The 72,089-nt window shown below is 35.0% G+C and overlaps 5 protein-coding genes, 1 long non-coding RNA gene and 1 other non-coding gene across 13 annotated transcripts in view; 3 read left to right on the forward strand and 4 right to left on the reverse strand.

Annotated features, from left to right (window-relative positions):
• trpa1a (transient receptor potential cation channel, subfamily A, member 1a) overlaps positions 1-1,596 on the reverse strand; it is an 18,941-nt gene extending 17,345 nt beyond the window's left edge. The window contains exons 1-3 of one of the 3 annotated variants that reach the window (XM_087239291.1): positions 1,563-1,596; positions 1,282-1,425; positions 575-725 (exon numbers count right to left, since the gene is read on the reverse strand). In XM_087239291.1, coding sequence (XP_087095417.1) covers positions 575-725; positions 1,282-1,392 — 262 coding nt within the window. In that variant the 5' untranslated portion in view covers positions 1,393-1,425; positions 1,563-1,596. 3 annotated transcript variants of the gene reach the window in all.
• The window catches only part of LOC141378363 (uncharacterized), a 14,121-nt gene extending 7,423 nt beyond the window's left edge, over positions 1-6,698 (forward strand). The window contains exons 4-5 of one of the 2 annotated variants that reach the window (XR_015478600.1): positions 5,120-5,246; positions 6,283-6,698. This is a non-coding gene — a long non-coding RNA (uncharacterized LOC141378363). Of the gene's footprint in view, positions 1-5,119; positions 5,583-6,282 lie in introns of those variants that run through there. The other variant, XR_015478599.1, reaches the window with a different exon arrangement.
• Positions 6,699-10,953: 4,255 nt separating this feature from the next.
• On the forward strand, positions 10,954-45,303 carry kcnb2a (potassium voltage-gated channel subfamily B member 2a). 2 transcript variants are annotated; one of them, XM_087240949.1, is made up of 3 exons: positions 10,954-11,550; positions 13,660-14,326; positions 40,708-45,303. In XM_087240949.1, exons 2-3 carry the CDS (start codon positions 13,751-13,753, stop codon positions 42,604-42,606), a joined length of 2,475 nt encoding a protein of 824 aa, XP_087097075.1. In that variant the 5' UTR covers positions 10,954-11,550; positions 13,660-13,750; the 3' UTR covers positions 42,607-45,303. The 2 variants fall into 2 exon arrangements, with proteins under 2 accessions (XP_087097075.1, XP_087097074.1); XM_087240948.1 differs by having other exon boundaries at positions 10,968-11,555.
• rpl7 (ribosomal protein L7) lies at positions 44,472-49,298 on the reverse strand. The gene is given in 7 exon segments (NM_213644.2): positions 44,472-44,528; positions 45,090-45,307; positions 45,389-45,498; positions 47,885-48,022; positions 48,229-48,395; positions 48,497-48,599; positions 49,266-49,298. Coding segments are annotated over 6 exon segments (741 nt in total). The 5' UTR covers positions 49,280-49,298; the 3' UTR covers positions 44,472-44,528; positions 45,090-45,098.
• LOC137488416 (small nucleolar SNORD12/SNORD106) lies at positions 48,094-48,183 on the reverse strand. Its single transcript, XR_015479322.1, has one exon. It is a non-coding gene; the product is annotated as a small nucleolar SNORD12/SNORD106 (small nucleolar RNA).
• Positions 49,299-49,633: 335 nt separating the features above from the next.
• On the forward strand, positions 49,634-53,278 carry rdh10b (retinol dehydrogenase 10b). The gene is given in 6 exon segments (NM_201331.1): positions 49,634-50,031; positions 50,624-50,859; positions 51,258-51,356; positions 51,931-52,076; positions 52,185-52,316; positions 52,743-53,278. Coding segments are annotated over 6 exon segments (1,011 nt in total). The 5' UTR covers positions 49,634-49,757; the 3' UTR covers positions 52,867-53,278.
• A 7,515-nt stretch (positions 53,279-60,793) lies between these two features.
• ube2wa (ubiquitin conjugating enzyme E2 Wa) lies at positions 60,794-67,002 on the reverse strand. 3 transcript variants are annotated; one of them, NM_001122972.1, is given in 6 exon segments: positions 60,794-62,117; positions 64,213-64,288; positions 64,382-64,537; positions 65,349-65,451; positions 66,338-66,429; positions 66,964-67,002. In NM_001122972.1, coding segments are annotated over 6 exon segments (456 nt in total). In that variant the 5' UTR covers positions 66,979-67,002; the 3' UTR covers positions 60,794-62,103.
• Between the last annotated feature and the right edge of the window lie 5,087 nt (positions 67,003-72,089).

Here is a 72,089-nt window from a genome sequence, read left to right on the forward strand (position 1 = left end):
GTGACATTTAAAGGCTTAAATTAGGTTAACTAGGCAGGTTAGGGTAATTAGGCAAGTTATTGTATAACGATGGTTTATTCTGTAGACTATCGAATAAAAACATTGCTAAAAGGGGCTAATCATTTTGACCTTAAAATGGCTTTTAAAAATGTAAAACCTACTTTTATTCTAGCTGAAATTAAACAAATAAGACTTTCTCCAGAAGAAAAAAACATTATCAGACATACTTTGAAAATGTCCTTGCTCTTTTGAACATCATTTGGCAAATATTTAAAAAAATAAAGAGGGGCTAATAATTCTGACTTCAACTGCATGTGTTTTAAATTTTAAGTTTATAAATGTTCTTTGCATGCGTTATATTCTACATAACTTCTGTATGTATACAGACATGACATAATGGCACACAGTCAAACAGCAAAATGCACCAGTAACACTCAGATTAGAACACATTGTTATAAGATTACCATTGTGAATCTGCAGTTGGAGGTAAGGTTATGGTTCTTTTAAATCACTTTTAATTTAAAAAAGTTATGGACTGCAGCTTTAATTGAAGCTAAAGGCATGGTTCAGTTACCTTGGTGTCCAACGATCTGCACGATATGTCTAATGATGCGGAAGTGCCCGTTGGCTGAAGCGTAGTGCAGTGGACTGGCACCAATGTTGTCGCGTGTGTCCAGATACCTGGAGTTTTTCTCCAGAGCCGCTGCGTTTCCTTGCTTAGTCCACTAAAAGCAGCAGAGTTTAAAACTCACTCATGAGGAACATCAGACCACATGCACAAGCTGTCAACCCACTCCACATGAAATGCATTTTCTCTCTCAGAAAAGTTGTAAAGTATTTTTTATGTACATTTCCAAAGCCTAATTTTTATTTATTACTATATTTATTCAGCAAGAACAGAATAAACTGAAAAAGAATCTTTAAAAAATGTATCACATTTTAACATTTATTTTAAGCTTTATGTAATTGTTACAAATATATATTAATGAAACATAAAAAAGACACAAGATATTTAAAATGATTATATTTCATCATAATAATGTTCCTACTGTGCTGTATTACAGAGCAAATAAATGCATAAGAAACATCTTCCTAAAGGAACTAATAAAACTTGCTAAAACACATGGCAAAATTACTAAAAACGTTCAAATTACAATGAAAACAACATTAAAAAGTAATGCAAAACTTTAATAAAATCTTTTTTCTTTTAATCTTTAATTAATATTTAAATAAAAACTGACCTTAAAATAATAAATGGATAAATTTAGATAAGCAAAATACCTCAAACACATTAGCAGATATCTGGTTGCTCTCGTCTCCATCCATCACGCTGTCGTATGACTGCTGTCTAGATTTTTCGCTTTTGGAGATGTGTGTCATTTTTTTTGTCATCCTACAAGTGGGCCATGAAGAAATTCTGAAACACTTTCCAAAACAAATTAAAATATACTAAATTAAAATGCTTATTCATACACAAGCTTCATTTGATAAAAGAGAATTGCTTATTAACAACACACTAAAAAAGAGAATTAGAGGAAGCTTTTTATAAGGCTCATTCTTACCCATTTGGGAGCACTTCTTTATCGGCTTGTGTGTGGCTTTGCTGTCAGTGAGGGGTTTTATAGCGCGGTCAGATGTGTTTTTCTGATGCAACCAGATGCTTCCTAATGAGACTTACGCGTTATGGTTATGGGGGCTGAGAATCAAGTTCCACTACATGTATTACATTATGAAGTTTTATGTATGAAATGATAGAATTGGGATTGTATATAATTCATGATAATTATATTTTATTTACATCATCCTTCTTATTTTCAGTTAACTCAATAAATAAAGCATTACTTGTGTGGTTTGTAAATATCAATCAAGGATTTAAAAGTCAAAATGCTACATGTTACCATTAGAGTGGCCCATTTCAGGTCTAAGATCATTTCCTTTGGGTCCTGACGAGACATAAACACCCTGTGTTTTGTTCATGGGCCATTATTGCTCATGAAGGGAATGATATGCCAGATGTAACATAAGACTGATGTTCTTTTTTAAGACTGTGCTGATTATGGTTATATCCTTTTAGCACTTTCAATTCTCACAAGTCATTTTATTGGGTGCAGAACCAACAAATAAAAATTATTTTGATGATGATGAAGTTAATAGCTCATGTCTAATCTAATTATGAGTCTGTTTAGTAAGTTGCTCTACCTTGAGATACTTAGCCTGTAAAAATGGCTGTTAAATAATAAAAAGTGATTTTAATGTTAAAAATGCTACAATAAAAAGAGAGTTATAAGGCGAGTAACCATAATTGACTTTCCCAGAATTTCCCACTTTACTTTTAGAATTTTTTTTGTTATCATAATGTCAAATGTTGAAATATAATGTTTATTGCATCACTTAAAGATTGTATTTAGTAGATTTGTCAATGACAGAGAGCACCTTCTATATATTACGATGGATTTCTGCTTGTCAATAAGCTGTTTGCAATAACTGATCATGGTCTCATCACCACCTACTCATGGTGGTGTTTTTGTGTGTGTAACAAAGGTACAATGTTTAGATGTTAGTGCTTTAAAATATTGTTTTATTTATACTGTAAATTAATCAAATATGTTATTTTATTGTAAAATTTCGACTATATTTTTAAAGGTTATCATTTTATAAATTGTGACCAATTCAGTTGTAACCGTAACAAAATATCAAGTATTCTGTGAAGGTGCTTTATTTTTATAAAAATTTGGCTACACATCTATTTGACAGTGATATTAATGATGATGCTAATGTCCTAATACAGTTTGTTGGTTTTGGGGTTGGCTTTTATGTTAGAGGTCCTCTGGACCACCTCCATCCCTTTAGAGGTTCTTCCAAACACTATGGGCCCTATCATACACCCGGCGCAATGTGGCGCAAGGCGCGGCGCAATAGTCTTTTGCTACTTTCAGCTTGGCGCAAGAGTCGTTTTGAGGCGTTGGGCTACGCTGTTTATATCATATGTGCGCCCATAGGCGTTCTGGTCTAAAAAGGAAGGCGTTCTGAGACGTATTGCTGGCGCGTTGCTATTTTGAGAAACTGTAATAGATTTTTCAATAGACCAGAGCAAACCCAGTCTAAAGTCGAGCGCAGAGTTGCGCCTCGCTTACCCACTGCTTAATACACACAAGATGTAGAGCAAAATGCAAATATCTTTACATATGAAAAAAATATGAAAATATTAAGGATATATATATATATATATATATATATATATATATATATATATATATATATATATATAGGATATAAATATATAATACATTTTTTTCTAGCCTATATAAATATGAAAAATAACTGCTTTTATGCCTTCTTTATCTCGGGAGGCTTTTTCAGTGCATTTATAACAATTTGCTTTTGTATAATGTTATTATTATTAGCAGTATTATTTATTATATCCATATTTTTATTTGTTTTATTAAAACAAGCTTAGATTTGCCCGCCTGCAGGTTTTAGACCATATGGGGCACAGCATGTGTTTTAGGATATAACTCAGGTTTTTGAACACACTTCGTTATTATTGTTCATTTATTCGTTTGCTGGAAATTAGAACTGAATTTAGAAATAGTTTTGAAACAAATATTTGCGCTTAACCAAGGAAATTAATTATTTATAGGCTAATTGATTTCTGTGCGTAAAGGTTTCCCTATTCACGAGAGCGAAAGTGAAAGTAGATAATTTATCTCTCATTCTCGCGTGGTAGATGCTCTGTTTAACTGTTTTCTGTTAAAAAAACTGTTGACTGTTAACTGTTTGCTTGTGAAATGCTCAGTTTTTCCACTTACCCTTTACATCATGTAAATAGCAAACGCACTTATGGCGCAAGGCTCTTAAAGGGAATGGGAGATGAGACTCTGATTGGTTTATTCTCAAAACACACCTATAACTTATTAAGAAAATAAACTCAACCCTTTTAGACCATGCGCCACGGTGGAAAGCGGATTTTCCCATCCTTAAATTAGCAAAAATGCATTCTGACACGCCCTGAAAGCATTTGTGCCCTGCGTTTTGCGCTTTGCGCATGGACCGTCAAAATAGAGCCCAATGTGTTTGTTGTCTAGCCTGGGGTTGGGACGACGGTGATGAAGAACTGCGAGTCTTTGGTTCCTGGTCCTGTGTTAGACATGCTAATGGTGTAGGGTCTGTCATTGTCACAGCAAGAATGTCACTGCTTTGAGTCTCAACTGGGCCAGTTGGCATTTCTGTGTGAAGTTTGCATGTTCTCCCCGGGTTCACGTGAGTTTCCTCCGAGTGCTGCAGTTTCCCCACAGACCAAACACATGGGCTACAGGTTAATTGAATCAACTTAATTGTCTGTAGGGTATGAGTGTGTGTGAATGAGAGTGTATGGGTGTTTCCTAGTTTTCAGCTGGAGGGCATTCCGTTGTGTAAAACGTGTGCAGAGTAGTTGACGGTTCATTCCGCTGTGGTGACCTCTGAAATAGACTAAGCTAAAGGAAAATTAAAAAATGAGTATTCTGTAAATTACATTACATTTACCATGAACATTTAACTGCTCCATATTGCAAGATAATATCTTCACATAATAACAGCACTCTCCACATATTAAGTTATTCTAAATTCTCTTTTTCGCCAATGTTATAAGATTGCAGTTTTACACCATCATACTGATAACCTTTCTTTAGTTGTATGGCAATACTACAGTTCAATCTGAAGCACAAAAATTCTGCCATACACTTTACTTCCTTATAAAAGGCATTTTGATTCATACAAACAAAGAACAGGCAACAGAGTGAACCACAAAATAGAAATTTACTCACCTTTTACTTACCCTCTAGTGGTTTCAATTTCAAACCTTTGAGTTTTTGTTTGTTGTTTGTTTGTTGTTTCATGGAAAATAAGATATTTTGAAGAATGTGGAAGTTCACTAAACATTGACATCCGTAGTAGAAAAAAAAGGCAGTGGAAGTCAATGGCAACTGTTTTCCAACACATGCATGCAAACATTGCTGCACACTAACTAGTCACCTGTGGGCAGAGCTAGCTAATTTGAGATTGTGATTGCCAACATAACATCAAAAACGTGTTTATTCAAAAGAAAAAAATAAAACAATGGTTGTGTTATATTTTACAGACTCCATGTTTGTTAAAAGACATGGCCCAGACAATCCCACAATCCAGCAGATTTGGAAAACAGCTGTGGAAGTTCCCTGGAAGACAAACCTGTCTAGGGGATAAACCACCGCCAGATACTGTAGCTAGTATGGCTGACTTTGGGAAATTGGTTTAAAATAGCAAGAGTGATGGAGAGCGCAGAAGCTCTAATCATAGCAGGACAAGAACAAGCACTCAGCTCTAAATCAATAGGGATAGTCCTCCTGAGACAATACTGCACCAAATAGCAGGATGCATGAAGCAGACAGAGCAGCACAGCTTATTGCTGGATTTTACATAGAAGCATCCCAAAAAACAATTTACAGTGTTAAGTTATAAGTAAAATTCTCTTACTGTTTCAGTTATGTTCACACATGGGGTTGTAAATCATTAACTTTTGTTTATGCTAAACACATCAAGTAATGACATAAAAAAATGGGTTTAAAAAGAAAAGAAAATTTCAATACACTTTACAATAAGGTTACATTAGTTATTGTTAGTTGCCTTATTTACTAATTAACTATTGCACTATAAGTTAACAAAAATTTTATTGTCATTAACACATGTTAAAGATACATGAATAAATACTGCAATAAATGTATTCATTATTTGTTCATGTTAGTAAATGCATGAACTAATGAAATGTTTGTAATGCATTGGCAAAGTTATTATATATATACATTTAGGCTATACCAGCCATGCTTTATTTCAGAAATTGGATCAAAATTGGTATTAAGATATATTCACAGACCATTTATTGCAGCTTCAATATCAACATTCTTTAAAATATGTTTCATGTCTGGAAAATGAAAAGTTTATAAAGGTTTGCAAAAACACAAATGTGTAAAAATGCTTACAGACTGTTAATGTTTGGATAAATTCTCCCTTTAAATCTGCTTTGATTAATATGAAAACATAGAATTAGTTTGTTTAAAAAAATCTTTAAGTATCTAAAACTGCCTGGAGGTGGTGGGAAATAGGTAATGAGTAAGTCACTGAGTCTTTTATTCAGTTGATTAGTTCAAAGGACTGATTCATTCAGCAATTTAGTTATCAGGAAAAACAATTTATTTATTTTTAACATTTGTTTTTCATGGCAAACCATCATGCTCAACTAAATACAGACTCTTTCTCTTTTCACAGATTGGATTGTATTAACTTTCAATAATCTCCAGTTTTTTACCGTTTTCAGCACTGTGAGAGCTTTGGAACCACCGGTACTACTGCTGATACAAGTGCAATAGGTTTGTCACTGTTTTGTCAATGTCAACACTCAAAGCGTTACAGTGTGCTTGCATGTTTTTATTCCACTGGTGCATCACTGGTGTGCCATGTGAGAGTGGGAGTGACTGAGACCTCAGAGCAGACAGACGGTGACCATCTGCCTGAAGCTTTTGTTCCAGTGACATTAGTGGCACAATTTAGAAAGCTTAAAACTGTCTTTTTGGTCTTAACAGCTTTGTTGTTTGAAATAAAAAAATACCAACAAAGCAATTTTCATTATAAGATATAAGAGTGACCTTAAATTCTTGAAATAAACTTCAAGCTAAAAAATACCCGCAATAATATATGTTTGTTTTACATTACCCTGAAGGAGAGAGAAACAAAGAAACAAAAAATATATATATTTTAATATTACTGTTAACAATTTAATGGGCGACGCAGTGGCCGGTAGGTATTGTACAGCAAGAAGGCCGCTGGGTTGCTGATTCGAACCTCGGCTCGGCTCAGTTGGCGTTTCTGTGTGGAGTTAGCATGTTCTCCCTGCGATCACGTGAGTTTCCTCCAGGTGCTCCAGTTTCCCCCTCAGTCCAAAGACATGTGGTACAGGTGAATTGGGTTGGCTAAATTGTATGTAGTGTATGAGTGTGTTTATGAATGAGTGTGTGTGTGGATGTTTCCCAGAGATGGGTTGTGGCTGGAAGGGCATCCGCTGCGTAAAAATGTGCAGGATAAGTTGGCGGTTCATTCCGGTGTGGCGACCCCGGATTAATAAAGGGACTAAGACGCAAGAAAATAAATGAATGAATGTTAACAATTTCCTATAGAATCTACAGTAACTTACTGGGAGCAGTTCGCCAGTAACTTACTGTAAATCAATCACAGCAAAAATACTGTATTTACAGTTATGGATAACAAAAATTTATGTATATATTTAGTGTAAAATATACAGTAATATTCACAATGGAACTTTAATATACAGTAACATACTGCATAACCGTCCTACAGTAGAATGCAGTACATATTACAGTTAAATACCATGTAATTACAAAAAGCATTACAGTGTGGAAAAACATATATTCAGGGACTTTGGTGAAACTTTACATTTAGCACCACTAACAATGTGCTATACATTTCTTTCAGTACGCTATTTGTTAATGCAAATGTTTTAGTTTAATTAAAGATCAAGGTAGAGTTAATAAAAATTTAACTTTTTATTTTTAGTTCATGATAGATCATGTTCAATAAACTGTTTAAATCATTTATTATTAAATGTTAAATTAGCTGAAATTAGAATGTTCAACTAATGTATATATGATGCTACTACAAAGACAATAATGAAAGAAAAAAATGATTTGTATAATTTTTATTAACATTTAGAATTATTTTAGACGCTGCATGGGCACACAGTGGGTAGCACTTTCGCCTCACAGCAAGAAGGTCGCTGGTTCAAGCCTCAGCTGGGTCACTTGGTGTTTCTGCATGGAGTTTGCATGTTCTCCCCATGTTCGCGTGGGTTTCCTCCGGGTGCTTCGGTTTCCCCCACAGTCCAAAGACAATATACGTGAATTGGGTAGGCTAAATTGTCCGTAGTGTATGTGTGTGAATGAGTGTGTATGGATGTTTCCCAGTGATGGGTTGCAGCTGGAAGGGCATCCGCAACCCATAGCATAAAATATATGCTGGATTAGTTGGCGGTTCATTCTGCTGTGGAGACCCCAGATTAATAAAGGGACTAAGCCGACAAGAACATGAATGGATGAATGAATGAGGAAAACTGCAGTTGACATTTGTTTAGTTGTCAGTGTTTGGTTTTCTGATTTGTATTTCTAACAAATTGACCACCACTAGGTGTTTTAATATGTTCAGGATTAGAGGGTTGCAAAGGAGCGGGTGAGAAAGAGCAGGTTTCTCTTTTGCCATGGACACAGGCGAGGATCCCACAGGAACAATTGTCCCACTCAGTTAAAGCCGTTAAAAAGAGTGTTGACAGGAAGAGTTCAGTATAATGTAGTGAAGGAGAGTGGCAGAGATGAGAGCATGATAAAGTATCTTGTCCCCATCCAGTGGCCGTTTGAAATACAGCACTTTGCACGTGCTGTCTTATTATTAGAGAGGTGCAGTATAATGTTTAGCATCACGCAATATCTAAAGGAAAGTTTTAATGTTCCTTATGTCAGTAGTTAGACATAGGTAGGTCACATGGATGGATGGATGGATGGATGGATTGATAGAAAGACAGATAGACAGACAGACCTATATATCAGGCCTGTATCCAGGGGAGGTTTGGGTGGTTCGAAAGACCCAACCCCTTCTGACAAAGTCCAGAATTTGTCTCCAATTTAAGCTCATTTGTTCAATTTTTGACAGTATGACATCATAAATTGTGAAAATAGCCAATAGAAGAAGACTTTTATTATTTTAATTCTGACAATTTTTTTTATTATTTAAATTCTGACAAATTCTGACTGAGGAAATTGAGCTGGCCAGTTTTTTATTTGCCTATAGGCTACAGTGTTTAATTTAAAACAGATTCCCAATTTTTTTGTTGTTGTTTTTGTATGATGGATAATAATAAATTAGCATTTAAAAATAAGTATTTTTCATATTTCTAAAATTCTAATCTCGTTACATTATATAAAACTATAATAACTTACAGTTTAGATGCACATTTGTGAATAAAAAATACATTTTTGTAAATAAAAAGTTTGGCGACCCCAGATTGATAAAGGGACAAATTAATGCTTGAAATATCACTAAAATGCAGTATTTGAACATTAAATAGCTACTAAAAGGTCCTCTTTAAAAAAAAAAAAAAGAACCACCCCTTTTAATAGGCTTGCTACAGGCCTGTATGTTGAATATTTTGCTGCATATTTAATTTTTAAAATCTGCCAATTTTTATCCTTAAATTATACAATATTTATTTCTATGTGAATTAAAACAATTATTACAAATTACGCATTTTATATTATAAAATTCATTCATTAATTTTTTACATTTTCCTACGGCTTAGTTTTTATTTCAAAGGTCACCACAGCGGAATGAACCGCCAACTATTCCAGCATATGTTTTATGCACCAGATGCCCTTCCAGCTGCAACCCATTATTGAGAAACACCCATACACACACATTCACACACACTCATACACTACGGACAATTTAGTTTATTCATTTCATCTATTGCACATTTCTTTGGATTGTAGGGGAAACCAGAGCACCTGGAAAAATCACACACGAACACGAGAACATTCAAAATCCACACAGAAATGCAAACTGGCCCAGCTGGGACTTGAACCAGTGACCGTTCTGCTGTGAGGTGAACGTGCTAACCAGTGAGCCACTGTGCTGCCCAATTTCTGAAAAATTAATGCTACATATAAAATAAAAACTTTTAGAAAGAAAAAAAATGGAGGAAGTCTAATTAAAGATAAATTAAATGTACTAATTTCACTACTAAATCTCCTTTTCCTGAATATTTCAACTGGGTATGTATTTTATAACTTTTGTCAGAGTTTGTTTTGTTTCAAATGTGTTTGAGTCATCTGGCTCAACTAATAATCTCAAGCAGCCATTGTTGACAGGGTGCAAAATACAGCGAGATTTGGGGGGATTGACCCCATGTAATGCTTTTTGCCCTCTGAAGGACATCAAAACAAGATGTATGTGAGAAATAGCTTTCTCTGATCTATACCTTAAATATTAATAATTAAAAATGTACAATATAAATATACATTTAAACCCCCTTATAACAGTTCATACCATTGTGAATATATAATTGCACCAATCAATGCAGAATTTATTGGCTAAAAAAAGAAAAAATAGACACTTAGTTTGTAAAGTTTGACCCACAATAACCTCTAAAATAGTCACTAATATCCATCAAAACACTAAAAATGTAAACATTTTATTATTAAATTAGATGTCATTTAAATACGTTCATAAATTTTATTCACTGAAGCATGTATTACCAAACTACTACCGAAAAAATGGACCCCCCAGATCGTCAATGTATAATTCACACATTGATTGTTGATTAAACTGTGTTTAAATCATATTTTCACAGAAATGTTATTCAAGTTAGAAGCTAAAATTGTTGAATGTTAGCCTAAAATGTGTTCATATATATATATATATATATATATATATATATATATATATATATATATATATATATATATATATATATATATATATACTGGATTAAACTTAAGAACAGCACAGAAATTAAGAGTTTAGAACAGCACAGAAATCAATACAAACCAATAAAAATTCTTTCTAAAATTATGGCAACAGCCCTGATATAAAGTCTGACATACAGTATCTATCTATCTATCTATCTATCTATCTATCTATCTATCTATCTATCTATCTATCTATCTATCTATCTATCTATCTATCTATCTATCTATCTATCTATCTATCCATCCATCCATCCATCCATCCATCCATCCATCCATCCATCCATCTGTTTGTCTGTCTGTCCCTTGATTGAAGTCAACACTAGCCATGATCTTTATTTATCAATGCAGTACAAAGAATGCAGTCTATGTCATATCCAAGACAATGACAACACAATGTCCCTGACAATCTAAATCTTTTAATCTTTTCAAGTAAGTGATCCCTGCTCATGATTATCTTAAATATCACGCAAATACGGCAAGTTCCTATGTGTCCACTAATTTAAGGCTTTCCCCAAATGTAGATCATCATGTTCCATTGTGTCATGTCCCCACCTCATTTGAACTTGCTATGACATAGAGCTAGAGATCAGTGACAGCGGCTCCTGTACGGGACGCTGCTGCTATCCTTAGTGATGTACCGCTCAATCCAATTAGGCTTCACCTCCTGGCGGTGATGCAGCGCGCGCGGTCAGCTCTCCTGCCTCACTCTGTGCGCTGCGAGTGACAGGCTCCACACGCGACGCTTTCCGCTTTTATAAACACTTTATCATGGCTTCGTGGCGAGAATAAGCAGCAGTTTCGGTTTCATCCCAACTTCATCTTTCTGCCAATTCGGCACGAGTTGTTTGTGAGGTTTGGTCTCCACAGAATGAAGAGAACCGGCTGCCCTTCTAGCAGGGGTTCCACTGACGCCTCTCTTCCCTGAGCTGATGGACGGGAAAACTACGGGCTGACCGGCTTCGTTTTGCTTGCAGAGGTAAAGGAAGACGAGGTGAACGGCGGGAAGGTAAGGTATGGATGTTTTTATTCGGTTTAAAGTAGCCTTTTGGGTAGTTTTATCCGGCAATATCTGTGAACTCCATGCCAGGACATTTCTGCTGCTCTCTTTACTTCCAACATGTAAGGGTTTCTTGGTGGAATTGCAAAAGAAATGCTAACATATTGATGCAGTTGCTTTTGTGAGAAACTTTTCATATCAAAGTCTCAAGCCTAGAGTGTTTTACAGCTAAACCCATCGCAGAAGTAGCCTATAGCTTTTGAGCTGTCCTGAAGCAGGTGCACTGGAAAGTACAGCCTCTACTTTCCTGATTAAGGATTAGTCTTGTGATGATACTATAGTCCGAACAGCTTGCTTCTATCTAAACACATATTTTAAGTACTAAGTGGTGTCAATGGTGTCTAATTTATTACTTTACATCTTTTCTTGGCCACTGACTGTATAAACATCTCGCGTCAGTATTGTTGTTTCTGTTTTGACAGTTGGATTGATTTCCCCCTCAGTAATAAGAGTTTACAGAGCGAGTTGGAAATATCAGGGCACAGCATCTTAACCTTGTGGGGGGGATAAGGCATTAAGCTGCGGATATATTATGTGGCAGGGTGTTAACGCGATGCAAACTAACATTATAGTTTTGATGCATCGCAGTGTTGCAGCATTATGAAATGTTGGCCTATATAATTTCCCCTCTGGTTGGGAGTTTTAAATAGCCGGTTGTTACGAAGTCTTTTAAGAGCAGGAAGTAGAAGCCCGCTAAATAGTCCTACCGGGATTTATCATCAAGACATTCTTAAATACTCAATCGCATTACCGTCTGTCCTCAGAGCCAAAAGTATAGCCTGATTGACATCCAAATGCTACAGAAGAACATTGCAATTGTCATCAAGTTGAATTTAACGACCTGTTTGGAATAATAGAAATGAAAAACAAGTGTTTGAGTAGTTGTCAGTTTTTGTTGCATATATTTAACACGTTTATGCATTAAAAGCATCTTTAGTGACTCTGGAAATAATGATAATGTTTTGTGGCATATTAATGATTATATAGCTTAATGTTTTAGATTTTATTGGTGTGAAATTGTAAGCCTAATGGTATAAAGATTTAAATGTATTTTAAAAATCTTAAAATTTTATAAATATAAACAAAACATGCATATAAACGTACCTATACATATACATGTGGAAATGTACATTTCATATATAAATAGCAATAATTAATGACCTTGACAGGCACGTTTCCTTGTCACATGACAACAAAATGGCCTCCTGTATGTTGGATCTACTTCAGGAACCTTGACTCAGTGGATAAAACATTTTCAAAAATGTATTGTTTATTTGTTTGTTTATTTTAGTCTCCAAACATTCTTACCGCATAGCCTACCACCATAATTTTTCCCACTTGGTCCCACAAATAATGTCAACCTTTTATTCAGAAGTTGTAAACTTGTTTAGCAGTTCTGTGTTTAAGTCACTTTCTTTATAAATTTTTATTTTAACGTTTTAAAAATATGGCAAAATCATGTGGAAGTGCAGAAAGAGCAGGGCCTGTATTTGCTGACATTTATCTTTTCAACTCTGTACTTTGGAGACTGGTTTTAACTTTGCAAGTTTGTTGGTTCATGATTTTTTTAGATCTTGAAATAGAGTCATTATAGTATTGGAGTTCTGAGTGCATTGAATCAAAATGATATTTTTTAAGCATTAGTGACTTTATTTTTCCACTTTTTTATTCCATTCTCAGACACTCTAAATGGAGTTGTTTCAAAGCACTCAAATAAAAGTTCATATAGTAATAAAATGGTTCCATGAAAAGACTCGTTAGTTCAATCAGATATTTTTTAAATGGTATTTAAAGAACTTTTGACTAAACTTTTGTTCTTTAGGGAACCAAAAATGGTTCCTCTAATTGCAACACTGCATTTTTAAGACTCTGGGAAAAAATTCGGACAAACTCAACCACTAGGTAATATTTTTTTTAATAAAAATTTAAACCCAATGGTTGAGTTTGTATATATTTTACCTAAGTTTAAGTTTAAACAACCTAGCATTTTACCAATGTATAGATTAAAATGTTATCAGAATATATTAGGAGACTTTCTAAAATGATTTATATTTTTAGGTGCAACCATGGAGGGCCTCGTTTAATCTGGATTCCTCGCCATACTCCTAATTGACATTTTAATTAGCATAACACTTGAGCTGCATCAATCATGGCTGAGAGGGCAAACTTTGGAGCTCAGAGGGTCTCCAGGCCACAGGGGTCTCTCCCGCCAGAACCCATCGACATCATCCGGACCAAAGCCAGATCCAGAAGAGTCCGGATCAACGTGGGCGGCTTGGTCCATGAGGTGCTATGGAGAACCCTGGACAGACTGCCGCGAACCCGTCTGGGCAAACTCAGAGACTGCAACACCCATGAAACCTTAATGGAGATCTGTGACGACTACAGTCTGAACGACAATGAATATTTCTTTGACAGGCACCCGGGTGCCTTTTCCTCCATTTTAAATTTTTACCGGACTGGAAAGCTGCACATGATGGAAGAGATGTGTGCTCTGTCCTTTGGCCAGGAGCTTGACTATTGGGGCATCGATGAGATCTATCTGGAGTCCTGTTGCCAGGCCCGCTACCATCAGAAGAAAGAGCAGATGAATGAAGAGCTGAGAAGAGAAGCCGAAACGCTCAGGGAAAAGGAAGGAGATCAGGTGGACACAGGCTGCTGTCCAGACAAAAGGCAGAAGCTCTGGGATTTGCTGGAGAAACCGAGCTCTTCAGTGGCTGCCAAGGTAAGATGAGTACATGGCCACGCAAAGCACCATACAAACCATCACAAGGTTTTTCATACTTGTAAACACTGACTCATTCAAAACCTTAGATAAATGGAACATGGGTTATCTGTAATCATGTTTCACACTGGCCATACTATGGATTAACTATGAATTCTGGGTATTTATTAAAGCAATAGTTCACCCCAAAATTGTCCTACCAAACTACTACCAAACCGCTGACTTCCATAGTAGGAAAAACTAATTTTGAAGTCAATAGTTATAGGTTTCTATCGTTCTTCTAAATGCTGTTCTTATATCGTTCTTCAACAAAACAAAGAAAGTCAAACAGATTTGGAATCAAGTAAAGGGGTAAATGGAGTAAATGATGACAAATTGTTCCATTTTGCGGCAACTGTCCCTTCACTGAAAAAAAAATGCTTTGATTACTTAAAATTTTTATCTTGTTTTTAGTCCAAATATCAAAAAATCTTTAATCAAAAATTTTTCTTGACAAGTAAAACATATTGTCTTGTTTCCGAAATGTCAAAATGATTATTATTTTTATTATTTTAATTTATTCTTTTATTTGTTTAAAATGTTTCCTTTTTTTTCATAAAATATTTTAATTGATCTTGTTTCAGGATTATTGTACTTACCCATTAGCAGATTATTTCACTTGTTTTAAAGAGAAATGCAGTTATATACAAATTATTATTTGTGAAAAAATATACAATAATTTTTCTTGTCTGTGCTTAAGAATTTTTATATACAGTACTCAACATATACGTACACCCTTCACAAATCTATCTTTTAAATTAATATTGTTAACAGGAAGCTCTACAATGTTATATTTGTGCATATACATTGAATTAGTCAGTACTGAAGCCAAATCGTCACCTTGGAATTATAATGTTCCATCTGCATTCTGAATGATTAATATTAATAAGGATGTCAATAACTTAATTTTGACAAAAATGTCAGATAGAACCTTATAATTCTAAGGTGACGAAATCTAGAGCTTATCTAACAAAATAACTTCAAAAACTAGATATAAGTCCAAAAACTGATATCTCACCCAAACTGATATGTTATAGAAAAATTTTAAATACAAATAAAAAAAGAGGGACAATTAAGAGAGGCAAAAAATTGAAAGAAATCATTTTTATCTGTTTAATAAATCTGTTTTGTTTAAATGCACCAAAGTACATAGCCTATATTGACTGAGAAATGGATGAATATATTCATTTTCAAAATGGGGTGTACTCAATTATGCTAAGCACTGCATTTGGACTGGAAACAAGACAAAAATTCTATGTAAGGAAAGGTTTTTTGCAGTGTTTAAATATGTTTCACATTTTATAATTATAAACCTTGGGCTAACATCCCCATTTGCATATTTGTGGTGACACTGATAGAAAGAACAGCAGGTATCGTATTAACACAGCTTTTTCAGTCTTGCCAGTTATTTAAAAAATTGACATTATGTAGTCTTTAGTCATTTTCATAAGGCACACAAATGCAAGAAAGCAAAGACAAAAGTGCAAAAGGATGAAAAGGAGCAAAGTATGTGAATGTTTCTCACAGACTGCTGTTTACACAACGCAGGTTTTCGGTTACGTGCGCCTGGTGATATGAGCCTTGCTGCTCAATTTCTGATTGGCCCTCTGTTGCCAAGTCTCCTGCAGCCACAAGCAAACGTACCATTTCACACTGAACAAACATAAGTCTGGAATTTGGGAAATCCAACCACAAATTGTGCTAACCCTGTACTGGAGCAGGGCTTCATCACAACCAATATGAAAGTGTACTAACATCACTTTCAAATTGCAGGTGTGAAACGTTTATTTACCTGGTCTTAAGCGGCGTGTGAAATGCCTTTAACTGATGGACTTTTGCACTTAGGATGCTTCTTCTGAACAACTAAGAGATCAATACTGAAGGAATGATTGTCCAAATATTCCATACAAACTGAATTATTAATTAGCCTTACGATGACTGGGGTAAATTCAAGGATGAAGTTTGAACGCAAGTTTCAGAGACTGATGCCAACAGTAATTTGATGAAAAAAAAGATGAATGTATAAATACACACATCCTGTATACATTTCCCCAGCTGTCGTGATTGACGTATTAGCCCAGGCTTTTATGCTTCAAAGAGAAGAGCCATATTGTTTGTGGTCTATAGCTTGCTAGAGAGAAGATTTATGGCCCCGTGTGTCAGTGTGAAACTATTTTGGCTGCATTTTCCATCTGAGTTGTTTAGTGTTGCTCTTTATTTTGCCAGAGTGGTAAGATGCGGCATGCAGGATGAATGATGATCATCTTACTTAATTAAGAATTATTACGATCAGCAAGATTGATAGTAACTCTCTAACCATTTTTGGTGAAGAAGGAAAAGATGGTGCTTAAAATATAAGGTTTGATTAATTATAATATCTTGAACATTAGTTGATTGTCTTGACAGAAAGTTGTTGAGCAAATTGAAATGCACAGCTGCTCAGGAGCTTTGTCTCTCCACTCACTGCCCGGTCCCAATACACACATCGCCTGCTTCCCAGAATACAGGCAGGCAAAGCAGTCAGAAGTGAAATTAGTGAAATACTTTAATGTTTTTTTTTCCCCTTGCCCTTTGGCTCTTGGCTGAAGAGAATTTCCAAGGGGTAAATAAAAAAAAACTTTAAAGATATGAAAGATGTGAATGCACTGAATAAAACTAGTAGTAATGCTATAAAAATGCATTCTGCATCATAATAATAGTATTCTTGATTCTGATTGGCTGGAGATTGTGCATTATATTATATTATATTATATTATATTATATTATATTATATTATATTATATTATATTATATTATATTATATTATATTATATTATATTGTATTATATTATATTGTTTTATATTATATTATATTATATTGTATTATATTATATTGTATTATATTATATTATATTATATTATATTATATTATATTGTATTATATTATATTATATTATATTATATTATATTATATTATATTATATTGTATTATATTATATTATATTATATTATATTATATTATATTGTATTATATTATATTGTATTATATTATATTGTATTATATTATATTATATTATATTATATTATATTATATTGTATTATATTATATTATATTATATTATATTGTATTATATTATATTATATTATATTGTATTATATTATATTATATTGTATTATATTATATTATATTATATTATATTATATTATATTATTTTATATTATATTGTATTATATTATATTATATTATATTATATTATATTATATTATATTATATTATATTATTGTATATTATATTATATTATATTATAATATATCATTTTATATTGTATTATATTATTTTCTATTATATTATATTATATTATTTTATATTATATTATGTTATATTATATTATATTATATTATATTATTAATTTTCTTGCCGGCTTAGTCCCTTTATTAGCCCCTTTATTTAACATTCACACACACTCATACACTATGGATAATTAAGCCTACCCAATTCACCTGTACCGCATGTCTTTGGGGGAAACCAGAGCACCCTGAGGAAACCTACGCGAACGTAGGGAGAACATGCCAACCCCACACAGAATTGCCAACTGAATTGTCGCGACCCAGCGACCTTCTTGCTGTGAGGCGACAGCACTACCTACTGCGCCACTGCTTCGCCCTATATTATATTATATTATATTATATTATAGCTCTAAAAACACTGTGTAAAGAAATAAAGGGAATTTAGGGGACAGAGAGGACTGAAATGACAGATGGCAATCCTCATAAACATTCCCACTTGCCGCCTCAGTAAATCCTAAGTGTGAAATTAAACTTCATCCACATGTTTGCCTGGGTATATTTGTGAACAACTGTTACCTGTGCAGAGAGGACAGTGAACATGATTCACAGCACCTGACAGATTTACTTCAGCGTTATGTTTTGGACTGAAGCGGCACATTCTGCTCTCTGAGAGGAAGATGAAGGTTGAGTCACTGCCACTATGATTTGTTGCCAGTCAATGGTTTGAGTGAGTCAGCACAAACACACAGCATTCAGCCTACACCTATCGCCTATAATGTGTCAGGCCCTGAGCAGCGCAGTATTGACCCGAATCACCTTCAGCTAACTTCACTTTATCATATCACCACCACTGTGTTCACTGGATGGAGCTGGGGCAAAAAAAACTGAAAGGATTTCAACAGACATTTTTATTCATTATTTTATAACACATTATTTATTGTGTCAAGTTATTTATTTATTTATATATTTAATTAATAATTTATTCATTTTGTTCTACTAAATCAAACTATTATTTCAGAAATACTGTTTTATGCCAGATTAAAATGCTAATTTTTTGTTTTATTGTTACAAAATATTATTTTCCAAAAATAAATAAATAAATAAATAAATAAATAAATAAAAACTGAACGGAAAAGTTGACAAACATAGATTCATTATACAAAGACTTTTAGACAGAGGGCAAAAATGTGCGCATATATATGTAGGTATAGATTTAATTACAAAGCATTTCCTCACTACTGTCTGGATAAAATTGCAACTCAGAATTTCTTACTTGAATTTTGATTTTTAGACTCTTTACATTGTATGAGCTCCAGTCATAATGAATTGTGTGTGATGTGCATTAATGGCAAATTGCTCCTAACCTTGACCTCCACCTGCACTTCTGTGGGTTCAGTGGTTTGGTTATTGGATACTGAACAGGAAATGACTGCGTTACTGAGAAGGTATTTTCCCAATGCATATCGGTTGCATATTGCAGCAGAATATTGATACATGATCAGTTTGAGTGCACTGGCATGAAACCAACTGATTATGAACACAAAAGTATATGTTTTATTATTGAATATGTAGCACTGTATATGTGGTACAGAAAATATAACAGTAGCTGATTTTCTTCTGTAGGTTTATTATAAATTCTCAAATTATATTTAAAAAATCCAAAACAAAACATTTATGTTTTTATTGAAATTTATTAAACAATAAATAGGAAAAAAATCATGTATGTTGAATTTAATATCATTTCGTTAAAATCACATAGACATTTAAAAATATAAACTTATATAAATAAAAAGTTAACAATTCTAATCAAAATTAAAAGAAATGTGTAGAAAGTTTAAAAACCGGTATAGTTTCTCATTTATTATAGTAAAATGACCCTGTCAACCCTGTCTGAAATATATTTGAAATAGTAGCAAATGCAAATGTGTTGGGATACATGCAAAATATATTTTTACCGATACTTCTTTTAGACATTTAATCTGTTAAATGTTCCTTAAACTCTACAAAGAATCACAAATTTTCCACTGGCCGGTTGCTGGTTGGTTGAGGGAGCAATGCTGAGTTTCTCAGTCAGTTCACTGCTCTCTGTGAGGCAATGGACACTTAATCTCCTTTGGTGATTTACCTAGTCTGCTCCTACAAATAGCCTGCCGAGGGCCCTGGCTTGTCTGGCTTATGGTACAGTGTGTGTAATGTGCTCACGTGTTTCACCAGAGCAGTTAATCAATTAGCAAAGGCATTTTCCATCCTGCGGAAGTTATTAGGAGCTCCAGTGGACATCGAATTTTCCACATTGCTTCATCCACTCTTTCAGAATTTGTAGGGCAATACTGTGAATGTAGAAGAAGTTGAAATGTTAAATCACCCTTTTCGTTTTGTACATAAAGACCAAAAATAGTGTGGGGTGTGCATGGTTTGATGTGCCGGGTGAATTGTTTTTGGGGTTTTCCTTGTAATTGATTCTCTGCCTTTTCTGAAGGTTTCAATGTGGTGTTTGTCCTCTCAGAAGGTCAGAGGACTTCAGCTTTTTCTATCACATGTTCAGGCAGAGCCACTTTAAACAGCTTGTGTGTCACATCACCTGCATTTGTGTTGCATGAAAAGAACATCTAGTCTTTTGTGAGCAACGCACAGACATGTAAAATACAGAATAACAGTGGATGTGTAGGGGTAATGTGTTCCTCTGGAGATCTTTTTTTTTTTTTTTGTAGTGTCTTCCTTTCAAGTCCATTTCAGTTGTCATGAAATCTGCATTCAGTAAAGGCTTTCCTTGTTCATGCTCAGGATCTTTAACAAGATATTTGCTATTAAAAGAATGAGGAGATTTTTTATTAATTTGCATGGGGTTGAGAGAGAGAGAGAGAGAGAGAGAGAGAGAGAGAGAGAGACTGACTGAATCATCATGTAAAGTACAGTTTCTCTCAAAGGGACGCTTTTACACACATAGAGTTAATAAAGGCTTAAAACAATTATTAAAACTTATATTTTAAGTTTATTCATTTATTATTTTGTTCTTTAAAATATGTTTTGAAATGTCAGATCATGCAGAATCTTATTTATAGGTTAATTGCAAATATATTTCAGTCATATGTCAAAATGCATATTTTACAAAAAAACACAACATCATAGATATATTTAAAGAAACTGCTAAATATACATACACTGTTGAAAGCAAAAATATTAGTACTTATTATTAAATTTCAATTTCCCAAGTGCTGCTTAACGGAGAAAATATTTTCTTCAACACATTTTTAATCAAACTGTTTAATTAACTAATTCTTTATTACTAATTTCTTTAGTCTTTGGCATGATGCATAAACATATAATTTTTTTTCAAATTTTACAAAATACTAATATTGAGCTTAAAGCACAGTTTAAAGGCTTAACTAGGTTAATTAGGTTAATTATGCAAGTCATTGAACATCAGTGGTTTGTTCAGCAGGGAACTTGGGGAAAATATTCTTAAGGGGTCTAATAATGTTTTACCTTTCATTCATTCATTCATTCATTTTCTTTTCGACTTAGTCCTTTTATTAATCTGGGGTCGCCACAGCGGAATGAACCCCAGCGAACACAGGGAGAACATGCAAACTCCACACAGAAATGCTAACTCACACAGGTGAGGCTCGAATCAGCAACCTTCTTGTTGTGAGGTGACAGTGCCTGTGCGACTGCGCAGCCCCTTTTACCTTCTTAAAATTTATTATTATTATTTTTTTGTAAGTAAGAGAGATAAAACCTTCTCAAGAGGAAATATCAACGCTATCTCACAGCAATTCATAACCTTTTATTTTAGTGGCTAATTTCATTATTCATAATTTCATTCATACAGATTAGTATGATTTGTCCATCCCCCAATGATGGTGGGGTTTAGGGGCGGGGTTGGGTGCCACGCCTCCTTTTTAAAACTGTACATTTTCATATGACTGAACTCGTATGAATTAGCCACTAAACTGACAAAACGTAAAATATTTACATTTCCTCCTAAGATCAGGCTGGAAATACTATGAAAATTTTCTTGCTCCATTAAACACACTTTCTCACTAATTTTGCCTTCACCTTATACAATCAAGCTTGAAATCTATTTTTTATTTTTCCTGATATAATCTTTTTTCCATTTGGTTTAAGTTAACTATGATAACGCTGCTCCTCACACCACACAATTCATATTGTTTCCCTCAGTCCATAATCATCATAAGAGGAGATCAATTTACCAGCCTTCATCTGAAAGTACATTGAGAATAACACTGCAGTGAACAGTTTTGAAACGATGAATGCACTCTCACTGTCGTTAATAGTATAAGAGACTCTAAAAAGAGCACTGGATGTAACTTGTACTCATCTTCACGTTGACTCTGTTCACCTCTCAATGTCTGCTGAAGCGGTGGCTGAGAGGGGATTCACCGGGTGTCTCCTTCACCCAGAAACCAGGGCTCTCTGTTTAGTAACACAAGCTCCACAGACCAAGAGCTTTTCCTTCATTTTCTCTTTCTCTCCCTTTCCCATCCGTGCAAAGAGAACTTCCGCTATGTCCACAAGAGCCAACAGCATAGAGTATCATGTCATGATCAATTACTGTAAATACACATAAATTATTCACAGCACAGACATTTCAGAGGAGCAGTGATCTCATCAAAACAATCTGCAGTGAACACCTCTTTACAGATTATCACCATGTGATAAGATGTCTCTCTATAGCAAGCATGATTCTTAAAGCTATTTGGCATTTATTTAAATTGCTAAGTTATTAAATTGCTAGTTTTTTATTTATTGCAATAAAAGTCATTTTAAATCATTTATTATGCATGATCCAACATTTGCAACATAATGCAGTTAAATAAATAAACATACTTCTGATATAAAGATTTAATTTTTATTTTTAGCATTAAGATCAAATGTATTTTATGCATTTTGCTGAATGTGTATATAATCAGGGTGTCCATCTTTATAAAATCAGGGAAAGAAAACTAAACAGTTACACAGTTCCTCATGATAATAACAGAAATGCATTAGGTTGAATAGAAGTTATACTCAATCAATTTGGATCAAAAGCCAACAAATATATATTTTGATTATTTCTGTAATTGCCTCCACAATAAATATACTATTAATGATGTTAAATGTGTCATTGAAAAAAAAAAATATATATATATATATATATATTATGTTGAAAATAGTGTATACAACTAGAGTTTTCTTGTTTTGACGTATGAAGTTTGCCACTTAAAATAATTACATTAATATATATATATATATATATATATATATATATATATATATATATATATATATATATATATATATATATATATATATATATATATTTTTTTTTTTTTTTTTTTTTTTTTGTGACAAGCAAAAAAAATCTATTGGCCCAACCAGAACATTGGAAATAATCATTAGTGTTTAGCCCTGTATATGTCTAAAATTTCATTTCATAATGGTCTTAAAAGGTCTTAAAAAGTCTTAAATTTCACTTGATGAAACCTGCAGAAACCCTGATAATGTATTTTCAGTCTTTCTATAAAATGCTATAAAAATCAGCGTGTTCCAACGTTTCAAATCAATAAATAATATAAAAACTGTATTTATTGCAGCTATTTGACAGCTAAATATGTTTAATTAAAAACATAAGATTACTAAAATAAACCAAAATTACATATAATACAAATAATACATATAATAACAAATAATAAAAGACAGACATAATCACAGAACAAAAATAGTAAAACTTTAAAATAAAAAAATTATGTAAACATAAAATATAAAAGCCAAAAATGTATAATAAAGTAATAAATGAAAAAGCTAAATTAATGTAAAAGTAAATTCAATTAAAAATAGATTAAAAATGGTTTATTCCAAATCGTTGCAAACAATTTATATAAGATGAATTTAAACAAACAATTTAAGTTGAATTTGTTTGTTTTCATTCAGCCAGTATAAATTGTTTACAACCATTTACCCTTTAAAAAGATGTGGTGAATCCAATTAATAATTTTTTACACTGATAGAGTAATATGCTGAGTAAAACATATGCTAGATAAGTTGATGGTTTATTGCACTGTGGCAACCCCTGATTAATAAAGGGACTAAGCCGAAAAAAGGAAGGAATGAAAATAACACTGGTTAAGATACAGATTAATGTTTAGTGTGAATATTTAACTAAATATACATTTAATTTAATTGATTTTAAACACACTGAATACAATTACACCTGATTTTTATTTCAAAATAGACTATTACACAAGGTTTTTCTGCTGCATATTTATCATCCTTGATACATTTTGATGAAAAAAAAAGAGCAAAATTCTTTCCGCTTCAATCATCATACCCACGTTAAGGGTTCAGCCGTAGGTTAAAACTATGAATTTCAAAGTTGATATCTCCTCCGATGAGAATAGGCATCTCTGAATTGGAAGTAATTCTCACGTTACGTAATGTGGAGCTTTGAAAAGGAAGGGCTGAGCCGGTGACCCGGAGGGAGCACGCTGCTGTTCATAGACCTGGTGTGGGCGTCCCACAGAGGAACGAGTCCTTTAGCCTCTCCTCCATCCCCCACAATGACACACAATTATGTAGTTAAGCCTGAAAACCTAAAAGGATTTATCTTTAACCTGAGTAATGATCAAACAGAAGAGCTACAGTCACATCTTTCATGCCTTTCCAATGCATAAAATCCCACTTAGCGGACGCCTACATGTTATAGACCTGATCTGAATTAGTCAATTAAGTCAATTAAGGATGTAGCTTGACCTACACTCTGAAATAACGCTATAGGTTGTTGGACAAACTGTGGACAAATCCGAATGCTGGGTTAAAATGCAAAATGTAAAACAGTATTTAGGGTTGTCCATATTTGATCAAAATTCAAGTTAATAGTGAACAATTGCTGTCCAGTCAGGAAATCTGATTGATCTTTCTTGATGTTTGTTCTTAAAGTCAGATACAGATGGATGTTTATTGGAGATCATTTTGAACAGCATGTCTCTGTGAGCCACTGATTTCGTTTTTTAAGTACGTTTGTGCTGCACACAGATAAGCATTTGGAAAACTTTTAAAGGGTGACTCAAAGACGATTATCTGCTGGGGTGAAACAAAGCTCTCTTTGTGGTATTTGGCGACATGCAATGCCAAAGTCAGAGGTGCACAAGGGGAGGACGAATCAGCCTGTCAGTCTCAGTTGTGAGCTGTTTAAGCATAGCTGCCAAAATGATTCTTTTTTTATTTGCTGGACAAAGCTGAAAGTTTTAAGATCAAACATTTTTTGGATCAGTATTGAGAATGTTGTTTATGAACACTGATGCATGTAATGTACATTCTGAGGTTCAGCTGTGAAGCAAAATTACAAAAAGATCTAAAGATGACACTGAATTTAAGATTCAAATAAACAAAATAAAACAAAACAAACGTTAAATAGATAAATGTGCAAACATTGATACATTGAAACATTAATTGGTTGACACCTAACAAACTGGCATATAATGGCTTACAATATGTATGTGATATAAAAAGTTTTAAATTATATTTTTTTGTTAAAAATCAAGGTTATTCTGAAAATACACAGAGGAAAGCTCTAGCTGCTGGAGAATGAGTGAGGAAAAGTAGCTAATCACTATCATAATTTTGGGGATTGTCAGAAATGAACCCCATACTGGAAAGAGATTAAACTACATTTAGATGCCATTTTTGAAATAGAGGTTGCTTTCACTTGTGAATCATTATAACTAGATAATATAAATTTAAAAGAATGAATTAATATAGACAAGGAACTTATTTATTCTTCTGGCAGCTAGTAAAAAAAGTCATTACAAAAACATAGTTAAAATTACAGTCACCTACACTGTAAAAGCCAAGAGTCAACTTTATCGAATGAAATAAGTGTCATTAACTTAAATTGACTGAAAGTTAATTCTACTCATTTAAAAATAGTTTTGAATTCAGTGTTGAAGGTAATTAGTTAATTAAATACCTCATTACTTCAACTTAAATGGAGTAAGTTTACAGTAAGTTCACTCATATAGATTAGTTTTTTAACTTAAATGGTTTGGTAGCAATCATTTTCCTCAAACAGTTTGAGTTGTCTTAACTTATTGGGTTTTACAGTACTCAGTTGGTTTGAGTTCTCTTCAGTGATTGGGCCTTACTGTGCTCAAATTGCTTCGTTCACTCAAATGGATTAAGTTGAAAGTACTTGTTAGGATTTGTTTTTGAACTTAAATGGTTTGTTGCAATCGGTTTCCTCAAATGGTTTGAGTTACCTTAACTTTTTGGGTTTTACAGTGTACAATTGAACAAAGGATTGATACCATGCACACTATATATGTCATGGAAAAAAATTATCTTTTTCATTAAGAACACAGACTGAACACTTTTTTTCTAATTTGGAGTAAATGTATTAAGTATATTTCACCAATGGATTTATGTATATTTCACTCCCTGAATTATTAGCCCACCTGTTTTTTTCCCCCAATTTATGTTTAACAGAGAGAAGATTTTTTCAACACATTTCTAAACATAATAGTTTTAATAACTCATTTCTAATAACTGATTTATTTTATCTTTGCCATGATGACAGTAAATAATATTTGACTGGATATTTTTCAAGACACTTCTATATAGCCTAAAGTGACATTTAAAGGCTTATTTAGGTTAATTAGGTTAACTAGGCTGGTTAGGGTATTTAGGCAAGTTATTGTATAATGATGGTTTGTTCTGATTATTGAAAACATATATAGCTTAAAGGGGCTAACAAATTTGACCTTAAATATTTTTCAAAAAATTAAAAATGACTTTTATTCTAGCTGAAATAAAATAAACAAGACTTTCTCCAGAACAAAAAATATTATCAGACATACTGTGAAAAGTTCCTTGCTCTGTGAAACATGATATGGGAAAAATATGGCTAATAATTCCGGCTTTAACTGTATATCTTTTCTTCTTTAAAGAAAAAAAGTATAGACTTCTAAAGTATTTGTAGCTCCCCATGTTATACTGTTTATAGTTATTGTTGTTGTTAAGGGGAACAAAATATAAAGCATATGCAAGATCTGCAAGTCTCTTTTTGTGTGAGAGATTATTTAAGTTATACAAGTTATGTATTTTCTTTTGGAAACTCAAAAGAAGAAAAGAAAATCAGGGTTATTCTACTTAATAATGATTTTTAAAGCTCTTGTCTATTAAATTAATGGACGTTCTGCATTTTTATGTTTAATTACACATTTATTAATATAGATATTAAAATAAAATGTTCTAAGTTTGGATGAAATGTAATCAGTGTCATTTTTATTAGTAGCAAAATAAAACAAAAATGATTTTTATTCAAACACAAAACAGTTAAGCTTAAATCCAGAAACTTTAAATTGGTTGTAGAAATTAAGAGACCACTTGAATAAATCATACCGCTGTATCACATCGTATAAAATTACGATGTGGTAATATTTCTACATTAGTGAATATACACACTGTAAAAACAAAAAAGTTAGTACAACTCAAACCGTTTGTCTAAACCGATTGCTACAAACCATTTGAGTTAAAAAAAAACGAATCTACAGTTGAAGTCAGAATTATTAGCTCACCTGAATTATTCTCCCCCCTGTTTATTTTTTCCCTGTTTTCTGTTTAACAGAGAGAAAATTCTTTCAACACATTTCTAAACATAATAGTTTTAATAACTCATTTCTAATAACTGATTTTTTTTTATCTTTGCCATGATGATAGTAAATAATATTTGACTAGATATTTTTCAAGACACTTCTATGAAGCTTAAAGTGACATTTACAGGCTTAACTAGGTTAAATAGGTCGACTAGGCAGGATAAGGTAATTAGGCAAGTTATTGTATAATGATGGTTTGTTCTGTAGACTATAAAGAAAAATTTGCTTAAAGGGGCTAATAATTTTGTCATTTAAATATTTTTTTTTTAATTAAAAACTGCTTTTATTCTGGTAGACATAAAACAAATAAGACTTTCTCCAGAAGAAAAAATATTATCAGACATACTGTGAAAATTTCCTGACTATTAATTCTGACTTCAACTGAATATTAGTACTGTGAAATTTCTCCATGTAAGTTGAAGTAATATGGTCTTTAATTAACTAATTACCTCCCACACTGAGCTTAAAACTCTTTTCAAATGAGTAGTATTAACTTTCAGTAAATTTTGAGTCAACTAAACTCATTTCATTTGATATAGTTGACTCATTGATATATAAGTTGATATATATATTAGGATGCAGTGCTGAGAGCAGAAGGCCAGGTTTTGTATAAGCAGATCATCTCACGCTGCTGTGCTAATGATGCTCTTTCTTAGACAATCTGTGTGCTATTCACAGTGTGACAACAAAATACATGCTATTAGCTCCACCTTCCCTACCCACAGGAGCTAAAACCCTGCCACGGCCAGGAGTACTGCCAGTCTCGCAGGATAAGTCTTAGAGTTTTATCCTCTAAACTCAACCTCACCTTGAACCCAGTTGTGATTTCCGTTGTGTTAAATGCTTTTTTTGGGGGGTAGGGACAAATGTCGGACAAATTCTTGGTGGATCTGCTATGGGGGCCAATATCTTAGATTGTGTTAAAAATAGGCAGTGGCTGTTGGACAGACTGAATAGCAGGCTTGTACACTGTGTTTAAGTAGAGGTTGCTGAATATTTCGCATGCGAGTAAGTGGTAGGCTGAGGGCTAGCCTGTAAATCACAAGCAGTCATCAGGGCCACATTATTGACTAATCACTATAATCACGACCCCCTGCTTCCTTCCACCCGCGCGCATGCAAAGACGCTGTCCAACACAGAGTAGTCATCTTACTATCTCATGGCTTGGCTGCTTTCGCACAGGTTGGAAGTGCCACTTGTTTCAACACAGGAACTGGATATAGTGTGTCTCTTACTCAGCAAAAGCTACTTGACGAATGTGGGAGTTAAGCTCCAAATTAACCTGTCCTATAAAAAACACACAATCAAACAGATCCCATGACGCGCGTTTATAAATAACCCCCCAGTATTGATCAAGACATTCTTGGGTTTCCAGACAGAGTTTCTTCTTCCTCTCACGGCTGTAATGATAACGGTGTTCTCCAGAAATAATTTAACCTTCACTTCGTCTCAGTCTGGGATGCTGCATTTAGAGATTTACACTAGCTTTGAAAAGCAAATGATGATGGAAATAAATAGTTAGTAATTCTAATTTGTGTGACAAAAGGGAGCATTGTTAGTGAGCATAACTGTTGGCTTGATTATGTCAGTAATGTGTTTCCCAACTAGTTCAGCTGAGAGAAACAGGGGGGAATAAGAGGCGGTTGAGCAATGGGTATATCATATTGTTTGTGGAAACAGCACTCTTCGCCCTACTCTCAGGGAAGAGCTGAAAGCTTGCCCTGTAATTGTTTCTGAAAGAACACATTACTGAGTCATTTGAGCAGCCGAGGAAGGTTTTCAGATGCAAGAAGATGGATTTAACTCTTTAGATCTTGCTGGAGCCAAGGTGTTTGCTGGGTTAGTGGTTTGCAAAGGAGCTGTCCATGGTGCTGGTATCATGAATCAGCATACAGAAGAAATCACTTATTTATTTGAGTTGTTTTCTTCTCTCTCTCTCTCTCTCTCTCTCTCTCTCTCTCTCTCTCTCTCTCTCGCTCTCTCTCTCTCTCTCTCTCTCTCTCTTTCAAATAAAAATGTTTTATTTTTCTGTTTTGAATTGAATGTGAGCCTTCTACTTTTTGCAATGCAGGCAAATCCACCTCACCATGTAGATTAAAAGGCAAATCCTCATGTTCAGCCAGATTGCCTTCTATAAACAGTTTTTCCACATTTATGTTATTTGTGATTGTTTTTAGATCCTCACTTCAGTGCCAAGATGATAATTCTGTGGACAGTAAAGTTAAATTATGAATAAAAAAAAAAGATTTATTTTTGTAGAAGCTGGCGATAAAGGCTAGAAAGGAAGGACTAAGCAACCAGTCACCATGAAAACAAAGTAAACAGCTTTTCTATTATCTGGAAATAAAATAATGCAATAATTCTTAAAGGATTTATCTGTGCAGATCATTTTTTGTTGTTCGTCATCCCTTGTAATCTTTAATCACAATAACTTCCTCTCTCTAATGAAATGTTTGCTAACATGATGATAGGATATCCTGTCTCTCATATTAAATCTCAACAATCCAATCAATTCCAAACTCATTATTTTGGTTCAAAAAGCTATTTCCCTTAAATATAAACAAAATAGGGAGAAAAATGCAGTTATTGTTATTCCTATATAGTTATGTTAATGCAACGGGCTCTTGAAATTGTGCCTATGTATTGCAACTTCATATGAGGTGATAAAAGATAATGTAAATGATATGAATGTGTATTTTACGTAATTGACATTTGTTTATTACATCGGAATTCTTGGTTTTGACCAATAGCGTCATCTAGTGATATTACTGGTTAGACGTAAACTTGTGAATTGTAAAAATATTTAAAATATAAACTCAGAATTCGAAGATGTAAGGTCATAATTGTGCCATGTAAAGTCTGTATAGCAAGATATAAACAACTGTGAGATGCAAAGTCAAATTTGCAAATGCGTAGTTAGCATTACGAGAAGTCAGTATTGCCAGATGTAAAGTCAGAATTGTGACATGTAAAGTCAGAATCGTGAGATGTAAAGTCAGTATTGCTAGATGTAAAGTCATAATTGCAAGATGTAAAGTCAGAATTGTGAGCCTTAAAGTCAGAATTGTAACATGTAAAGTCAGAATTGTGAGATGTAAAGTCAGAATTGTGAGCTTTAAAGTCAGAATTGTGAGATGTAAAGTCAGAATTGTGAGATGTAAAGTCAGAATTGTGACACATAAAGTCAGAATTGTGAGCCTTAAAGTCAGAATTGTGACATGTAAAATCAGAATTGTGAGCCGTGAAGTCAGAATTGTGAGATGTAAAGTCAGAATTGTGAGATGTAAAGTCAGAATTGTGAGATGTAAAGTGAGAATTGTGAGATGTAAAGTCAGAATTGTGAGACGTAAAGTCAGGATTGTGAGATGTAAAGTCAGAATTGTGACATGTAAAGCCAGAATTGTGAGATGTAAATTTAGAATTGTGAGATGTAAAGTCAGAATTGTGAGTTGTAAAGTCAGAATTGTGAGATGTAAAGACAGGATTGTGAGACTTAAAGTCAGAATTGTGACATGTAAAGTCAGAATTGTGAGACTTAAAGTCAGAATTGTGAGATGTAAAGTCAGAATTGTGAGACTTAAAGTCAGAATTGTGAGATGTAAAGTCAGAATTGTGACATGTAAAGTCAGAATTGTGAAAGTCAGAATTGTGACATGTAAATTTAGAATTGTGAGATGTAAAGTCAGAATTGTGAGACGTAAAGTCAGAATTGTGAGACGTAAAGTCCGGATTGTGAGATGTAAAGTCCGAATTGTGAGATGTAAAGACAGGATTGTGAGATGTAAAGTCAGAATTGTGAGACGTAAAGTCAGAATTGTGAGACGTAAAGTCAGGATTGTGAGATGTAAAGTCAGAATTGTGACATTTAAAGTCAGAATTGTGACATGTAAAGTCAGAATTGTGAGCCTTAAAGTCAGATTTGTGAGATGTAAAGTCAGAATTGTGAGATGTAAAGTCAGAATTGTGACATGTAAAGCCAGAATTGTAAGATGTAAAGTCAGAATTGTGAGACGTAAAGTCAGGATTGTGAGATGTAAAGTCAGAATTGTGACATGTAAAGTCAGAATTGTGAAAGTCAGAATTGTGACATGTAAATTTAGAATTGTGAGATGTAAAGTCAGAATTGTGAGGCGTAAAGTCAGAATTGTGAGATGTAAAGTCCGGATTGTGAGATGTAAAGTCCGGATTGTGAGATGTAAAGTCCGGATTGTGAGATGTAAAGACAGGATTGTGAGATGTAAAGTCAGAATTGTGACATGTAAAGCCAGAATTGTGACATGTAAAGCCAGAATTGTGAGATGTAAAGTCAGAATTGTGAGATGTAAAGTCAGAATTGTGAGACGTAAAGTCAGAATTTTGAGATGTAAAGTCAGAATTGTGAGATGTAAAGTCAGAATTGTGAGATTTAAAGTCAGAATTGTGAGATGTAAAGTCAGAATTGTGAGATGTAAAGTCAGAATTGTGAGATGTAAAGTCAGAATTTTGAGATGTAAAGTCAGAATTGTGACATGTAAAGTCAGAATTGTGAGATGTAAAGTCAGAATTGTGACATGTAAAGTCAGAATTGTGAGATGTAAAGTCAGAATTGTGAGATGTAAAGTCAGAATTGTAAGATGTAAAGTCAGAATTGTGACATGTAAAGGCAGAATTGTGAGATGTAAAGTCAGAATTGTGAGACGTAAAGTCAGAATTGTGAGACGTAAAGTCAGGATTGTGAGACGTAAAGTCAGAATTGTGACATGTAAAGTCAGAATTGTGACATGTAAAGTCAGAATTGTGAGCCTTAAAGTCAGAATTGTGAGATGTAAAGTCAGAATTGTGAGATGTAAAGTCAGAATTGTGAGCCGTGAAGTCAGAATTGTGACATGTAAAGTCAGAATTGTGACATGTAAAGTCAGAATTGTGAGATGTAAAGTCAGAATTTTGAGATGTAAAGTCAGAATTGTGAGATGTAAAGTCAGAATTGTGAGTTGTAAAGTCAGAATTGTGAGATGTAAAGACAGGATTGTGAGACTTAAAGTCAGAATTGTGAGACGTAAAGTCAGAATTGTGAGACTTAAAGTCAGAATTGTGACATGTAAAGTCAGAATTGTGACATGCATAGTCAGAATTAAGAAATATTATCAGAATTATGAGGTTTAAAGACAAATTTGTGAGACATAAAGTCAGTTGTGAGATATTAAGAATCGCAAAATGTAAATTGAGAGCTGAGAGATATTAAGCCAAATTGAGAGATGTAAAGTCAGATTTTGTGAGAAGCAGTTTAGCAAGATGTAGACTCAGAATTGTGAGACGTAAAGACTAATTTGTTTCACGTTCTATCCTTCCCTCACTCTTGAAGAAAACCCAGGGATACTTGAACTCCTCCACCTAGGGTAAGAAATTTCCTCCAAGTAATGTGCTCGATGTATTGGTCCATTTGTGGTATAGAAGGAGCTGGGCAAATCTCTCAATTTAACCGTCAATCTATACGTTCCTACTTTCACCTAAAGTCATGAGCATTGGGTCATGACCAGAAGGACAAGATCTCAGATACAGGTGGCTGAAATGAATTTCCTTTGTAGGGTGGTAGGGCACACACCCTTATATATAGGGTGAGGAGTTTTGTCACCTGGGAGGAGCTCAAAGTAGAGCAGCTGCTCCTCCACATCGAGAGAAGTCAGCTGAGATGGTTCGGGCATATATTTTGGATGCCACCTCTACGCCTACCTAGGGAGGTGTTTAAGGCATGTCCTATTGACAGAAGGCCTCGAAGAAGACCTAGGACACACTGGAGGGACTATGTCTCTCTGGCTGGCCTGGGAATGCCTCAAGATCCCTCTGGAGGAGCCGAGGAAGTGTCTGGGGTTCTTATTTGTGATGTCATGTCAGTTGTGAGATGTAAAGTCAGAGCTGCAAGGTTTCAGGAAAGAATTGCAAAATGTAAATTCAGAACTGAGAGATATTAAGTCAAAATTGTGAGATGTGGAGTCCAATTTGCAAGTTTAATGAGATGTAAAGTAAATATTGTAAGACATTAAGGGCTCTATTTTGACGGTCCAAACGCAGGGCGCAAACGCTTTCAGGGTGTGTCAGGACGTTTTTGCTAATTTAAGGACGGGAAATCTGCCTTGCGCCAAGGCGCATGGTCTAAAAGGGTTGAGTTTATTTTCTTAATGGGTTGTAGGTGTGTTTTGAGAATAAACCAATTAGAGTCTCATCTCCCATTCCCTTTAAGTCCCAGCTGCGTAGCGCCAAGAGCGCATTCGCTATTTACAGGACGCAAAGTAAGTTTAAGTGGAAAAAATGAGCATTTCACTAGCAAAAAGTTAACAGTTGACAGTTTTTTAACAGAAAACTGTTAAACAGAGCAGCTACTGGGTGAGAATGAGAGATAATGGAACTACTTTCACTTTCGCTCTTGGATAGGGAAACCTTTACGCACAGACATCAATTAGCCTATAAATAATTAATTTTGTTTGTTAAGCGCAAAGATTTGTTTCAAAACTATTTCTAAATTCAGTTCTAATTTCTAGCAAACGAATAAATGAACAATAATAACGAAGTGTGGTCAAAATACTGAGTTATTTCCAAATACACCTGCCATGCCCCATATGGTCTAAAACCTGACAGGTGGGCAAATCTAAGCTTGTTTTTAATAAAACAAATATAAATATGGATATAATAAATAATACTGCTAATAATAATAACATTATACAAAAGCAAATTGTTATGAATGAACTGAAAAAAGCCTCCCGAGATGAAGAAGACATAAAAGCAGTGATTTTTCATATTTATGTAGGCTAGAAAACTATATGTTTTGTAATATTTTAATCCTTTATATTTATATTCTATATCTATTCCTATTATATCCTATATATATCCTTAATATTTAAATTTTTTCATATGTAAAGATATTTGCCTATTGCTCTCTTGTGCGTATTAAGTAGTGCGTATGCAAGGCGCAACTCTGCGCTGGAGTTTAGACCTGGTTAGTTTTGGTCTAATGAAAAATCTATTATAGTTTCTCAAAATAGCAACACGCCAGCGGTCCGCCTCAGAACGCCTTCCTTTTTATACCAGAATGCCTATGGGCGCACAAATGAGCGCTAATGCATTTGCTATTTAAACAGCGTAGCGCAACGCCTTAAAACGACTCTTGCGCCAAGCTGAAACTACCAAAAGACTTTTGCGCCGCGTCTTGCGCCACATTGCGCCGGGTGTATGATAGGGCCCAAAGTCTGAATTAAAAGATGTAAAGTCAGAATTGAGAAATATAATCAGAATTATGAGATTCAAACATAAATTTGTGACACGTAAAGTCAGTTGTAAATTCAGAGCTGGGAGATATTAAATCAAAATTGTGAGATGTAAAGTCAGATTTTGTGAGAAGCAATTTAGCAAGATGTAGACTCAAAATTGTGAGACATAAAGTCAGAATTGCAAGAACGGAAAGTCAGTACCGAGAGAAATGTAAGACTTACGAGATTTAAAGACATATTTGTTACGTCATGAGTTGTGGCATGAAAAGTCAGAATTGTTGATGTAAAGTAATAATTGCAAGATGTAAAGATAGAATAAAGAGATATAAGTCAGAATTATGAGACGTAAGGACATATTTGTAACATGTAATGTCAGTTGTTAGATGTAAAGTCAGAATTGTGAGGCGTCAAGTCACAATTGCAAAATGTTAATTCAGAACTGAGAGATTTTAAGTCAACATTGTGAAATGTGAAGTTAGATTTGCGAGAAGCAGTTAAACAGCATGTAAAGTAGGAATTGCAAGATATAAAGTCAGAAAACTCCATTTTCCGGTAACATTTGAGAGCTGTTGAGCAGGTTCTTAAACACTGCTGATTGGCCATTGTGTTCATGAGAGGATTTGACAGCCACATCTATCAAAGGGTCCTTTTTAGCTTATCTGGCTTTTAATGCTTGAAATGCAAGTGGGAAATGCTGGTACCATAACAATTTCTACATTTAAGCACTGAAAGGTACTAAAGTCTGTATTTTTGACATTCCCAGTGAGAATTGCAAGATGTAAATTTAGAACTGAATGTTGTAAGATGCGAATTAGTATTCACAAATTTATTGATCATTTCACATCCATTCCTCATCTCCAATAATTTAATCCTGGCTCTAATTGCCATTGCACAATTTCACCAGCACCTTCATAAACGTACCTCCTCATTATTATTATTAAATTATTATCAAACAAAAGTGTTTGTGATATCAGCAGGGCAGTACCTTTCCTTAAAGATAGAGTTCAATTAGAGTTAGGTGACTTGAAGGATCTCTTGGTGCTTCCAGTGCTTCCCTATATGCGTAAGCCCTGGTCTAATGCCAGAAATCTCCCTGCGTTGTTGAGATCACTGCCCATGTAATCACGTTTATACAGATCCACAGATGAGGACAGTCAACTAATCCTCCTGCCTTTCTCCTTCAGTACTTATCGCTCCTGTCAAATACAGCCCTACTGCATGTGTCAGCAGAGGCATTAAACTGTGACGTACCTTCATATACATGTTTTTTTTTCTCTCTTCAGTGAAACAGTGATTAATGAGTTGACCACAGCGACACATTGGGCAGGGAATTCATGTCCTTCAAACTTAAAGTCACCATAAAGTCAGAACACCGCTCTGATTTTAGTGCTGTTTCATCATAGAGCTGTTATAAGGTGTGACAGCAATGTGATTATGTTTTCAGAGAATTTTTAAGAAGTAAATTAGTAGCGCTGTTTCTGTAACTTATTGTTTATAATATAAAATAATATAAAAGCAGTGTATTAATGAATACAATAAAAACCTGTCATTTGTAAATTAATGTATTTATGGGAAAAGTATTTTAAAAGGGCCAAACAATGCAAATTTAATGCAAAATATTGTTGAAATAAAACAATAATACAAACATTGTATAAGTAAATATTGTGGAATTAGAAGTAAGGTAATACTTCACAGTAAACTAAATTTTGTTAACATTAGCTATAATCATTTGTTAAAATAACCAAGCATAAATAAATAAGCATTTTTAATCACTCCATTTCTCTTAGCAACATTGTGCATTTTAAATTATGCTTCATACAAGTGAGTGGGCTTGATAAACCACCAGTAGAAACACTCTTCTCTCTTATGCACCAGAGACTTTACCTAAACTCCAACTTACAAGAACTCAAAAAGGAAAATAATGTTTACTATAAATGTATCACAACCATGTTCCACTGATTGCTTCAACCTTAAATACCTCCAGTACAATATTTAACCTTCAATACCTCTTTTGCACAGAATTCACCTTGGATAACTCTCAGTATCCTTCACAACACTGTTCAGTCTCGTGTAAAATAACTTGTATAACCTGTCATGGTCACCTATTCTGGCCACACAGCCAGAATAAAAGCAGTTTTTAATTTTTTTTAAATCCCTTTTAAGGTCAAAATTATTAGCCCCTTTAAGCATTTTTTTTTTCTATAGTCTACTGAACAAACCATCATTATACAATAACTTGCCTAATTACCCTAACCTGCCTAGTTAACCTAATTAACCTAGTAAAGCCTTTAAGTGTCTTGAAAAATATCAAGTAAAATATTTACTGTCATCGTGGCAAAGATAAAATAAATCAGTTTTTAGAGACGAGCTATTAAGACTATTATGATTAGAAATGGGTTAAACAGAAATTGGGGGAAATAAACAGGGGGGCTAATAATTCAGGGGGGCTACTAATTCTGACTTCAACTGTAACATTAATAAAGGTTAATAAATGTTGTTAAAAAAATGATGCTGTAAAAAAAATCGCTTTTTGTTATTTACTGCATGTTGAGATGTTATTGTAAAAAGTTCATTGAATTCCCTGAATTAACCATCATCATTAGCAACTCATATTGCATTTCATGTATTGGTCCATCTTCATGGGATTATTTTGATGTGCTTGTTTTTTCTCTCTAAAAAATATTTGGAGTCCTCTGACAGACAAGATTTCAGCTTGTTCATTATGTCATTATTAGGAATTTGGTTCAGATCAGACACAGAGTTCAGAGAAATTCAATGGGATTCATTTCCGCAATAATTTCAAGTGTTTTCCGGCTGAATTGGACCAGATCTCATTTGGATGGACTATTGCCATGTCCTGTAGCATTTCCTCTCACCGGGGATTAAAAAATCAGCTCTTTTAAAACTCTCATCTTTATGGCTACATCAACCTCTGACTGGACTTAAGGTCTCTTGGTCACAGCCAGACGCCAGTCAACCTGGCAGAACAATCCCTGCGTCATGCCATGCCAATCACAGCCTATAGCGAGAGGCTATTCAGAGCCCTTTCCTGAAATTTATACAGCATTACACAATATCAATCACTGCATGCCTCCCGTTTGACCTCAGCATTATTTAGTCTGCCTCACCAGTAGTTTAACACACACGAGCAACACTCAATACTTGGGTAATCGATTACAACAAAGCACTTTGTTTTACTACACAGATGACATTGGTGTAGCAGGTTGCACTGTTCAGATGCACCTCTATAAGGTTTTCCTAATGGTTGAAAGGTCATTTGTTGGTTAAGCTTTCATAGATTTTTAACTTAACCCAAGTTCGCCCTTTGTAATCAGAACATGGTGACATTTTTCACTCTTGTATGGACCTTGCGAAAGGTGTTCACATTGTCATCTGTGTGGGAGGACATTTCAGGATAATTGTAATAGGATTGAGTTTCTATCTATAGTAAGGATATAGAAAGGTTAGGAGCAGTTACTCAGTCTTTCCCCTACCCCCACAAGGGAAGAATCAACCCCTAATCTCTTTAGTCTTCCTTAAACATTGTAATATTAGGCACACTTGTAAGGAAATAGTGGGTTGGCAAATTGTGTCATGGTTGCCGATTGTGTGAAATCAGCTAAATCCTCCATTCCTTTGTGGCTTATATATATTTTAAGGACTGTTCTGATGGCTTGATAAGACTTCAAAGTTGTCCGATTTAATTTTGGGGTAATATGGTGAGGAAGTTGATATAAAAATGTGCTGAGTATGTTGAAAGTCTGTTATGCCATCTCTTTCATAAGGGTATTTGCGTGGTACACAATGACAGGACATTGTGAAGGTCAGCGTTTTATTCTCCACGCAGGATCATTATTAATCCCCTCTTAATGCAGGACCGGTGAATGAGTAACTGTTCCTCAATTTATTGCTCAGTGTCTTTCGTAGCACGTCATAGTTTGTTTTGTCTTTGAGGATGAGATTATAATCTATAAGGGCACAGTGGCAGTACAGTTGTTAATATGTAACATATGTACTTCCTAAATACTCATTTATTTAAAATATTTGACCAATTGAACTACATTGTCTGCATCTTCTGTATCTATCTACTGTGAAAGAATGGTAGATAGAAATAGGATAGATTAGAATGTTGTAAATGGATGGAATTATGAAAAGACTGAAAACGTGGGAAATTCATACAATTTTCAACAACCGTCTTCAGTTCTAAGAGAGAATATGTAGAACATGATGGAAAATGAATGGACATTAGACCCTCTGTTGTAGAAAGTTTTCACTCAGAAAGTGCTAGCAAATTCAGATAGAAAATCAAAACAGATTATTAGTTAAAAAAATTGAAGGTAACAGATTGAATTAAATATAATATAATATAATATATATATATATATATATATATATATATATATATATATATATATATATATATATATATATATATATATATATATTTTTTTTTTTTTTTTTTTTTTTTAAGTAGTGCTACTTGATTTGTTTTGTAAAACATACCTAAATAATCTTTAGTTTATTTCCAATTTTCTTATGGCAAATATTTTTTTAATTTTGTAGTGCAAAAGTAGCTGTTTATAGTCTAATTAAAAGGTATCTGATTGTTTTGAATTCCTTTTTGTTGTTGTCGTTTCAATTTAGAACTTTCCAAACCATCCCAGCAAACAATTTTGTGTGTAAATAGATGTCTAATAGACATCTAAATGTACACAGCTTGGCTAAAACAAGGCTAAACTTGGGCTGTCAGTGAAAATCTAATAAAAATCTAAGAAGAGCCCAAATCCAGACTAGTTGTCAAATAGAGATTAGACAGACTTTATGTGTAGTCATTCATTTCTGTTTAATAGATGACTAGTCTAGTTTTGGGCTATTCCTAGACGTCTGTTAGATTTTCACTGACAGCCCAAATTTAGCCTTGTTTCAGCCAAGATGACTGTTTAGTCGACTATTAGACATCTTTTAAAAAAGATATATTTATATATATATTCTTTTTTTTGTGTGTGTGTGTGTAAGAATGTGATGTCTCCTATACCTTTAATGCAGCAAAAAGTGAAACTAATCTGATGAAATGCAATATAATATCCAGACAAGTAACTCAGTCTGATCAGGGTTATTTGATTACCTTGCAGGATGAGTTAGAAAAACCTCACGGGAAAATCTCCATATTCTAACAAAGCAGCTGATCAATACGGGCTTGTCAAAGCCATTTGTGAATTGATGTGCAGTTGGAGAATGAGAGAACAGGCGATGTGGATTGCATTATGAAAAAGGGCACAATCTCATCTACATTTCACTGTACAATAATCGGTCATTTTAAGTTTGTTCCAGCAGCTGGTGTGCTAAAAAACAAAATAAAATAACGACCCTTAAATTACAGAAATTTACCGAAAAATAATAGATGGTAAATTACTGAAATTTACAGAAAATTTAAATGTAAGGAAATCTCTGTAATTTGATATCTGTTATTTCATGTTTCACCCCAGCTGCCGAAAAAAAAAATAACATAACATAGAATAACGATTTTTTTTTTACAGTGTGGCTTTACAGTTCAAAATCCAACAAATGTCACTCATCTGTAAATTAATTACTTTTATCATTGGAGAAAACATTGTAGGTGATTTCAGCCTATTTTGGTTCAGTTTAAATACACTCAAATTGAGTAACTACAAAAGAGGTTGTTTATGCGTATATTGTGGTCAAAGTTACGTCAAAAATTAGGGAAAATAGCTAAATAACTAAGATACCTGAATAATATTTTACTACAGTTACTCAATTAGTACAAATACTGTCTTCAAAGGGAAAAATGTATACATTAACTATAGTTTTACAGAATAAGTATATTATTCATATATTGTAAATAGCAATATTTGTTAATATAATAAATATATAATAAATGTAATTATACAATATGTTTTTAGTGGCGACCCTGATACAGAAGGGAGTTAAGTCAGTAACATGTCTATATTTAAAGGTGTATAATAATATTGCTTTGGAATAAATTAATCCATTTTTATTATAAGTTTATATTTATAATTGCTTACAAATTCTTCAATTTTTGTCCATTTGATATTTTCGTAATGCAAAGCCTTATATGTCAGAAATCTTTGTTATGTTGGCAAATGAACTTATATAAATGTTTTAATGTCATATCACTAAACTATTTTTTGTTTCCCCCCAGGTTTTGGCTATAATATCAATTCTGTTCATCATCCTCTCAACCATTGCACTGTCGCTAAATACACTGCCAGAGTTACAAGTGATTGATGAATTTGGACAGTCCAATGACAACCCAAACCTGGCCCACGTCGAAGCCGTTTGCATCGCCTGGTTCACGATGGAGTATCTTCTCCGCTTTTTGTCTTCTCCCAACAAGTGGAAGTTCTTCAAAGGACCACTGAATGTCATTGATCTCCTGGCCATCCTCCCTTACTATGTCACAATATTTCTTACCGAGTCCAACAAGAGTGTCCTCCAGTTCCAGAATGTGCGCAGGGTGGTTCAGATCTTCCGGATCATGAGAATCCTGAGAATCCTGAAACTTGCCAGACACTCAACTGGTCTCCAGTCTCTTGGCTTCACGCTGAGAAGAAGCTATAATGAACTCGGACTGTTGATTTTGTTTTTAGCCATGGGCATCATGATCTTCTCCAGTCTAGTGTTCTTTGCTGAAAAAGATGAAGATGCCACAAAATTCACTAGTATTCCCGCTTCGTTCTGGTGGGCAACAATCACCATGACGACTGTGGGTTATGGAGATATCTATCCCCAAACTCTTCTAGGCAAAATAGTAGGTGGACTCTGTTGTATTGCTGGCGTATTAGTGATTGCTTTGCCCATTCCTATTATCGTCAACAACTTCTCTGAGTTCTACAAAGAACAGAAGCGTCAAGAAAAGGCAATCAAGAGAAGGGAAGCTCTTGAAAGGGCCAAGAGGAACGGGAGCATTGTATCGATGAACCTAAAAGATGCCTTCGCACGCAATATGGAATTGCTGGACGTTGTGATAGAAAAGAATGAGGACAAGGCCGCAGACAACCACCTTTCACCCAGTCGCTGGAACTATCAGAAGAACCCTAACTCTGAATTGGGTTCAAAAGGCTTTGATTCCAAATATCAAGAAGTTGGCCAGTTGGCTTCTCCAGAACGAGTTTTCAGATCTACTCCAAGTCCTCAACGGTTGAACGCAAAATCTCTTGAGCAAATGTACAACCAGATGACGGCCGCCTCGTCCATGAGCAGCAGTGGACCTTCAGCTAGCAAAGTGAGCACCGTTGTTGGTAGAGAAGAAGAGATGGAGATGAAGGTTGTGCAGTGTGAACCACGGCTCAAAGAAAAACCCGTCACTGAGATCAGAAGCCTGTCCAGTGTGGACAGTTTTGCTAGCTGTGCCACAGACATCAGTGAAGTCGAAAGAAGCGCACTTCTTCCTAATTTTGCAGGAAGGCATCCACGCGCTCCTCCGCCGCTCGACCTCAGCCAGATCACCTCCCTGGAGAAGCGAGCAAAGCAGCCCACCATCATCAAAGAAGGCCTCTATGAGTTTGTCCCATGCAAGTCAGATGGCAGCAGCACCATGTCACAGGGCGAGGAGAACCAAAGCTTCGATCAAAGTGACGAAAATGTGAGAAGCCCTCCTCAAGGTAACCAAGTCAAACTAAAAGGACTCAAAGTGAATTTCACTGAATCTGCAGAGGAAGGGGCGTCTAACTTGCACTTAGTGGTGACGGATGATGTAGCCACTTTGACACCAAAGGTCCCAGTATGTGACCCATTACTGCTGGCAGGTTCTCCTCGCCAAAGCCCCAGGGCTACTGAAGGGGACGGAGCCACGAGCTCTCCAGGGTTCAGCCTATCGTCTTCTGAAAGCCAAAGAGGGAGAAACCACGTCGATAGAGCCGCTGTTACTCCCACGTCCCCTAAAAGTGCACAAAACTGTGCTTCTGCCACGGCTGGTGCCGTCGGAGCAGAGGACAACATTCAAAGTGGACAGAAGGTGGACAACCACCTCCTTTCCCCCGATATCTTAAAATCTTCAGGGGATGGAGGTCGCTCACCGCCGTGTGAAACTAGCATGTGAGCTGCATTATTCACAGAACAAAAGCATCCGAGTATGTGGACAGAAAGAGGCATACTGATGTAGTGAAGAGGATTTTCTTCTGTCTTTCTTCAACATTATTGGACTGCAGAGCTGCAGAGATTGAATTATGATCCTGAGAGACAAGGTCTGCTCTCGACTCCAGGAGCTTAGTGATATTCATTCAGAGGGAGGACGTTACAGAACAAAACACACTCTATTTGTTCTAACGTTGTTATTTTGTAACAGTATGACCCTCCATGTGAGGGATTAGCTAGCTAAATCATATATCTTTTAAATCATTGATTCAGGCAACTGCGATAAGACCACAACTGTTCATTGTAGATTTGCAGCCCACTTAACAGTTTTTTAAAGACTAATCACGGTCAAATTTGTGTTGGGTTGGTTCAATAGTTCTGACCAAAGTGCTACCAGTGGAAATTGGCTGTTAGACTTGAAAGAAATTTTTTTTGACCAAAATATGCCTTCATTTGACATTTTTTCTGCTAAGCAATATTCCTCAGTGGTCACAGGAGAAGCAGTTTTCAATTCTCCCCACAGAGATCAAATCAAATTCCTTATTGAACTTTTAACTGTTCCTGAGTAATTAATAGAAGTTAAACTTCCAAGAACAAAACACATCAGTTCTAAATATAATATCTACATGAGCATGTGTTTCAGTTTGCATCACTCAGTATAGATGAGCCATAGCATTTTTTAGAAAGACATAATTTGAATAATAGTTAGCATGTTTACTGCTGTGGGCAACTCTCCACATCAGTGAATCTGTATGGAAAGATCACTGTTTATGTTGCCTTCAATTCAGAATCAGCCGAGGGAAACCTATGATGGCCATAGTAAATCAACTATGCCCTCTGCTGGATGAAGGAAATGGCACTTTATTTCTATGAGATGTCAGCTTGACTGGATGGGAATATTGTACATTTTAAGAATGTTTTTTTTTTTTTGTTATGTTCCTCTCCTGATGTGCAATACGGTTTGCCCAGGCAACAGGGAGGTCAAATGGACGTCAACAAAGTGGAGAAGCTTGAGTGACTGTATGATTTGTATATTAATTGTACATTCAAGACATTATCCGCTACATCAATTTAGTGTAGAAACACAGGTTGTGTGATGTCAATTGTACTTAAGTGGTTTTTAAAACAAACTAGGCAGGAATACAAATCCTGCTTTAAGTATTCAAATCGGTGCCTTTTCATAAACAGTCATTTATGAGAAGGCGTTAAGATCTTTGGTTTGGTTCAGACAAGTCTGTACAGAAAGTCCTACTTTTTATAGAGACAAATATGCAAAAATAATTATGTTCTCAGGTTTTTTAATATAATCTTGAAAACCCTAATGTTAAAATATGTGAAAACCATTGTCTGTCAGTCAAATCAAAAGGTGAGGAAACAACCCTGAAATAAGCACTGCACGATCATCTTCTTGCACAAGCGTTGAGCAGATTTCATCAAAACAACTTGACTATTGTATCTACATTCAGAAATTACAGACTTATTTCTGCATATATCAAATTTGTTTTTCATTAAGTTCGGATTCTAGTTTGTATATCAATGTGACATTGTTTATAGCTGTACATCTTTTCTTTGAAATAGTGACTGCATTGTTCCAGAAACATAGAACCACCATTAAACAAATAAATGTTTGTACAAGACACTATGGGCATGTTCTTTAAGGCATCATTCTCATCTCAAACTGGTTTAATAGCAAGTTGCTTCTTTAGATGTGGCAATATGTAGCATCTTTGATGCGTTTTGACTTCAGAGACTCATGCTTCACAGTGCATATCAGTAGAAACTGAAGTGTCACAATAAACAGATGCCAAGAAATAAATCTCAAAACCAGTGTGTGTGTAAATGATTTTATTTTCTTCACAGACCAACAGCAGAGAATGTTCCAAAAACCTGAAGAAAAAAAGAAAAAGAGGGGGTATCAATAGAAGTTCTTAGCAGAAAAGCAGATTCAACAGCCCTAACATTTGTTTTAAATCTGATTAATTTCCAACAGCTTGTTGGGTGATGCTTTAAATCAGGGGTCACCAATCCTGGTCCTGGAGGGCCGGTGTCCCTACAGGGTTTAGCTCCATCTTGCCTCAACACACCTGCCTGAATGTTTCAAGTATACCTTGTAAGACCTTGATTAGCCTATTCAGGTGTTTTTGATTAGGGTTGGAGCTAAAATCTGCAGGACACCCGCCCTCCAAGAACAAGTTTGGTGACCACTGCTTTAAATCCTCCATTAAATTCTACTGTGGTTGGCCAGTAATAAAACTATAGAAGTACTCCCTAAAGGTCATGTTTCTGAGATCAATTAATAGAAATGAACAGGCAGTACAGCACACAATATGCAAATTACCAGCACTTCTTACACTAGAACACTTCGCTCTTATCACCTGGTCTACAAAAGTAAATGAACAACTGTCAAACTACTGAAGAACAAAGCATCTACTGCAGTCTGGTGCTCACCACGTGTTTCTAGTTCATCCTCCTGACGAGTCTGTTGATCTGGTCCTCCCTGTTTCCTGCATCGCCTCCCTCCACAAAGTGAGTGGTCTTCTTGTTCATGCCACCACGAGGAGAGGACAATTTGAATGGCCAAAGGAAGTTATTGGCAGCCTTGAAGTTCTTCCCAACAGTGTAGATCTCATGGATGAGATCCTCAATGCAGATGATTCCACACTGACCTGGAGAGATGAAAACCATCAGAGTGAGCCCGTATAAATGCTGCTGAAGCCACAGCTAGTGTTCAGGTAGCTTGTCCTTACCAAGGGTCTTCTCAATGAGAGAGTTGTCTGTCAGAGCAATGCGCTGCTTCTTGATCTTGCCAAATCCACGCTTGTAGATGAGCTCCCGCACTGATTTAAGGTTGGGGTAGCTATGAAAAATAAGAGGAAAAAAACATTTTAACAGGTTATTAAGCTACTCAAGACTACTGTTAACTACTTTAAGAAACCGTCACCAAAAAATGTACTCAATCCCTCAAATCACATTGCAGTGCTTTTTAACCTGTGGCCTGTGATGTGATTACAGGAGAGCTACCAGCTGTTATAATGCAATTAATGTATATAAAAATGGCAAGCAGGGCTGCACGATTAACCATTAAAAGATCGCAATCTCAATTTCTACAATAAAGCCAAGTCAGGAGAGAAGCATAAAGGTGGTCTTTGTTTTATATGTATGTATGTATGTATATATGTATATATGTATATATATATATATATTCTCTCATGAACATTGACAGACTCCAAAAGCTGTTAAGAGTCAGCATGCTGTATTTATAAAAGGTATAATTCACCCAAAAATGTAATTTCTGTCTTCATGTAATGACCTATATGCTGCCGTGACATCACACGAGCTGACGCACTGTTTGTTTACCAAGGAGAGGATGCACACAGCAGCAAATTAAAGTTTTATTTTAGTGAACAGAACCGGCATAGGCTGTGAAAAGGTGTCAAAAGGTGATAAAGGTGTAAATATAATTTTGCTTATTGTTTTGAAGGTTTGGCTCTTTAATCGGGAACCATCTGGGTACAAATTATGATTTGCATTTATTTGTTTTTTTCTCTCACAGTTAAAGCAGCCATGAGCCACACGCTGCGAACTGGAAGTGCACACATTTAAATGATCAGATCACATTTTAGAGTAAAGATTACTACAAGCAAATGATATGGTTTTTCCTTTAAAGCAAACAGTGCTGTGCATGAGAATAAACATTTAACAGTGTCAGTACAACTTCTGTAACCTATACAGGATTGAATATAATCCAACAAGGAAACTGATAATAACAAATGTCTGATTTTACCAGTTAAAAAGTACATAGGATAAAAAAAGTACAAGTATAACATATTGCAAGCATTTGTTTCAAACACAATTCAACTTTAGAACTATAAATAGCTATATTTTGATGTCATCACTAGACTGTGGACAAATTTATGGTCTGTTCAAGTACACAGTCTCAAGTCTATACAAAATTTAGCCTTTTAACCAACAATAGACCTATGCATAGGCCTAATATTATTAGATTTTGTTTTACAAGAAATAAAGGTTAATATGAGTAGGCTATTATTGTTATTTTACACCTACAGAATCATGAGAAAATCAAGATCTTGATTAAGCAAAACAAATTGTCATTCTCATTTTATCCAGAATCATGCAGCCCTAATTACAAATCATAATTTGAGGACTAATTAAATAACAAGAAAACTAATAAATTCACTATTTAATTTTGCAGATTAGTTTTAATAACTAATTAAACCATTTTTGCTGAACGCATGGCTGTCAACAGGTCCAAAGCTTCAGTTCTCTGTTGGTTTAAACTGCTTGTCTGACCTGAGACCTGCACCGGAAAAACCCAGTGCAAGTGGGACAACTTTTGTTAGGGAAATGCTGGTTCAGGGGTTAAGATACTCATGTTTGTGTGGGTTACAAGTGCTTAAAATTATCCATGAGACTCCCACAAAATGAATATGTAGATTGGTGTCCCATGACAAGGCTTTTTAGAAAAATACATTGAATTGTAAAATGTTTGGATTTTTTTTGTGCCACTAAATAGGATAATATTTTGTTGAAATTTTTCTCTTAAAAATGTTACATAAACTTTTCTAACAGTCTTTACGGTTACAATTTATTGCACTCTTGCAAAAAATAACCCAAAATTATAATACTGTTAATAATTCACCAATCATATCAATCCAAACACCAGAGATCTTCATCTACTGACCCAAATTAAAAATTTAGATCTCTAAATCTTTTATCTTTATATAAAATTTAAAACCTCTATAAACTGCAAAGTCTTGAGACATTTAAAGTTCAAAAACAAACTAAAAACACTCAAAACATCCAATCTGACTCCAGTGGTTCAACTGTAATTACACGAAAAACATAACCAAAACAATTTAAACTAGTTTATTTGTGAATGTTTTCTCTCTCATCAATGTGTGCGTTTATTATGAGCAACAGGATGCAAGCCGAGACCTGACAAGACTGATAAGGACATACACAAACAAGTCTTCTTGGAGCTTTATATGCTTATAGTTGTACCACTTGAGTGACATAGAATGTTTTCGGTTCCTTTTCTGTCTCATCCATTGTTGTGCTGGCAAAATGAAGCTGTCTAAAATATCCTAATTTGTGTACTGAATGTTTATTTTTTCAATTGATCTTTCCTAATCTTGAATAATGGTAATAAACCATAAGACGGCAGAAAATAAAGCAATGACAATCACAATTGAAACATTAACCTAAATATCAGCTTTACGTACCCCCAGGCAATGTAGGGCTCTGCAATTCGGAGCATGTTGATGGAGGCCTTGTTCAGTTTGACAAAGACACCGTTGAAGATCTGGCGGAGACGAAGCAGCTGAAGCACCTTGCGCACTTTAGGGCTGACACCATTGATACTGAGGACAGACAAAGCATCCCAATCAAGCAACTTCCAAAAGACAGTTTGAGTTTATTCAAATTGATATTCGTGGTGGTTTCAGAGGATTTGGCTTATTTTCAAGAGGAATCAGCATAGTCGATAAGACGGGGAAAAAAGAGCAACATCATTAACCACAATCTGTGACGGATTAACAGAACCAGCACTGGAAAGTCAAAAGTTTACCCTCTGATCCTGATGACAAAAGCCAGTTTGGGCTCAGCCGGGACGTAATAGTTTCCAGCCTTACGAGCCATCCTGCTCATGCGGATTTCACGCCTGTACAGCTGCTTGTACTCCTTGTGGTAAGCTTCAGCTCTCTTGAAGATGAGCTTCCTGGTGACTTTGCTGGCCTAAGGGAGAGCAGATTTGGCCACATTAATACTTTTGAAAAAATGAGCCTTCGTTTATAAATTAAAAGAATAAATAAAATGGATAACACTAAACCACCAACCTTCTTGTCAGCCTTCGCTTTCTTCAGACGTACGGCCCTGATGGCAGCGAACCGCTGTCGCCTCTTCAAGAGGCTTTCTGGGACTGAGGGAATCTTCTTCTTCCTAAATAAGAATAACAGCACATGTCATTTCCTAGTAAGCACCTTTGACATACAGACAGGGATATCGTCACAGTTGTAACAAAAATAAGAAGTAAATATATAAACTACACCACACTAATATTTAAACAGCATACAAGTCAGATGCTGACTGTAACCTGCACGACCATTATGTATAGTGTCAGAAAACCAGTATTTAACACAACCTTGCCAAAGACCAAACAGCATAAATATGGTTTGCTTAATCTACACGGTACAGTTAATCAGCCGAACATTAGACTTAAGCATATATTTATTAAAATATGCTAGCGCGGTAGCATCATGCCTTCAAGTTAGCAGCTAGCTAATGACAGTTGATAAATATTGGATATACTAGAGTATTTTGTAACAACGCGCCACACTTTGGCATTTTTCTCCTACAGAACTGCTGATCTGGACATGTTTTAATGTAATTTCATAAACTGTTGCTTCACACGTTGCTGCCCGAATCAGCCGATGGGCTACACGGACAATCATGCGAAATGTATTGATTAATCACACCGCATACTTGGCAATTTTCACATCTTAAGCGTTAAGCATATATGCGATGTTCATTTTGTTTCTTATAACTATAAAAAGAGCAATAACTAAACGGATGGAAGAAGATTTCACCGCACGGTTATCAACTTACGTTTCACCCGCCATTATCCCTACAGTAAAAGAGGCTTCTACGCATGCGCAGTAAGGTCTTATAAGGCAGGTCCTTCTTACTTCCGGTAAAATACGAGGTCTTCAAGTATATGCCTGCATTTTAAAACATTATATTCTAGTTATTTTGCTATTAAGCATTTTTCTGCTCACGGTAATATTTAATAATTAATATAAATCCTGTAAATATGCGCTCAGCCTCGTAAAGGTGTACACGCATTTGACGCAGAAGTTTTGGTTACTTTGCATAACAGGCGGACACACGCGTGGAAAGTTGTGAAGCCCAGTGAGTTGGAGCATATTTAAAGAGCTGTAGCTCCTCAAAAACACATTGTTTTGGGCAGATTTCGTGGATGCTGAGGGGTGCAGATTTTGGTTAAACAGGGTGTTTCTTTTATCACGTTTGCGGTTTGATTTCTTATCTAGTTTCATTTCTTGTCGATTTAGTTTGTTTAGTTTGTCGAGTTGAAACACCATGAATATCGCCACCGAGTTGTTCGTGGTCACTTTTAAAATAATCTGGTCGTTCGTACTGGCCGGTGCTAAATGGTTTATTCGTCCACGGGAGAAGAGTGTGGAGGGCCAAGTGTGCGTTATTACCGGAGCTGGAAGCGGTCTCGGGCGGCTGTTTGCGCTCGAGTTTGCCCGCAGACGAGCGACCCTTGTGCTGTGGGACATCAACCGACAGAGTAACGAAGAAACTGCAGAGATGGCGCGAGAAATCTACCGACAAATGAAACCCTCCACCGGTCAGTTTAAGCGTAAACTAACAGTGTATTTGTTGTTGATGTTGGAATTTAGTGCAGTAAAAACAATATAATGGGGTCTTAACCTTAAAGCCACGGACCCTAGAATCTTGGGTCTAAGTTAACGTTAAATGTGTTTGTTTGTTTGTTTGTTTGCTTGTTTTGTGCTACTTTTGTTTTTTCACATATGTCTTATTAAATTGTTTTGAATGTCTTTCAAACATGTCTTTGTTGTTGTTTATGTAAGTGTGTGTTTTAATCCGTTTGGTCATATTTTAGTCTTTTCATTTGAATATTAGTAAATTAATTACCTGTTTTATTAGTTATTTTAATCTAGTATTTATTGACTTATTTTATATATTTTTGCAGTTACTTTTTATATATAATTTAGGTGATTTGTTAATTGTATGTTACTTTTCGTTTTTAACATCACTGCATTAGGCAATGCATGTGTATTAGCTAGTTGTTGAAATGTTTCATGAAACCATTAAAATATGACATGACCCTAAATTAAGGTAGGATAAAAACCAGGTATGTGTGCAGTTTTTTTTTTTTCTCCAAATATTTTTGCCTTATGTCTGTGTTTGTGTTACAGGGTCTTCAGATAGAGTTCAGGAATTGCCTCTTCTCCAGCCAAAGGTTTACACGTATATGTGTGATGTCAGTAAACGTGAGAGTGTGTATTTGACTGCAGAGAAGGTTCGCAGTGAGGTGGGAGACATTGACCTGCTTATCAACAATGCTGGAGTCGTGTCAGGACGACATCTTCTTGACTGCCCAGATGAGCTTATCGAAAGGACAATGATGGTCAACTGCCATGCTCACTTCTGGGTCAGTAAAATCAGCACTGTTCCTGTCCAGTCTTCATGCTTGACATTCATTTTTAGATTCGGAATAAGATTTGAGTCCTAATGTCGGAAGTAGTTCATAAAGTTGATGAACTGGCCACTCCAGGATAACTTTTAATACTAGGTGAAGATTCACCAATGTTCTGTTTATCAAAAATCTTTATCACAGAGACATTACTTTATTAGATTGTACTGGTTTTAACCCAGTAAGAAACCTCCTTTTTTAACCCTCATATTTGAACTAATCTTTAACAAAAAGTTACACCAAATTTAATTTGAAATATTATATAAATTATGAAAGCGTGATATAGTTTCATTCTAAAGTTTATTTTCACTTAACAACGATCTTGCTTCTGTTTGTATGAATAATCTTATTTACAGACTACAAAGGCGTTCCTGCCAAAAATGCTGGAGCTGAATCACGGACACATTGTAACTGTAGCAAGCTCCTTGGGGTTGTTTACAACAGCTGGTGTGGAGGTAAGAAATTTTCTTTCCATCTTATATCTAGTATAATATACACAGTGCTGGCAAATTTAATCCGTATTGGACTACATGTTCTGTTGCAAATATATTGTGTAATGTATTCTAGACATTTTAGGTTACTTTGTTATAGATTACTTTTGTCTGATCTGTGTCAATAACTGACAAATTTGTGAATTAAACATTTATATTACATTTTGCTTTTTGACACAGAGCTTTGTTTAGAAGAATCAATCAAAGGCAAATGAAAACCCTTAAATGTATTTGTTTGCCGCTTGACCAACATTTACCTGTACTGTTTGCATAAGTTGTATATTTTGTCGGTTTACAGATCTTTGAATTACATGAACTGTAAAACCAACTGAAAATATAATCTAGTTTAATTACAAACACTTAATTCTTGCAATGTGATCACATAATCATCTTCTACCCAGGGGTTCATTTTTTTTTGTACTACTCAAGATATAAAATGATTAAAAAATAATAATAATAAATAAATAAATAAACTTTGGTCAACAATTAAATGTAGTTTTTCTCTTTTTTTTTTTTTTTTTTTTTTTTTTTGTTGTAGGACTATTGCGCAAGCAAGTTTGGAGCCATAGGCTTTCATGAGTCTTTGAGCCATGAGCTGAAAGCAGCTGATAAGGATGGGATAAAGATGACTCTCGTCTGTCCTTTTTTAGTTGACACTGGCATGTTTGAAGGCTGCAAAATTAGGTTTGTGCTTTTCACCGCATGCCCAGAATTTACTTCTGTTGACAAAAAACTAATTTGATTATTTATTTTTATTTTTTTTATTTTTATATATACTGTTTTTTTTAACAGGAAAGAAATGGCTCCATTTTTCCCTCCACTGAAGCCAGAGTACTGTGTAAAACAGGCTATGAGAGCCATACTAACAGACCAGCCAATGATCTGCACCCCTCGGGTCATGTACATGGTCACCTTCATGAAAACGTAAGTATAAAGCATTTATAAGTGAAGATAAAAGGAAATATTAGCCCTTCTGTGAAATTAACCTAAGGTGATGTTTACGGACAAGGAAAATTTCACAGTATTTCCTCAGTTTTTTTTTACTTTATTTTCCGTCTGGCTGGAATAAAAGCCATTTCTTAATTTAATGTTTTAAATATTAATAACCCATTAATTTTTGAACACTGTCCAATGTCTTTCCTATTTGCCTACTTGACCTATTAAAAATGCTCTAAGCTATATCTTGTAAATATTATGTACTGTCATGGCAAAGACAAAAATGAGCTTTTAGAAACTGGTTATTAAACCTATAGTTTGAAATGGTGTTTCTGTTCATTGATTTTTGAAGGTCACAAATTATAGTGTATTCTTGGTTTTGTGTAAAACTTGGTTTGTTCTGTTGTCTTGCAGTGTTTTGCCGTTTGATGCCATTGTGTGCATGTACAAATTTATTGGGGCTGATAAGTGCATGTACCCTTTTCTGGCTCAACGCAAGGAGTCGACGAACAACAACGAATCAAAGACTGGAATCTAATTGGTTCTGATTGATGAATTCTGTGTAGTTCCTCTGGAACGATGAAAGCTGTACATTTACAAGTCCTTCCTAATGACATTTTACTGCCATCTTTTGAGATTGCAATAATGACTGAGTAGAGATTTAACTTTAATTATGAAATGATGTGTTACTGTAAGATTATATAAGAAGGTCTGTCACCTATTTATGTGTACACATTTTATTTGTTGTGTGTTGTTGCTTTCCTTTCAACATTCTATGACTTTGTCACTTTAGAGGTTTGATCCTCCCAATAATGGAGTGCAATATTGAAAGTATTTCCTGTTGCCTTTTGTGGTCTTGATGTGTTGATGATTTGGATGATGCCAATGATTGACATGAGATCATCAAAACATGCCATAAGTGCATATTCAATAAATTATGTTCAAATGAATAATGTGCTGCATTCTTTACTGAAGAAAACTGTTCTAAGCTTTATATTATTCACTTGAATTAAATTGGAGTCATGTAAACTTTCCCTTAAATGAAGATTATATTTCAAGTTTAGTTGACAATACTGCTTGCCATTCCTTTATAATTTTATCAGTTTCTGAGTAAATGTTTTCACAGAAAATAAAGTTTTTGTGAATGTGAAGCTCAAGTCCATATTTACAACATGTACAAAGATTAGTAGTCTGTAAAGTCTTTTAACTGAAAACCATTTTTGTTTAGGTTTAAATGGATTTGAAGTATGTTAAATCAAGTCATTAAATAAGTTGCCTTTCATACAAAGTAATTAGAAAAGTAATTTTATTGCAATTCAAATGACCTTATTAGTATATAAATACATTAGTAATTTACCAAACACTGGAGGAAACATTCTAAAACGTTAACAGTTAATAAACCGCTATAATCTCAGTAACAATGTACTCTGTCTACAACCCCAATAATCAGTACAGATCAGTAGAGACTGCATGGGAAACGCAAATAAAAAAAGATTTCTAAATTTGCTTTGATTTGTATTTATTGCAGACAATACAACAAACATTATTTAATGTGTTCCTCGTGAATTTCATTTTTTCAAAATATGCACATTCCAATTTTGGTTGATGCATTTACACATTTCAAAAAAGTTGGAACAGTAAAGCATTTACCACTCTGTAATGTTGCCATTCCATTTCACAACACTTAAAAGACATTTAGGGACTGAAAACAGTATTAAAGTGTTTCTGGCGTAATTTTGTCCCGTTCTTCCTTCAAACAAGTCTTAAGGTGGGCAATGGTATGGGCTTTTTATTGTTGCAATTTGCGCTTCAAAATGCGCCACACATTCTCTACTGGAGACAGGTCCGGGCTGCAGGCAGGCCAGTATCCTCTTCTTCCGCAGCCAGGACTGTGTGCAGAATGTGGTTTTGCATTGTCTTGTTGAAATATGCATGGGTGTCCCAGAAAAAGAAGGCAGCATTGTGTGCTCCAAAATCTCTATCTACTTCTCAGCATCATTGGGTCACAGAAGTGCAAGTTACGTTTGCCAAGGTCACTGACACAACCCCATACCATGACACACTGGCTTTTGGACTTGATTCTAATAACACTCTGGATGATCCTTTTCTTCTTTGGTCCAGAGCACAAAGCATCCTTTTCTCCCAAAAAATACTGATTCGTCAAGTGCACTTCTGGACACTGTTAACATGAGGCTTCTTTTTGGCACAGTACAATTTTAACTGCTATTTGTGGATGGAACTATGTATTACTTGACAAAGGTTTGGCAAAGTAGTCCTGAGCCCATGTGGTGATATCGCTTATAGATGAATGACGATACTTGATGCAGTGCATCGGAGATCACTGTTGTTCCAACTAGGCTTGAGGCTCTGTCCTGCACGCACTGAAATTCCTCTTAATTATGTTATGCACTGTTAAAGGTGAAATATCCGATTGTTTTCCTATCTTTTGAAGAGACATGTCTGACAGTCAAAGTAAATTTAGAAATCACTACTTTTTTATTTGCCTGTCCATACTGTCTCAACTTTTCCTGCTCATTCACTTGCGGAAATGCCAGTGACCGTTGGAAATATCAGCCATCCTTATCAATGGAATGAGAGAAGCAGGGAATCACATTCAAATGCCATCAATCTGATAACAAATACTCCCACTTGTTCTTGGCTTGAGGCAAAAAAGGATTTCTTTAGTTCACAACTTCAAACATAAAGACAAAATCTATATATAGCAAGTAAAGCAATCTCTTACAGAATTATATAATGTTTTAAAAGGAATAGTTCACACAAAAATAAAAATGCACTTTACTCACCTTCTAGATGTTCCAAAACTTTGTAAGTTTCATTTTTTTCTTAAGAATGTTGGAAAGCGGTAGTCATTAATATTCATAAGGTGAACAAATACTATGTTAGTCAATGGCTGCTGGTTTTCAACATTCCTTAATATCTTGTGTTAAAAAAAGAAACTCAAACAGGTTTAGAACAAGTGAAGGGTGAGAAAATGATGAAAATGTTCTTTTATCGATGAACAATCCCTCTAATACAATTAGAATTTATGGATTCAAACACTGAATTTGTAAATGTTTGTAACTATCTTTTTTGCAATCTTAGATGTTTTAGGATACGCACCTCTAACCAATGCAAAATCACATTTTTAAAATCACCAGTACAAGATGCTCATACAGGGTTGTGTATTTGCTGGGTTTGTTTTTACTAAGAAACACAATTTTACATCTGTTTATTATTTTATATTAAAAAATAAATAAATAAAAACATAAGTCACTCAAAATTATAAAAAAGCAAAGATACAAAAAGTTACGTCGTTATTCATTCATCTATATAATGTTATTACCTACAATGTTATAAACAGAAAATAAATAAAATAAATGACTTTAATAATTTCTAAACTTTTGAAAATGCACAAATAAAACTATCAAATAAAAAATAAATTTCTGCAATCTTACTTGAAATAAAATTACTGTAAAGTTAAAACATCGCTAAAAAACACAAAATGTTGTATCATAATATATTGTTAAATTACTGCTCTTGTTTTATCCAATTTTATGTTGTATTCTGACACTCCTGTTATTTGGCAATGTTTAAACGTTACAGTCATTTTATTTTTTAGATAAGATTGCAAAGATTTATTGTTCATTTCATTCTAAACCTTAAGATGTCATTTATAATGGATTTATAAAGCATTAGTCTTCACTTTAGATTAGGTCACAAAACTGGATGAAGTCGAATAATAAAGCATTAATTAACAAACAAAAAACTATTACTTAATGCCTAAATAATAAGATATAGAAACTTTCACTTGAACAGTTTTATTAATCATTTAGTTCTGAATGATGACAAAGGTTAAAAGTGTATCATTAACAAAGTATAAAAACACAATCATTAAGCATGTTGCATGTGAACTGAAGCTAAGCAGGGCTGAGCCTGGTCAGTACCTGGATGGAAGACCACTAGGGAACACTAGGTTGCTGTTGGAAGTGGTGTTAGTGAGGCTAGCAGGGGGCGCTCAACCTGTGGTCTGTGTGAGTCCTAATGCCCCATTAAAAGTGAAGGGGACACTATACTGTCAGTGGACACCGTCTTTCGGATGAGACGTTAAACCAAGGTCCTGACTCTCTGTGGTCATTAAAAATCCCATGGCACTTCTCGTGAAAGAGCAGGGGTGTGACCCCAATGTCCTGGCCAAAATCCCTCTATCGGCCCTTACGATCATGGCCTCCCAATCATCCCCTTCCACCGAATTGGCCCTATCACTGTCTCTCCACTCCACCAATAGCTGGTGTGTGGTGAGCGCACTGGCGCCGTTGTCCTGTGGCAGCCGTCGCATCATCCAAGTGGATGCTGCACACTGGTGGTGGTGTGGAGAGACCCCCCCCCCGCCTTCATGATTGTGAAGCGCTTTGGGTGTATGGCCATACACAATAAATGTGCTATATAAAAAAGAAAAAATACACAAAAAATACACATGTGCTTTTAAGTCAAGAATACAGCATTAGTAGCTGTATTTATAAACTGCTTACTAATGTCTATTAATGTAGAGTTAATACTTAAGAACATTTAATTAACTATTTGCTAATGCTTAATAAATGTTTCACAGTGTGTGTAGTTATTATAAAGTGTTACTAGCTAAACAACCAAAAGAAACAGGAATATAAATTACAATAAAATTAATCACACACACACACACACACACACACACACACACACGCACGCACACACGCACGCACGCACGCACGCACACACACACAAAACAGTACCAAAAAAGTAATTAGTAGGAAAGCCCACTGATCTCACTCTCAACCAAGCCCATTGTCAAATCTCCATAATTAATGAAGACACTAGAATCATCACTAAAGCACCGTCCCATAGAATACATAGAAAACAATAATAATCAATTCAGACCAAACCGGTTTCCCTAAAGGTAGTCAAGCATCTAACAATACATGCAGACTCTTCCTAAATTCTCAAAGCAGAAAAAGCTTTTGACAGAGTCAACTGGAAATGTCTGTTTCCCATAAAGGCAGGTTTGGTTTTGGGGAGTCGTTAATTGTGGCCTAACATCTACGCTGGGAAACTAGATAAGGATGCCTAGACTCTTCTTCTCTATTAACCATCTTTGTTGAACCAATAGTCGCATGCAGCCGTCAGTCAAAATAAAATCAATTCAAACACTAAATATGCGCTTACACCATATAATAAGTCTACATGCTGATGATACATTATTATACTAAGATCTCAAATCCTCATTACAGGAAACAACCAAATATGTTCTTAAATATTTCTGAATGGTCAAACAGCTGGAGTAAATCTGCAATATATTTCTGACACCTGCATTCCAAACATTCCCAAAACCTCAACAAAGTCCTCTGTGTACCAATTACATCACCTATCTGAATGAATGTTTCCCCCAGCCTGTCAGAGTTGTTTGAACTCAACTCCCTTACTTAAAAAAAAATAAATAAATAATAATAATAATAATCTTCAACGCTGGATGGACCATACTCCCAAAAATAAATGACTAATTTACAATGATTACCCACATGGACATGGTTTAAATCCCTAGACTCATTTATTTCAAAATTATACAGGAAAAACAAGACAAACAAAACTGACAACCTTACAGAAGACAAAAACACAAAGAGAACTTGAAGCACTACATTACAATGTTATACTTTTACCAATTTTACCATTTTCCACAACTTCCTCCACAAATAACTTTCAAAAAGTGACTTAAACAGACACCTTTATTAGACTAGTGAGTTATTATTATTATTATTATTATGATTATTATTATTTATTCAATTTCTTTATTTCTATAGCACTTTTACAATGTAGTATGTCAAAGTATTGACCAAAAGTAGATTGAAAATGTCAGTCCAGTAATAGCATATTACCATACTATAAATTATTATTAATAATATTATACTATTGATAACTGCTGTACAAGTATTGTTTGTTCATATACGTTAATATTAGTAATATATATAATTATATATAACGTTAATATACTTTACAAATAAAATGTGACCCATTTTTTGTTAGATGAGTGTTTTCCATCATAGCTATGCAAATATAAATAAATAAATATATATATATATATATATATATATATATATATATATATATATATATACTGTATATATATATATATATATATATATATATATATATATATATATATATATATATATATATATATATCTCAAAGCAGATATAAATTTATATGATTTTTTTATCTCAGAGTGAAAATATAAACCAAAATCTTTAAAATGTGCCTGAATTAATATTATATTTTAGTGATGAAGAAATTTAATAGTCTGGAGTTGGTCAGTAGCTATTGGGATAGCCTTCTGCAAGTGACGAGTAAAATCATTCACGAGATGATTCGAAAAAATGTTATCACCCTAACAAAGTAACTAAACTAGTGATCGAGTTTTTCAGTTTCAAATTTATGAGCTTTTAAATGTGCTATATAGGTGTTATTACAGAGAAATTGTTTACATTTAAATTAGCTTAATTAAAAACACAGAATCGATGCTTCTGTTGCCTCAAGTCCGGTGCTGACACTGTAGGTCTATTGCTACATCACTGACCAGTTATGACGCAAAGGAAAATAGAAAACTCCTCTATGAGGGATAAGGGTGGACGTTGACTAACAGGCCTGACCTGCCCTGTTAACTCCCTAAAAGCGAAAGCAGCACGAGAAATCTGATACACAAATAACCACGCTCACTTTACAAGGAAAAGACACCCACTCTTGCCTTACTCATTTGGATGATGCCATTACACACACAGGCAGATTTCGTACGCGCAGATAGGATTTCCCATGAGGAAGATCCTAAAGCATTCATACTCCGTCAGACACACAGAAAATTCCGATCAGTGTGTTATTCATCAGATAGAGGACTAAGATTCATAGATCAAAGATTCAGAAACATTCCAGACCACTTCATGAAATATGTGGCCGACTATAATATTTTCTTTGAACGATTCACTAAATCAACATGAATCTCAAATAGCTAGATTCCTTGTAACTTACTGTTGGTTCCTGTAGCTTCATTGAGCTAGATTGAAAATTACCAGGACAATAACTCTGAAAAAACGCCAGTCTTCTTAGTCAGCTCATTCATCCATCCAGGCTGGTTTCTAACCATTTCCAGCCAAAACCAGTGATGTCGAGCTTAAACCAGACCTGTTTTAGCTGGTCAATTTCCTGCCTGACCAGCTAGGACCAGGCTGGAAATGGCCAAAACTCCTCTTAAACCAGGCTGGTCAGCTTATACCGGTTTAAGCTGTTTTTTTCCCAGGGATAATATAAAGCGCGATTTTGTGTTTTAATGCCATGCTTGTTTAGCACATTAATTGTTCTTTTTACAGCATCAAGACTGGTCTGTAACTTATGACCCATTTCAGAATAGCAGGTACATTTTTTCCATTATTCATACAGCAAATGAATAATTTACACTTAATGAAATCTATTATTAATGTAAAATCATTAAATGTAATATAAGGAACATTTGACTGATATTAATTGTCTATATTATTGGTGATCTTTAAGAGTTGACAGTAACAGAGTTGATATCTTCCACCATTTTGTGCAAAGTCAAACCAGTTCCACATGTCTGAACAAACTTAAGCATTTTCACCATATTTTAGTTTTTAAAGTGAATGAGAAATTCAGTAAAAATTTCCCAATATCGAGTTGACAAATAATTTACATTGTATCCTAAACATTTTTTTCACACATCAGACGAATAAATGAGATGCCACGATACCAGCTTCTCACCAGAAAAGTGACATCTTTTGGAATAGGCCCAAGTCACATGCTACTTTAATATATGCTTTTTAAATAACGTATGTAAAAGAGTTGACCAAAAGCAAAACCAAGTTGAACCAAAATATCTGTTTTTAACTGGAACTACATTACAAACAATGCAGAAAATAGATGGGTTGTGCTTAATTTAGTAAAGTATGCCTCCGCATACAGAACATTTATGAAAATTAGAACTATTTCATGGTATATGAAGCTGAATGTATGAAGATTCCGGAGAAGGCAGTCAGCTAGTGAGAGTTTAAGTTAATATTTAAGTAAAATTTCCCTACACCTGCAAACATATTTAAAGACTTGTGGTATTATTCAATACTTTTTCATTTAAGTGATTTTAAAAACAAAATAAGGTTTATCTCAGAGATGCAAAATATAGGCTACCCGAAATTAATCATCCTTATATTTAGTAATTATTAAACTTTACCTTGATAAATTGAACTTTATTAAGTAATCATTAAAATATTTGTATTTCTATGCACATAAACAGCTGTTAAAAAACAACTGATAATAATAAATGTTTCCGTAGCAGCAATTCTGCATATTAGAATGATTTCTGCAGGATCATAACACTAAAGGCTGGAGTAATTATGCTAAAAGTTCAACAAACACATTCAGTACTATAATAAAATATTATTTAAATATTTCTATTTGGTCAAATAACAGTTGTTTAATAACTTTAATAAAATAAATGCAGTTTTTGATTTAAAACTCTACAGACCTTAAACCTTTTGAACAACAGATAAGTTCTTGCTGAAACAGCGCTTGCAATAAACATGAATAGAAAGTATCCGCGTGTAACCGCACTTCCCTCTAGTGGACACATATGAATTTACTCAAACTACCATTAAAAAGAGAGTTCACCCAACATTTAATACATCTTCTTTTGTGTTCAACATGAGAAAGAAACGCAAGCTGATTTGGAACGAGTCAAGAGTGAATAAATGACAGACTTTTCATTTTTGGGTGAACTATCCCTTTAATGGTGAAGTGTGCAATTTACTTGCTTCAATAATACCAACCCATTTTTCAAGTCAGCCAATGTACATTTCTAATGCAGTCTAATTGAAATACATGACAGCTTTTCAAAATATATTACTTTAATAAGAACTTTTCTCTTAAATAAAGTTATTAAATAAAGATAGAACAAAACAATGAAGACAAACTGGATGTTTCCTAAAGCTAACGGCATGGAAAACAATGAAGAATCATTCCCAGCACAGCAGGATACAACCATTAAATCAAACTGATAATAGAACTAGACAGAGCTTCACATAAAAGATAAAGTGATTATGCCTAAAGTTATCTCTGGCTTTTACTACACAAAACGTTGGTCTACCTATAAAACCAGTGCTTCAATTTTAACCCATAATCTTTGTGTAATTTAAGATCACATAATATGATCAGCACCCCTAATCTAATCTGTACATATCTGTAACATTTATCAGAACATTATTATACACCACACCCAGCTACAAAATTCAACATAAAATGGCTAAAATATGCATGAACAAATTTGCCCTGTTCGAGATTCACAGTGCATAACCAAGCAGGAATAGAAAGGCTTATGATTACTGATCCATTACAATAGTTGCTTCTTTGACTTTCCTTATATTCCACACCCACAATGACATTATTATTATTGCACAAACAATGAAAACCCTTAGAGGCTTATGAAAAAACAAATGAACTATAAAACAAACATAACCAAATGAAAAAAAAAAAAAAAAATCCACATCTTGCTTCCATCATAACATGATAGCCGGGTGGGTTACATTCCTGCAGTTTTTATGCACTTTTTCCAGTCAGCAAACGTGTATGCCTAATCCACACTTTAACCACCATCCCAGAGTCTGCTGGTTCAGTCTTAACCCAAAGACTGTATCATAAAGTACTTGATGCACTTGGAAAAGTCTATTTATATATGAAAAGCTGAGGATACTAGCATGTATCATCTGCAAAACAGAAGAAGAAAATGAGAAATTAGCATACAAAGTTTGTTTTTCTTTCAGGAGAGTGTGTTTCTATCACAAGTTTACACATGACAAATGCTATATTGTTGAAATGGCGTTTGAATACTTTGGATGCCTGCTGCACAAAACGTTTGAACAAACTGTCATATATAATATTGTTCAGCTTGTTCAGAGCCTTGTTGCACAAAGCCAGTTTAGGTTTTCAACCCACCACCAGCAGCCTGAACTGTTGATACAAGGCAGGGTGGATCCATCGTTTCATGCTGTTGAACTACACGGTTTCAATTCACTATGATATTCTATGTGAAGCTGCTTTGACACAATCTAGATCGTAAAAGCGCTATAGAAATAAAGGTGTATTAAATTGTTGATGGCGTGACGCATTGGCGCAATAGATAGTGATGTCGCCTCACAGCAAGAAGGTCTCTGGGTCGCTGGTTCGAGCCTCAGCTCAGATGGCGTTTCTAGGTGGAGTTTGCATGTTCTCCCTGCGTTGCATGGGTTTCCCCCACAGTCCAAAGACATGCGGTACAGGTCAATTGGGTAGGCAAAATTATTTGTAGTGTGTGTGTGTGTATGTTTCCCAGAAAAGGGTTGCAGCTGGAATTGCATCCGCTGCGTAAAAACTTGCTGGATAAGTTGACAATTCATTCTGCTGTGGCAACCCCAGATTAATAAAAGGACTTTCGGTTAGCCTGTGCGAATTGTAGCCTCAGTTTTCTGTTCTTAACTCACAGGAGTGGCACCCGGTGTGGTCTTCTGCTGCTGTAGCCTATCCGCCTCAAGGTTTGACATGTTGTGTGTTCAGAAATCTTCTGCATTGATTAAGGAGTGGTTATTTGAGTTACTGTTGCACTTCTATCAGTTCGGACCAGTCTGGCCATTCTCCTCTGACATCAAGAAGGCATTTGCGCCCAGATATTTTCTCTTTTTCAGGCTATTCTCTGTAAACCCTAGATAGCTGTGCATGAAAATCCCAGGAGAAATACTTAGACTAGCCCATCTGGCACCAACAACCGTGCTCGGTTTAAACTGCAGCAGGTTGTCTTGACTTGACCGTGTCTACATGCCTAAATGCATTGAGTTACTGCCATGTGATTGGCTAATTAGAAATTTGCGTCAATGAGCAGTTAGACAGGTGTACCTAATAAAGTGGCCAGTGCATGTACAATATGAGGTATACATAATCGTTTTGAATTTTAGCATATAAGGGTTTCATTTGGAGCAAAAAGACGAACAGGGACTTTATTGGATCTGATATGTCACTTTTCTCACAACTGGCCCAGTTTTTTGTTTGCCATCTCTAACTCAGATTAAAATGTACTCCAGAGCAGCTTAGCTGTATAGTGCAAGTTACCAAGATAAAATGTCACCCACATGAAAAACAACACAATAGTTATTTATCATAAATACTAGTGTTTGTAAAGTGTATTATACTGTCTGCATTCTAGTATTTACAACTGTTAAATAAATAAATGCTGCTTCACAGCATTCTGTCAATAATTAACCCAATACTTCAACCTAATAAATCCTGTAAAATACTTTAGTTTTTACCACAGTAGTATAATATATCCGATAGCTTTAGAAAACTAAATTATTGGACAATGTTTATAACATTATAGTTATTGTGTTACCATAGTAACTATAGAATAACAGATTAAGTCAAGAACTTTAATATAGTATTCTTTAAAATCACTGTAGACTTTACTATAATTTATAGCATAGTTTTCTTTGTCATGTCTGAATATAAAATTCTACCCGGAGTCATCTTTTTTTTTTTTTAAACAGTCCCCTTAAAATATTTTCTGAATAAAAATGTTCTCTGACATTTTTTTAAATTTATACTAACCAAACAAACTTCTTGAGCCTGAAATATTCAGGTTTGTTCAAACTAAACACAAACTTACGGGATTTAGGCAACAAGACTCTGAACAAGCTCCAACATGTTTACACTTACATTGTCCACTTGAGATAAAAAAGACAATAATGCATCTTATTGTCAAGAGTAAACAAGATACTAAATACTAACATAATTGCATCGATTTAAACATACACAGAGAAACTGGAATAGACTCACCATGATACCACCACTTAGTTTTCTTTGGATTCTTATTACATGTCTTTACATAAAAAGAATTATCTGGAGGACGTCTCTGAAAAGAAAACATCCATTAGACAGCTCATTAGACAAACCATAAAAAATGTTTTACTTTTGTGAATTTGGTTTATTTAAAGGTGAACTTTACCTTTTCTTTGCAGCTTGACAGCATGCTAATAATGCTTAAACAAACAGACTGCACAGACAGAGCTGGAGACCAGTCCTCCGTTAAAATAGATAAACAGATGTGACCGTTGCTATAGACGTGCGGATGGACGGGTATATTCTCTCCGGTGAACATAACCTACAGAAACAATCAAGATCAAGTAATCCATTGCAAATGTACAAACTTTAGGCAATTTGAAATACATAAAGGAAAATTGAAGTGAAAATTTAAGAACATACATTTCAAAGGTGACTTATTATGTCCCCTCCCTCTTTTTTATATATTTTTTACAAGATTAAATATAACACTTATTTGTCTGCAGAATGTGTACATTGTTTCAGCTCACCACAAAAACACCTATCTGCTTTATTATGCCAGTTGCACTATTTTAAAATTATGCCTGTGTATTTCAAAAAAGTATTTCTCCATCATCATGAAAGCTTATTAAATTCATCTGTTTTAAAGTCTTGTCAATTTTTTAGCACACATTAAAAAGCACTTCTAGATGGCACAATTTGTGTAATTATAAAATATTTCTTTACCAATTAATTTGTCAAATACACAAAATTATACAAAAAAAATGCACAAGGCTCAAATAATAGTTACATCAATGAACATTACCAGGTTGTATAGAAATATAAGAGATCAGTGTTAAAATTCTGTTATCATGAATCAAACTACATAGAAAACACTGAAAAGTAATTATACTAAATATCTTGAATGCAGTGATTCTTGGTCATTTATGCTAAGAGAACTAATCAGAATATGAGGAAATCTACAACAGCATATTTTCAGACACTGCTTATGATATTTTGGGGATCAAAAAAAAGAGCTTGAGTTTTTTAGCCATGTCTGTTGTTTACACACACTTCACTACCACATAAGAGGCAATTTAGCAGAACAGGTCCCCATTAAAATACATGAAAGAAGAATAATGTGTTCATTTTACCTGAGGTGATTCAAAAGGATATCGACTACTGAATTTGAAGAGCAGCTGAAACTTCTCCCCCTCATAAACAGTACCTTGAGCACCTTCCATATCTATAAACCACCTGGACAAACACAAGCACACGTTTATGAGATTCGAATAATTGATTCATTGCTTTGATTAAAGCACATCTGAATGTCTGTTTAATATTTTTGGCTTTATGAATACATCAACCAATAAGAAACCATAAAGCTTCTCTATAAACCCTCACAGAGGACCTAAACTTCCGTAAAAGCAATATTTTGAATAGTTTTTATTTTTAGAGAAAAGTTTGCAGTTTAAACATTTACAATAAAAAAAGGTTAACTAGTGTTTTTACAATAGGAGGACAGACAGTTCTCTTCTGAGTATTAAATCTATCCATCTTTTGAAGCCTTTGTGTCTTTTTAGAAGAATGCAAACAACTATTTGGTTTATATGACATCTTTTATGATCTCTATGAACTTTTAGAAGAGTTACATATTTGTTTGCATCAAATCTGGAAAGAAATCTCAGTTTTAATTAAAAATAAATGTAATTTGTGTTTTAATGACATATAAAATGTCTTATGGGATTGCATGGGCATGCTATTAAGGGCAACATTTAAATTTCTGGGTGAACTATTATTTTACAATTGTAATTAAAGTAAGCACATATCTTTTTTGTACATTGTAATGCACATACCAGTGGAACAAAATGATTATGGATGACATATTCTGAGATGTGGGCATCACACTCAAAATAATAAGAGAGGTCCAGCAAATGTCATCAGAAAAAAAAAGTCTGTCATATCTTATTATGTTTTAATAAAGGATTATGGAGCAAAAAAAAGGAAAATAAAAAGTTCAGTTCAGTACAGTTGAAATGTTTACAATAAGACATAATATGCATTTAGAAAGCTCAGTGAAAACATGATGTACCCTCAAGTGAACAGTCTGACTGATATCTTAACATATCATATCTCAACTTACTCAGTGATTGTGTTCTGCACACTTCTCTCATTGAGAGTCATTCCAGCAGGCGGATCATTTTGTAATGCCAGCAACTCCTTTTGTAGTCGCTTCTGGAAAGTGAAAATAACTTGGGTTAATGCACAGAACTGCGTGTAGATACAGGACAACACCCGCGTAAACAACTAATACAAAGTATGCGAGATAAAACCGAATAAGTACGAAATATGAAACATCCACCTCAAATAAGCTCTGATTTCTAAGAAGTACTGACAAACACAACTAGCAAGCAGACTGCTAACGTCGAGCTAGTCCAACAAACGAGTTGCAGTGCTGGCGATGCTATCACAACAATGTAACTCTTTCAACTCTGCTACATTCTGATAGATAAATACAGTTTAAGTACCGCTTTTAAGCGTTATAGTAACCGAAGAGACGGAACAGAGTTTTGTTAGGCTGTCAGACTGACTGAGCGTTAGCGTACAAAGTAAACAAATGTGCGTTCGATTCAAACTGCGGACTTCCTGTTTTCAGATTACCACGGACAGAGACACAGGACGCAGCCTGGACCTGTCACCGATAAATGGGAAAAATTGTTGATAGTGCTATTTGAAAATTGTTTCTTGTTTATATAGATAGATACTCACCTGCATAGACGCCATGATGGAAAGCCCCTGCAGTGAGGCGATTGGCCGAATGACGTATGATCAGTTTTTTTTTTTTTTTTCACGGAACCGCAATGCAACAACATTCAAGAGTGGATATTACAGGTGATGAATATGCTTTACTGCTCAAACCCTAAAATCATCTCGAATCAAAAATTTTAAATAAAAATATTATAACGTTTTGTGCAATCTACGCATAGGCATTGGTTATTTGAATGAGAAGACTCGAGCGAGATTGTTTTTAAGGACTCTTTCCTATACACATACCTTTACCTTCAGGTAATTGTACTTAAAATAGTTCTCGAACGCACTAATCTTTTGAGACAAGAGAACATGCCCCGCCCCAAATGCGTCATGCGTCGATGCGTTAAACAACCAGTTTCAGTTAAATGTAAAAGAAAAAAAGAAAAGAAAGAAAAAATTTAAATTTAAAAGAAAAATAAGAATAATAAAAAACAATACAACATCAGAAAAAAGTATAGGGTAATATATATGAGCACAGGCTCATCATAATTGGACAATAGAAGATTAGAAAAACGTTGCCTGAGTCTCGATTTCTGCTGCAACATTTGGTAGGGTCAGAATTTGGCATCAGCAGCATGAAAGCATGATCCATTCTGCATCGTATCAACCAGCTGCTGCTTTTTGGTCATAATTGATTTTTTGCCAGTTTTGCTCCCTGAAATAGCTAATGTTAATTCAACGATGGTAAATAGACCAAAATGGTCACAAAAATTTTTTTTTCAACTAAAATTAGATCACTTTTTGTGCTAAAACAAACATTGAATAAACGATTAAATGTCAACTAAAAAATCTCAGAATTAATGTTGAAATTTAGAAAGTTGAATTTTAGCAGTTTTGCACCCTTAAATAATGTTAAATGATTTTTTTATGTTTATGCTATATGCCCTATATACGCAACATCGGTTATCTTTTTGCAGCAATGTCAAGTGTGTTGTCTCTGTTAAATAAAGAAGTAAATCAAAAAAATAAAATATGTATGGAGTGTATCATGTGTGCGTATGTATGGAGTGTGTCGTGTGTATATGTTTAGAATGTATCATGTGTGCATATGTATGGAGTGTATCGTGTTTTTGTATATGTATAGAATGTATTGTGTCAGGCACGTGCACACATAGGGCTTAACCTGTGCAGTGCACATGCCCTTTTTAGTCTTGGATCGAAAATGCCCTTCCAAAATGATCAAAAGTGTCCCCGCGACGCAACACACCCTCGGTCCCGCCCTTCAGTAGGCGCGCGACAACACCGCTCTTGAGTACGCGTGCGACAACACAGCTGATCAGAACGCGCGCGACAACACAGCTGATCAGAACGTGCGCGACAACACCGATCTTGAGTACGCGCGCGACAACACAGCTGATCAGAACGCGCGCTACAACACCGCTCTTTACTACGCGCGCGACAAGTCCCGCAAATGCATAGAGACTCCTGGAACATCCAGGAAACTTGGGATGTCTGAATATCACATTGAACAACTATAGTGAGACATGATCCAGCGATACATCCTTGATAAATTCTCCAAATTGCACTGCTCTCTGCCTGGAGCTCAGAGGAGCGAATGACTGTGTGTCTGTGTGTGGCTCTATCTGTGTGTGTGTGTGTGTGTGTGGTCACGTGATGTGCGTTTTAAGCGGGCGGAGGGCTGTTCAGAAATGCTAGGTAAAACGGTGCGGATGTGGATAATTTTCGTTAAAAAGTGGCATTTTAACACGAAGATATATTTTTCGCGAGCAGGTTTGCGATTGGGTGGGGCGGAGAATCGTCGATGCGGGCACAGCATCGTGTTGTTTATTGGCCATTGGCGATGGAAGATGGCATCGTGTATCAGTCCAACCCTAATATGTATAGAGTGTATCATGAGCATACTGTATATGTTTAGAGTGTATTATGTGTGTGTATATGTATAGAGTGTATTGTGTAATTTTTTGCCTTGCCTAACTTTGTCTCTTATTGTTGTTTGGATTCATCAACTACCCTTAGATCAGTGGTTATGTGACTCACCTCACCTAGATTCATCATCTTCCAGTATCTCAGTTGGTTTGTGACTCACCTATCACGCCAGAGACCCAGGTTCTATACCAGACCCTGACAGGAGTGTGTTGTATGTATAGATATGTATATGTATTATATGTATAGATTGTTTCATATGTCTGTGTATATGTTTGCAATGTATCGTGTGTGTATATCTAAAGAGTGTACCGTGTGTATATGCATAAAGTTTATCATGTGTGCATTTGTATGACGTGTCTCGTGTATATAGAGAGTGTGTGTATAGAGTGTATCATATATGCATATGTATAATGTGTATTGTGTGTATATGTATTGAGTGTACAGTTTCATCATCTTCCAGTAGCTCAAGTGGTTTGTGACTCATCTATCACGCCAGAGACCCAGGTTCTATCCCAGACCCTGACAGGAGTGTATCGTATGTATATGTATAGATTGTTTCATATGTCTGTGTATATGTATGCAATGTATCATGTGTGTATATCTATATGCATTGTATTGTATTGTATATATATATATACAATATATATATATATATATATATATATATATATGTAGAGTGTGTGTATGGAATGTATTGTGTATATATGTAAAGACTGGATCATGTGCGTATATTTATACAATGTATTGTGTGTGTATATGTAAAAAATGTATCATGTGTGTATATTTAAAGAGTGTATATGCATAGAGTGTATCATGTGTTTATATGTATGAAGTGCATCATGTGTATATATAGAGTGTGTGTATATATGTATAGAGTGTGTGTTTATGTATAGTTTATCGTGTGTGCATATGTATAAAGTGTACTGTGTATATCTATAGAATGTATTGTGTGTGTGTATGTACAGAGTGTATGGCTTTATGATCCTCCACTAGCTCAGTTGGTATGTAACTCATCTATCATGCCAGAGACCCAGGTTCGATCCCAGATACTGATAGGAGTGTATCATGTATGTATATGTAAAGAATTTTTCATGTGTGTGTGTGTGTATGTTTGTGTGTGTGTGTGTGTGTATATCTAAAGAGTGTACCGTGTGTGTACATGCATAGAGTGTATCGTGTGTGTGTGTATAGAGTGTATCATGTGTGCATATGTATAAAGTCTATTGTGTGTGTATATGTATTGAGTGTACAGTTTCATCATCTTCCAGTAGCTCAATTGGTATGTGACTCACCTGTCATGCCAGAGACCCAGGTTCTATCCCAGACCCTGACAGGAGTATATCGTGTGTATATGTATAGTTTGTTTCATATGTCAGTTAGGGCTTTGCAAAAATATCAATATATCTAACTATCGCAGAAATTTATTTCATGATTGTGTATCGATAGTCCAACCTGAAGTATCGATTCATGTTGTGCCAAACAACCTCCTCCTTTGCTCCAGTAGATGTGGCTAACTCACTATCAACAAAATGCTACGTAGTATGGTATCAGCAGTAAGCAGGAGTGAGCATAGTGGAAAATATAAAGGAGCCTCCAGCTTTTAGAGCTGACGTTTGGCTGCACTTTGGCTTTAAAGGTTCAGGACACGCTGGAGAACAGTTAAGACAATGTTAGCACCTGTAAGCTTTAATTGTGGGGAAAACTGGATAATTTTGAGCTTTTGTCAGCTAATTTCAGCTTCCGGGTTTGAAATGATTTTTGGGGCGGGATCAAAATCGGCGACGTAGCGCAGATCTGCAAGTGCAATGATGACGCGTCGGTTTCTCATTATTATTCATAGCGGAGTTTTCTTATCCTATGAGAAGAGCCGGCTGCTTAATTATTCATGAGAGCATGCTTTCCGAAGGCAGACCTGCCAGTTTTAAGCAAGCTGTGAGACACAGACCAACGGCACGTAGCCGTTCATGAAGGCTCGTATGTGTTTGTTTCCATGATCCACGGGTTTGTTGCATGTTTTTTCCCCGCGATCCTGTCAGGGTCGATCATACAGCAAAGCTGTGTGTGCTGCAAGCATTTTTGTCGGGAGAGCAGTGCGAGAATTGAAGAATGGCGGACGTTGACTTTTATCAGGAGTTCGTTCACATTCAGACACATCGCTGTGCTGCTGTGTTTGCCTAAATCCTCTATATTACCAGCAGGGCTAATGGTTAAAACAGGCACGTCAGGAGACCTGCTGCACTGAGTCTGCATTCAAGATCTATAATTTAGACACGGAGATCGAGGGAGATTCTCATTTATAGTGTTTACATAAACACACTTATCTTTATAATGATATAAATTGTGGTTACGTATATATGAAATTACGAATAACAAATGTTGCAGGGCATTAAATACCTGTTTATTTCTTTGCATTTTAACTTTGTGAACTATAAACTCATGCGTCTCCTCACGGTTTGTGTCTCAGTTTGTGAGCTAACTGTCAACAACAGTTATTCGCTCCCCTTCTCCCCTGCTGGCCACGCCCACTCCTGCCCGATGCTCGCGGAGCTCTACGCCCATTAATCATGCATCTTTTGAAAAAATTCTGAAGTAGACTTTAACCGAAAGTGGGGGGTGTCATGGCCCTTTAACACTATACCAGAGTACTGAATTAGACAAAAAAAATGCCATTTGCAAGCTTTGCAAATCTATCTTAAAATATTCAGGAAACACTACAAACTTGCGTTATCACTTAACAAGACACCACGCAGATGAATTAGCGGCACTGCGACCTCAACCGAAACCTCTTCGAAATCTACCGAAACCTACATCATTAACAAGCTTCTGTTTGCCTTAACTAACATTGCAGTGTTACTGAAAACTGCATAGGAAGAATGGGACATCAATTGGAATGACCTGTCGTTGTAACCGACAACGGGCTCTATTTTGACGGTCCATGCGCAGAGCGCAAAACGCAGGGCGCAAACGCTTTCAGGGCGTGTCAGAACGCATTTTTGCTAATTTAAGGACGGAAAAATCCGCTTTGCGCCATGGCGCATGGTCTAAAAGGGTTGAGTTTATTTTCTTAATGAGTTATTGGTGTGTTTTGAGAATAAACTAATTAGAGCCACATCTCCCATTCCCTTTAAGAACCAGCTGCGTCGTGCCATAAGCGCATTTTGAAGTAAAGTAAGTTCACTTTCGCTTTTGCTCTTGTG

The sequence above is a fragment of the Danio rerio genome, chromosome 2 (assembly GCF_052040795.2).
Source record: "Danio rerio strain M-AB ecotype USA chromosome 2, GRCz13ab, whole genome shotgun sequence".
NCBI lineage: Eukaryota > Metazoa > Chordata > Actinopteri > Cypriniformes > Danionidae > Danio > Danio rerio.

Bases quoted from the DNA above. Each gene is read 5' to 3' on its own strand.
- kcnb2a (XM_087240949.1), top strand. From the start codon at position 13,751: ATGGCTGAGAGGGCAAACTTTGGAGCTCAGAGGGTCTCCAGGCCACAG. The intron at 14,327-40,707 runs GTAAGATGAGTA...GTTTCCCCCCAG, and splicing joins GCTCTTCAGTGGCTGCCAAG to GTTTTGGCTATAATATCAAT.
- ube2wa (XM_087239425.1), bottom strand. From the start codon at position 66,378: ATGACTCTCAATGAGAGAAGTGTGCAGAACACAATCACTGA. The intron at 65,452-66,337 runs GTAAGTTGAGAT...GTGTTTGTCCAG, and splicing joins GTGCAGAACACAATCACTGA to GTGGTTTATAGATATGGAAG. The intron at 64,289-64,381 runs GTAAAGTTCACC...TTTTCTTTTCAG, and splicing joins TGTCAAGCTGCAAAGAAAAG to AGACGTCCTCCAGATAATTC.